We start from the raw sequence: 72089 nt of genomic DNA, 5'->3' as shown, positions 1-72089 counted from the left end.
AGAAGTAGCAGGAAGAATTTCTGGCGCCGTTGCCGGGGAGGTTCTACGTCAAACCTACCAAGTACCTATCATAAGCTCTCATCTCTTGCATTATATTATTCGCCATTTGCCTCTCGTATTCCTCTCCCCCACTTCTAAAACTTTTCCAGAAAAACACAAAAATATTTTCCTTTTTATTTGCCCTTTTTGTTTGCCTCTATGTCTTACTTGGGTTGTTTGCTTGTTCGCTTGGTATAATTGCATATTCATACCAAATCAGAAAGCAAAAAATTTATGGATCCTCATCCACTTGCTAATCTTTTTAAAAGGTCCAACTATGATGAACCAATTGCTAGTAAGTTGTGTGCACTAGATTATCTGTATGAAGTTTTGCTTGAAATTCGTGAATGTGGAAATTGTGATGAAGTGCTAAAAGAAGAAATTTATGAAGTGATTCACGATAGCTCCTTGAATGAAAAGCATGATTGCAATGGTGTTACTATAAATTCTATCAATGTTAGTTGTGCTAGTAATATGAAAAACCCTAAGATTGGGGATGCTAATTTTGCTATGTTCACTACTTATTGCAATGATCATGATTGGGGTGATTCCTCTTATGATCTTGAAAATTTATTTAAGCCTCGTGATGAAAATGTTTGCAATAATATTGAAAGTGGGTTCGGAAGAGCATCAACTTTAGGTAATCCCACATATTTGGATAGTGTTCAATCTCGTGAATTTTTTTATGGAAGTTGGCTTGGAGAGGTCATGACTTTATTTGATGATAATCCCACTATTTTGGATGAGTGTCAACTTTGCATGCATGTGGATCATGTAGAGAATATTATATGTGCTAGTTATATTGTTGAATTTGATTATGATCCTACATGTAATTATTATGAGAGAGGACAATATGGTGGTAGAAATTTTCATGTTACTAAATTACCTCTTGTCATGTTGAGATTGCCAATGTTCTATTCTTCTCCCTTGCATATGATAGTTTTTGCTTGCCTTGATAATTTGTTTGCTTAGAAAATCCCTACGCATACACTACTACAGGATGCTGCTAAGAGACACTATGATCAGAGACCCTTCGACGAAACTATGTGCGATGCAATAATCGCAAACGGTGGTGTAAAAAACCGTCACAAAAGGTGAAAAACATTTGCGATGGCAGAGCCATCAAACACGGTTCAGATTTTAGTTGCGTGCGATGCAGGTCATACGGTTGATCCAGACGAACTGTTTGCGATTAGACAAAACAACAGAAACAGGCAGCCATATCAATGTGTGTGCGATATACGGCATACAGTTTGCTCTGATGAACTGTTTGCTATTAGGGAAAGAAACAGAAACGGTCAGCTAGATCAAGGTGTGTGTGATATACGACATACGGTTCAGTTGAACTATTTTCGATTAGGGAAGAGAACATAAATGGTTCAACTTAACAAGATGTGTGTGATACGCGACAAAAAGGCCCGGAGGTTAATTCGAGAACAAGTACACATAGGTTAATTTGACATACATGACTTCTAAGTTTCACAGAAATCATATCACCTTTTTGGAAAACATTTAATTGCGTTGAATGTATATAGTGCTCCGTCCTATTAGGTGAATTAACCTCGAGGTCCATGTTTTGGAAACATATCGTAAAGTAACGGGATAGACCTTCATTCAAGCCAATCAACATGTGTTCAAAAAACAAAAAATATCAAAAAGTAACGAGATAGACCTTCTTCAAGCCAATCAACATGTGTACAAAAAACAAAAAAATGTCAAAAATTGCAAAACAAGGACCTCGATGTTAATTCAACTAATATGATGGAGCACTATATACATTCAACACAATTAAATGTTACAGCGACACATCACATCAGTTAAGTTAACATCGAGGCCACTGCCCATCCGGTCACCCATCTGATGACTACTCAAGCCTCAGCACAGTTAACTTGGCAGTTCTGTTAGATGAGCTATCGGTAGGGAAACTGGTCCTTGCTACTGTAGGATCCCTCTTTGCATCCTTTATTGGGCACCCGGATGACCGACTATTGCCGCCTAATGGTCAATGCCATGTCCCCCGCATGGCAGTTTTTGTAGCGGGTACTGCATCGTGGCGCCGCGCCCGGTGCAACTGCATGCACACGAACGTGCATGATCGTGCACCGGCCCCAAACACTGGCAGCACAACTTATAAATTGACGGATGGAGTACTAGTTACAGTGATGCATATAATTAAGCAAAGGGATCGCACATGTCTTTATTGACTGGAACGAGAATGCAATAGCACAATAAGAATTAAGGCCACGATGATGCGATCACAGTGGTGGTCACAGGAGGCAAGAAGAAAGATGCATCCATCAATGTACGACCTCCTCCTCCTCAACTCAGTGCGCCGGGCCACCGACCGGCGGCTAAGGAGCAATGGCTTTTGTGGCGAGGTCAAGGTGCTTCTCAGCAACGGCATCTAAGGCCTCTAGCCGGTTGAAGAAGGCCAACGTCGTAGTGTCCTCACTGGCCTTGTAGATACCTATGTACACGAATCGCTCATACACGTGGATGTGTAGGTCAATGAATTCTTGCAGGGTGAGGCGCCTCGCAGCGAGCGCGACCTCCAGGTGGACATTCTTCATGGCGTCGGCGGGCAGTCGCAGGGCCACCAGTGCTTGAAAGAGGTTCCGACAATGGAGGCCGATTAGGGTGGCAGGCAATGAGGAGCCCGGGCGCGCGGGCTGGAGGAGTACGGCGATGTCTTCCGCGAGCTTCTTGACGAAGGTGAACTTGTTGGTGGTGGCAACGATCATCTGGTCGTACTGAGAGTCGTAGTTGGCGTCAACGGTGGCCATCTACCAGCTGGTTGCCAACACCGTCTGGAGACGATCCTCGGTGCCATGCCGCAGGCTGGCGTCGTGGACCATATGGCAGAGCCACTGGCCGCTCGCGAGCATCGCCGCCATGGGTCTGGAGTGAGCACTTTTGCGCTTATTAGTGTAGGTGCTTAGGCAAATGCTTAGGTGCGTACGATGTGGTTGATGCATTGGAATGGAGGGGTGCCTTTATATGAGTGCAAACTGCGTTGCATTCACACAGGGCTGCCTCTTTTCCCGATCCTCATCCCATTACTCCCCTCATGCATTCACACGATGCTAATTGAACGAGGATGCATCATTGGCCGTTCAACATTTCGGGAACCGCTACCCTCTCCCTCGTCTGCGTTAAAGTCGTATCAGGAACTGTGCCACCCGCTGTCAAATCAAATAGTACTGCGCCGCTCGCTGCACGCCCGGCTGAACACGCCTCCTCGCCTCCATCTATGCTTAATTACTGAATTTTAGTTGCAAAAATTAGATACTGCTAGTGATTTTTAGCTTCATATTTTGACAAATTGCAGTGTTACAAGGTTGGCAAATGGCAATGTTACTAGATAAAAAAATGTCAATCTTTCTAGTTTGACAAATGGCAACATACCCAATATGAAATCTTACCAAATTGTTTGTAAGTGGTTCACACGGATCATCCAAAAGAACCGTTTGTGTCGGTGGAAACGACACCTATGGAATCACTGGGATCCCTTCTACGGTTGGGGGCGCGAGGTTGTGCAAAGAGCAGGTCTAGGAGCCAGCACACAGGTCGTTTATCCAGGTTCGGGACGCGGAGATGCGTAAAACCCTAGTCCTGCTTTGGTGTATATTTGAGTGTTCTTGAGCTCTTAAACTAGCTACGGTGCGTGCGTAGTCCAAAAGATCCGAATCCTTCTCCTGGACGCCTCGGGCCTCCTTTTATAGTCAAAAGGGGTTGCCACAGTGGCACACGGGAGGTGGAAAGGTGTACAGTGTACAAGCTTATTGCCTGTCATTACGGGACAAGGCACATTAAATGCCCTTCTTAGGTGTCCTGTTGCTTTATTGGGGATGGAAACGAGGCCCATCCCTTTCGTCGCCGCTTCGTCCTGCTCCGACACGCGTCCAGGCCGACGAGGCATGCAGCGCCACGTAGGCTGGCAGGGTGCTGAGATGGCGTGGTGGTAGGGTCATCACGAAGATCTACATGCCACCACGTAGGTGTTTGCTGAGTTGGCCTGGAAGCCGCACATCGCCACGTAGGTGTTTGCCTAGCTGGTTGGGCTGGCAGCTACATGGGAACGGCGGTGGAGTCTTGGCAGATGCGGGCCTGGCTGCGACCCTGTAGGTGTCTTCGGCAAGGGCCTTGCCGGGGCCCCGGCAAGGGTCTTGCCTTGGCATCGGGGTCGTCCCCGGCAAGGATCTTGCCGGGGGTCTCGCGGATCTCCTCGGCAAGGATCTCGCGGAGGATCGTCGTCTTTTGGTCCTCATTTGATCTTGTGTGTTTATGATCTTGACGAATATCTGCATGCCACCATGGAGGTGCCTCCCGAGCCATGGTTCCAACGTGGTTGTTGGCGTCTGGAACCCTTGGGCTCAAGGGTGGCCCGCTCTGCTGGCGTTGGGCAAGTTGTCCCGGCAAGGCTCTTGCCGGGGCCGCGGAGGCCGCCCCGGCAACAAGGGTCTTGCCGGGGGAGTCCGCGTCGCCCTCTCAGTCTTTGTGTCTCTGGTCTTGGCATTGTTTTGGCCATCTTGTGCTTCTGGCTGGGGCGCTGCTCTGGTGTTCTTGTGCTTCTACTCCCTCCCCTTGCCCTTCTAAGTGTGGCCGCAGGTGCGGCTCTGACTGCCCGTGCACAAGTAGAGGGGTAAAAAGGAGAGCCCCTACTTTTGTACACCAACAGGAGCCCCCGGGCCTGGGTCACACATAAGCGCAATGCGTTGCTGGGCCGGGCCCAGAATGGTGCGCGGGCAGGTGGGGCGGATTTTTACTGCAGTAATTCCTTCGCTCACTGCGCTTCCCCACGACCCACATTGAATGCGCGACGTGGGGGTCGTGCGTGACATGGGGCGCGCACGTGGGGTGGTTGCTGCCCTCACGCGGCACATCACAGTAAATGGTAACGAAGCGGCCCATGCCTTCCCCATAAAAAAGGAAAAACCGCAGGCGCGATGCCCATTTATCCTCTGAGCCTTCCTCAATCTCGGAACCACCGTCCTTCCCTTATTCCTTCTCAAGCTCTTGCTTTTGCTCGCCGCCACCGCCACGCCTTTGCTGCCCCTCATCCTTTGTCTTCCTCAGCCACCATGGCACCCAAAACTGGCAAGGGCAAGGGAGTGACCAAGGACGCCAGGGGAAAGAGGGCGCCGGAGAGCGAGTTGGCAGCGCGGCGGACGTAGCTCGCCTACTTTCCTTCGACGGTAGACGCGATCCACCTCCGGGACTACTTCAAGCCCCTGTGTGGATGCAAGACGAAGGGGCACCCTGCCACGCGCGTCATCCCGCCGGTTTCGCCGAGGCCGTCCCGAATCGGTACCCATTCTTTGTTGATTACTTTTCCTGCGGGCTCTGCCCTCCTTTCTCTGATTTCTTCAACGACATCATGCACACCTACGGCTTCCACATTCTGGATTTCACTCCGAATGCCGTGGCGTGCATGGCCCTTTTCGCCCATCTCTGTGAGGGATTCGCCGGAGTGCATCCTAGCATGACGCTTTTCTACCACTACTTCTATCCTCGTATCCAAAAGGGAGGCGCGATTTTCTATTGTGTCGCCTGGATCCCAAGGAGCCAGCGAAAGGGGACATATCGGAAGGGCGCCCAGAAGGAGAGGTGGGAGGAGTGGCGGGGCCGATGGTGCTGGATTGTGGAGGAGGACCTGCAGGAATTTTGCTGGGTTCGCCAGGCGCCGCCAGTTCGTAGAGATGATTGGAGCGATGTCGACGCCGATGATGAGAAGCTCACGGTCGCCACCACCACGATTCACCACCTCACCATGGTCAGGCTCACCCTTGAGATGATTGGGGAGGATTTCATCCGCCAATGAATCACTCCACTGCATAACAAGGGGAGGCCGGCCTGGCTTTTCAGGAACGCGGCTGACATCATGAGGCTTCGCCCTGGCTTGGACCACAACTTCACGGTGATGAGGCACGCCCACCTTTGCCAGAGGCTTTTGCAGCTCAACGTGTACCACTACAACAGGGCCGAGAGGTCCGGCAAGGCCGTGAAGGCCCGCAAGGTCGTCAAGGGGCCCTTGTTTGGGCTGCCGGCGGGAGTGGTCCCACTAAGCAACAACTCTCGCTGAAACGGCATCATCGCCATGATGCCGGACTTCAACGCGCACGGGCTCGACCCAAACTGGGCCGAGACGGGGGCGGATCAGGTGCAGGAGTTCTTCGACAAGCTGTCGAAGAAGTACGTCCATGCCGAGCCATTGCTCATCCAGGACACCAGCCAAGTGGAGCTGGACTACATCGCCGCCAGGGCGGCGGTGGCGGAGCTCGCCAAGGAGGCTGGCAGCGCCGACCACATGGAGGACAAGGCCGAGGCTGCCGCGGAGGTGAAGGAGCTTGCCGGGTGGTCGGAGTCCGCTGGGGAGGCCAGCAGTACCGACACCGAGGCCCCTCTCATTGAAGACATGGTCGACGAGTCGACCGAGGAGGAGGCCGAGGCTGACGACCCTCCGGCCTTGGGGAGAAGGCCTGTCCTGCGGAGGGCCACCTCTGGCGAGCCGGTCCGGCCCGGCAGGATCGTGCAGCGGCAAGAGATCCAGGGGAGTCCGTGCACCTGACGAGGGCCGCGGCAATGAAGAAGGTGGTGAAGGCCGCGGTGGCGAAGAGGAAAGCAACTGCCTCTTCTTCGTCCAAGAGTCCTTAGACCCCACCCGCTTCCCCTCCCCCAGCGGATGTCGACACAGAGGTCGTCTTCGACCTTGGGTCTCTCAGCCAAAGGAGGAAGAGGAAGGCAACGGAAGAGGAGGCGGAGGATGAGTAAGTATCTTGCCCTTTGTCATCTCTGTCCCCTCAGGCCGTGCCGCTTTTCTTGAGGTGTTTTTATTTTTGCAGGGATGTCGAGACACTGTCCCAAAGGGTGGCGAAGAGGGCCAGGGCCTCGACGGGCGGCCAACCCCCGACGGGTACCTCAGGCACGCCGCTGGTGGTGGAGAGCAACCCGGATAGCAGCCCCCGGCGCAGTCCCCAACGTGTGTTCATCACTCGCTCCCTATCGATGTGCGTAGGGGTATGATCTCTTGGCGCTGACCTTATCGTGGTTGTAGGGGGAGGACGGCAGCAGGAGGAGCCACTGAGGGCCACCCCCAACACGCCGCCCCCATCAACCACACCGCCCCGAGTGGCGTCCCCAGCAAGGGCGCCAAGCACCGAGCCCATGCGCATGGAGGAGGAGGGGGAGGAGAACTCGGGCGCCAACGGCTCCATCTCAGCACCGAATGTTGGTCGGGAGGGGGCCACTTCTTCCCAGCCTGGCGCGGATGAGTTATTTGCCTTCTGTCCTTGCTTCTTCTTCTTCTTTTTGGAATCTTGGTCTTGGCCTCGCCTCACTCCCTTTCTCGGCGTCCAGATCCTTCTCCAGCGGACCCGGAGGACGTTGACACCGTCATCGAGGAGGTCGCCAGGGACGCCGCGGCCGAGGCCAACAAGACCGCCACCGAGGAGGCCGCCAAGGCTGCCGCTGAAAAGGCCGCCAAGTGGTCGGCTGAGGAGACCGGCAAGGCCACTGCCGAGGAGGCCGGCAAGGGGCCTACCGGGGAGGCCGGCAAGGCCGCTGCCGAGGAGGGGGCGGTCGACGACCAACCTTCCTCCTCTGCTGCCTCTGGCTCGGGCACGTACCTAAAGGTGAGCGAGAACCTGTTCGTCCACCTCCCAGGGGCGGCGAGCACCGGGGCAGCCACCGAGGGGAGGTGTTCGATGACGAGGTGCTCGCCACTGCCGGGCTTGAAGTTGTTGACGAAACGAGCGCCGGTGGCGGCGGTTCTCAGGAAGAGCGGCTCCTCCAGGCCATGAGCACAAACTTCCAGAAGCTCCAGGCGCTTCACCGCGCCCGCCAGGACAAGGCTAAGTCCAGGATGGCGGTGGTGGACAAGGCGGAGGCGGACCTCAAGGAGCGCGTCGCCGAGACGCAGGCTTGGTTCCGCGAGGCCCAGAAGGAACTGAAGGCCGCCCAGGATGTGCTGGCCGAGCGCAAGCTGGAGCTTGTCATGAAGCAGGCCAACATCGAGAAGGCCTAGGAGCTGGCGAGGGAGAAGGCCGCCAAGGACGAGGCCGCTCGGCACCAGCACTAGGCCGAGCTAAACTCCCAGGAGGAGGACCTTGCTGCTTGTGAGGAGAAGCTCGCCGCAACACTCCGCGGCAAGGATGAGGAGGTGGAGAAGCTTGTCGTGCAACGGACCCAGGAGCTGGAGCAGAGGTACAAGGAGGTGCTCAATGCCCAAGCTCTGGTCCATGCCGGCAAGTTGAAAGAGCTGGAGGTGGAGCGGGACGGGCTGAAGGATCAAGCCCTAAAGTTGGCCAAGGAGAAGGACACGCTCAACGGTGCTCTGGTGGAGGCACAGGGCGCAGTCCTCGGCAAGGCTGAGCAGCTCTCCAAGGCCTGAAGCTGGAGCTGGAGGGTCTTGAGGAGACGCTTTCGGGGGTGAGGGCCCGGGAGGAGACCCTGACCAAGGATCTGGAGAAGGAGAGGCAGCTGCGGAAGAACGAGGCCGCCAACCACGCGGATTTCGTGAAGGGCGAAAACCTCTGGATCAGCTGCCTCGCCGACGTCGCCGGCAGGATCACCACGAAGCTGGCGGCCATGGGGATGCTTAACGTGAGTACGCCCCGGAGCCCAACGTGAGTCCCAACGCCAAGCTGACCCTATTCTTCGAGGGTGTTCTCGGGACCCTAGAGCAGTTCCGCTCCAACAGGGCGGCCTCTTTGGCCAATGAGGCCCGGAAGCTCTGCCGGGGTGTCATGACCAAGGTCCTTACCAAGGTGGTGTAATGGAACCCCAACCTCGACTTCGACGCCGCGCTGGAGAGCTTGCCGGAGGATGCGGACCTCGTGGCGCTCGAGGAGCGTATCGAGCCCATCATCAGCTGCGTCGACGGAGTTCGGAGGGTAGAGGGCCAGCGTCGGGATTAGGCACCCTGTTTCTCATTGCCGTTGCAGTCAATTTTTATCTTTAGTTAGAACCGCAACAACAATTGATGTAATATAACTCTGCAGTACTTTAATAGCATGCATGCTATCTTCCCGTTAGATCTTTCTTCATATGTTCATACCCTACGCTTGTTGAGATAAGGCTGCCGGTGCGTAAACCCATGCCATGGTGCATTAAGGACAGATCCTTAGCAACCTGCTGGAAGGGCGCTTGCTGCCGGGCCAGCCACCTTGCCACCGCCAGCGCGGTCGCTTGAACTGTCGAGCGGACTCGAGGCAGGACAAGAGCACAACTGGGAACGGGTAAGCCACCATGCCGCCGCCAGCGCGGCCGCATGAACTGTCGAGAGGGCTCGAGACAGAAACAAAGCCGTTGCCAACTGCGGAAGGGTCCCATTGCGTGCAGATTTCCCGTACAAAGAACGAGATCTCTCGGGGAGAACAACCTTATATAAGTGAAAATAACCAAGATTTCGCGTGACTTAGCTTTTCTGTCGTTGCGCGGGCGTTCACTGCATCCGCAGACGACGCCGCCCGTTTGGTCGTCTTCTTCCTTGGAGTGACGACCACGATGAAGCCGCTGCTCCAACCAGACCAGAATTCCACAACTGCGCCCCCTACCTGGCGCGCCAAAGATGTTGGTGGAAACGACACCTATGGAATCACTGGGATCCCTTCTACGGTTGGTGGGCACGGTGTTGTGCAAAGAGCAGGTCTAGGAGCCAGCACACAGGTCGTTTGTCTAGGTTCGGGCCGCGGAGATGCGTAAAACCCTAGTCCTGCTTTATTGTATATTTGAGTGTTCTTGATCTCTTGAATTAGCTACGGTGCATGCGTAGTCCAAAAGATCCGAATCCTTCTCCTTGACGCCTCGCGCCTCCTTTTATAGTCAAAAGGGGTTGCCACAGTGGCACACAGGAGGTGGAAAGGTGTACAGTGTACAAGCTTATTGCCTGTCATTACTGGACATGGCGCATTAAATGTGCTTCTTAGGTGTCCCGTTGCTTTATTGGGGATGGCAACGAGGCCCATCCCGTTCGTCGCCGCTCCGTCCTGGTCCGACACGCGTCCAGGCCGACGAGTCATGCAGCGCCACGTAGGCTGGCAGGGTGCTGAGATGGCGTGGTGGTATGGTCTTCACGAAGATCTGCATGCCACCACGTAGGTGTTTGCTGAGTTGGCCTGGAAGCCCCATGTCGCCACGCAGGTGTTTGCCCAGCTGGTTGGGCTGGCAGTTGCATGGGAACGGCGGTGGAGTCTTGGCAGATGTGGGCCTAGCTGCGGCCCTATAGGTGTCTTCGGCAAGGGCCTTGTTGGGGCCCCGGCAAGGGTCTTTCCATGGCATCGCGGTCGTCCCCGGCAAGGATCTTGCCGGGGGTCTCGTGGATTTCCAGCTTGGGAGCCTCCTAACTACTCCTGGTCGTCGGCGGCCTCCATGTAGTAGTAGGCACCCTCGGGGTAGTAGTAGTCGTCGATGGTGTCGTCTGGCTCCTGGGATCCATCATCTGGTTGCACCAGCCAAGAAGAATGGAAAGAGGTGGAAAAGGGGAGCAAAGCAACCGTGAGTACTCATCCAAAGTACTCGCAAGCAAGGATCTACACTACATATGCATCGGTATCAATGAAATGGATGTATCCATGGACTGAACTGCAGAATGCCAGAAGAGAAGGGGGAAAGCCTAGCCTATCGAAGACTAGCATCTTCAAGTGTCTGGCAGCATCAGAAGAGATAAGAGTGGCATATTACAATATTGGTAAGTATGTTGTACCTCGCCCAGAGATCACTTCCTCGACTCCCTGCGAGAAAACAATCCCAGAGCCATACTATCCAGTTATCACCTCAAGTATCCAGTTCTAGTTGTATCGATCGGGATACAACTCCGAGTGTCCGTTACGTAGGACATGTTATCGATAGATGTTTTCTTCCCTGCAGGGGTGCACCAACTTACCCACCACGCTCGATTAATTTCGGCCGGACACACTTTCCTGGGTCATGCCCGGCCTCGGCCAAACAATACGCTGCAACCCGACCTAGGCTTAATAGAGAGGTCAGCACGCCGGACTAAACTTATGCCCCCATGGGTCTAGGTCCATCGCCCCGGGAACTCCTGCACATTACGTGGGCGGCCGGTGAGCAGACCTAGCTACCTCCTTAAAAAGGCAGGTGCTTACCAGTCCAACCCGGCGCGCGCCGCTCAGTTGCATGACATCTATTAAGCTTCTGCTGATGCATACGACGCAAAACGCCCATACTATGCCCACGTTATGGTTAGTGCTATCAGGCCAGAGGCCTTCTCGGATCAAATATCCGAACCATTAGTGTGTTGGTAGTGCGGTCACGAGCAGAGACTCACAAAAGATGTGACCCCGTCGCCCCGTCTCGAGGACTTGCGGCAAGGGCTAAGAATGCCCGGCCACGCCTCGTATTCAGCTCTCGGGTACCCTCCAGGTCAACCCGTCTCCACATCACTCGCGGGTACCCCTCAGGGTCGACCCACCTTTCCAAGTAGTAGTTGTAAAGTCCAAGTATCTGTGTGTCCAAACACTAGGGGGAAACCCCGAGGAACCACCCTCGGTGGATTCCACTCGATGTAATCATCAAGGTGAACCTAGGAGGAACTACCCTCGAGGTTCACACTTGAGGGGTTGCACAACACAGCCGTATCGGAAGTGGTTAAGGAGGAACCACCCTTGATGACCACGACCAAATAGGTACACTACAGGATTAACATTAGAAGTGTTGATGAGGTGTCACCCTCAGCACTCGATAGTAACTCTACAGAGTCGTACAACTACGGGGTGATGTGCGGTGTCGGGGCCTGGACGTCGATCGCGTTGATCGAATCATCGAACATAAAGCGAGGCAACTTGGACAAGGTGGGGGTCACGGATGGATCACTAACCAACCTATACTAAGCAGTTTAGGATAAGCAGGTAAGGTACAATGAGCAGGTTATGCATCAAAATAGGAGCAAACAATAACAGTAGCAAAATCTAATGCAAGCATAAGAGAATAGAATGGGAGATATCGGAATGATCAAAGGGGGGCTTGCCTGGAAGCTCTGCTGTAAAGGAAGAAGGGTCGTCGGAGATGTAGTCGATCACAGGGGCAACATCGGTCTCGGGGTCTACTGGAGAGAAGAGGGGGAAGAAACAATAAATATACAGCAAACAAAGCATCATAAAGCATAACATGGTAATAGGTGGTGTTAGAGATGAACTAACGCAGTGCTAGACGTTATAGGTGAAGGGGGGATTCAACCGGGAAGGTATTCCCGGTTCCGGACCTGTATTAGACAGATGGCTGGAGGAGGAATGTTCCATGTTCGGATAGTTAGAGGCATGTGGCAGGTAAATGGACCGCGTATTCGGATTCGTCTCGTCGTTCCGAGAAACTTTCATGTAGTAAACATTTTCATACGAGATACGCTTTAATTTCTATGACTTTCTGAAATTTAAATGATTTTTCGGATTGTTTCTAAATCAAATAAAAATAGTGAAAACCTTTTGTTCACAACAACACCTAGCCAATGTGTATGACCAGTGGGGCCAGGGGCTGGGTTGACTCAGTCAACAATTGACTGGTCAACCGATGAACAGTACAAGTGGGGCCTACTTGTCAATGAAAAAGACTTTTAATTAGCCTTTTTCATAAGATAAGCCCACATGACATAGACTGGATCTAGACCAAAAAAGTCAAATTAGTTAATTTAGAGGGATTAGCACTAATGGGGATTAGCTCCTAATCTCAACAGGGGGCCGGCGCAGGTCGTAGTGGCCTAGGCGGCCACACACACGAACACACACAACACGCACCTACAGCAAAGGCGAGCGTGAGACAGCATCGGCGAGCACTGGCGTGCACCGGCGGCAATGGGCGCTAGTTGGCAGCGGCAGCAGCAGGTAGGGACAGCAACATCATAGCAGCGACGGCGCAAGCAGCATGGCAGTAGCAGAAAAGGGCAGCAGGGCGAGCAGCAAGGACGAAACAGCAGCAAAGCATCAGTAGCAGCCGAGCAAGCGTGAGCGCATCACGGCGCCAACATGGCCGAGCTCGGGAACAGCCGCGCCAGGCAGCAGCGGGCGCAGATGGCGTCAGGCGCACCAGGGCACCCGCGCGATGGGGACGGCTCCCGCCACCGGCGGGCGACGGCCGGCGAGCGTGCGGCGTAGGCGGGGCCGGCGAGCAGGGGGCCAACACGGGGCGCGGCGATGGCTGCCACGGCGATAGCAGAAGGTAGTAACGAGTGGGGGCGTGGCGTCTTGCGGTGAAATACGGCCTAAATCGGAGGAAGAATCATTCGGTGGTCGAAGGGAATCGGATGAGGTGGCCTCACCAGGCCCTGTAGTTGTGCAAAGGCGAGCTCGGGGAGGTGTTTGGGGGGGGGGGGCGCCGGAGCTGCGGGGGTGACGGATGCGGTCGGTGTCGGGGAAGAAGAGGATGGGTCGGGCGCCGCGGGGATCTCCAGCTCGAACGGCTACTCCAAGACGATGTAGCGGAGCTCGACGCAGCTCCTAAGCACGACGACGGAGCATGAGGAGGTCGGTGGCCGCGGTGGCGCGCAGCGGCCGCGCTCAGGGAGGCGGATCTGGAGGAGGAAGGGAGGCCGAGAGGGCGAGTGGGGAAGTGGAGGAAAGCGAGGGGGAGCCCGAGGCGTCGCGGGGTGGGGCGTGGTCTTATCCCCTCCGACGGGGGTGACGAGGCGGTCATGCGGCGACGAGCTGGAGCCCCATCCCCCGGTCGGTCGAACAGGGGAGGAGGGAGACGACCCGTGGAGGGATTGGGGTCGGTCGGTCCAGTTGGGCTAACTTGGCCCTTTGAGGCAGGTAGCCCAGGGGCAAGGGGCCTTTTCTCGTTCTTGTAATTTAAGCTTTTGTTTTTCTTTTAAAAACTTTTCTGTTTCTAATTCTCTTAAAACAAAATAGCTTTATAAACAAAACTTGATCCTAAATTATTATTATAATTTAGGCTACTGCCACAACTAGTTTAGCAATTAAATGATTTAGTTTAGCATTTTTATAAATTAAAAAGGGATAAAATATTTGCTTTAACCGCTTATTTAATTAGCTTAGGGCATTAAACACTTTACAGAAATGTTGGTTCACGACCATAATTTGTTATGGATTATTTGCCACAAGATGAACAATTTAGATTTCATATGTGACAAATATGAATTTTTGACTTTAGATTGGATTTGAATTTGAATTGTGATTTGGATCAAGTGAAGATTAGCAACAGTAACATGATGACATGGCACCATTAACAGGGGATTACGGTAGCATGACACTGGGGGTGTTACAAATCTCCTCCACTACAAGAAATCTCGTCCCGAGATTTAAGTGGGGAAGTAAAGAGTAACTTCGGGAGAACTGACCCTTATAGGGTTAATTATCTGGTGAACAATTCAGGGAATAAGGCAGAAGTATCTCTCGAGTTGAAATTCAAGAAACTCATCGAGAGCAAGGCTAGAAGGTGCAATAAGAAGCTTCAAGCGGATGGACAATCGTCCGATGTCTGAAACAGAGTGTGAAAGGGGTACAGAGTGTGAAAGGGGTTCAGAGCATTGAGAATAAGTATTGCATCTGGTAGCAGAACAAATCGCAAGAAGGTGGCTCATGAATTACATACAAAGCCAAGCGTGAGGAACAATTTGGAAGACAAGGATGTACAGGATAGTTAGGTTTCGATCCTGTGGAAGTGTGGGTTATGGGCCCACCAGGTGAGTTAAAAGTAGAAAGGCACTAACATTGTGCACGGCCATGATGGCAGGGCAGGTCAAAGGATAGCCTGTCAATTATGTTAGCAACAACTTTGGTACCACGGGGGAGGGATGAAGAGAACCATTTTCCTGCTCGTTAAGACGAAGCGGACCAATAGGCTAAGTTCTCGTCCATCGGTGGCTACCTGAATGTCATCAACAATAGTAACAAGGTATTACTGACAGAGTTTGTACACTGAGGTGTTTACATAAGCAGGGAATTATCACCGCTCAGGTATGTTAGTTTACAAGAAAGTTTAAGCAATACAATGGAAAGGAAAGTGTGTTGAAACACAAGTATTAGGAGTATATCCTTCACAAGAACAATCAGAGCAGGATAATCATGACAGGACTGCAAGTAGATAACTACTTCAGTAAAAGGGGTGAGGAAATTCATGATGTTACCCATACAACTGGGTTTGGATAATCAATCAAGAAACATTTAGCATTGCGCTTCCAATGTTCTTGTAGACGATCGGAGTACCACAGACATGCTTCGGGATAGCATTGACATGGTCATCAGGTAAATGTCACACTTTTGGATTCACAATGGATCCCGCGGGAACTGCTAGAATAATTAATACAATTTCATCATGAAAGGATGAGGATGTGGCCGATGGGTTCAACAGCAATCCATCGACATGCCAAAGGGATGTAATGCCAAAATTATATGAACAAGTTTGTGTTGGGGGGAAGGCAAGAATGTTGTCGATGATAACCCAAATCATCAAGGGGCAAGGATGGTATTTCTCATCATGAATTCGATTGATATCCTGGAAGAGCATCAGAATGTTGATGATGATCATGACACATTTGTCGAGAGATTTCATGAAGATGTAATCGATTGGCGATGGGATCAAGTCAAAGGAATGATGAAGCGAAAGGTTATTGGCACCACGGGTATGATACAAACTTGAAATCAAGCTTGTTGTTCAGGGCGAAATGATATGCCGAGGCAGATCGACGTAAGCTTAGCTCATCGTCAAAAATTGTGCTCTGGGAAGAAGAACCAAGTAGCACAGTTAAAATTTGACACGATAATAATATAGCCGATCAGGCTAGGAATTACTTGAAGAATTATTAAACTCGTAAGAAACGAAAATTACTTAGAGTTCTTGAATCGGAGTGCGGAATTGATTCACTTATCGGTGTTCTCGGTAGACAAACAACCCAGAACCCATGAAGAGACCAAGACAGGGTAAGGTAGTACTCCATCAAAAGTTCATTAGATGTAGTGCAGTGGCATGATATCCTCGAGATACCAGGAGTAATACTTGAAGTTAGATCATGTCGGATGTGGGGTTCCGGCAAACCCTTAAGGTTCAAACTCTGGGGTGCGCGCGAAGTCTTTCCCTCCTACCGATCCACGCCCTAGCTGACTAAGATCTCGTAGACGAACTCGACGAACTAGCAAAACAGAAAGACACGATATTTATAGTGGTTCGGGCCACCGTTGTGGTGTAATACCATACTCCAGTGTGGTGGTGGTGGATTGCCTCTTGGGCTGATGATGAACAGTACAAGGGGAAGAACAACCTCCTGAGGTTGAGGTGTTCTTGTGGCTAGGGTAGGCTCTCGATCAGATCAGATCAAGCTGAGCTGCCCCTACTGTGGTGGCTAGTTCTACTTATATAGGCCCTGGTCCTCTCCCCAAATATTGAGCGGGAAGGGAACCAACAACGGCGGGCAAATTTGAAGGGGGACAACTAGTACAAGCTATCCTGACAAAAGTGGTCTTCGCCTGCGAAAGGCTCTGGTGGTGACGCCGTCTTGGGCTCCACGATGACCTCCGTCCTACCGTCCTTCTGGTCTTGGTCTCGTTGCACCGATATGGTAACCTTTGCCTGATGCCTCGGTACTCCTCGCCTACGCTTGCCTCCTTAGCACCAAAGAGGAAACGAGGACGCTGCGCGCGCTGGCGCCCGCCTGGCGCCGATCGTCATAGCTCACGTCACGAGAGCCTCATGAGGTTTGCTCCGCCTTGATATCTCCGCCCCTCGTGAGCCTACTTGGCTAGGCCACTCCTGCGGAGGTCTTGCGTCGTCCGGCTCGCGAGGCCTGACCCCTCGCGAGGGTCTTGGATGCCTTGTTGATGAAGATGGGCCGTACGGCCGCTGACTTAGCCACGCCGGGGGTCGCAGGCAGGCAAGTCTGGGGGCCCCCGTTTCCAGAGCGCCGACAGTAGCCCCCGGGCCCAAGGTGTTCTCGGGCTTGGCTTTGCGGCGAAGCCAAGGGTCAAGTACGGAGCGCCGCAGGCCCCGAAAGCCTGCGGCCTCGGCTGACGCGTGGCAGTTGATTGGACGTGGGCGTCTCCGCTTCCCCACGATGCCTTTGAATCCACCTGGCTATGCGCCCCCCGCAGCCTACACAGTTACTCCTCCGCCGCCTGTGCCCTGCTTCCCCAATCTCCCTGCTTCCTCAAGACTCTGCTTCTCCTCTCCAATTTGACCTGCCCTCTGCCCCCTTCGTCGCCATGGCGCCGAAACATGTAGATAAGGGAAAGAAGCCCTTGTCTCCGCCAAGCGCTCCTCCGTCCGTCGAGCCGACGCTAGGTCGATCCCGAGTGCTCAATGACGAGGCCATGGACAAGGTGCGTCCGATGCTTACTTCTAGCTTCAACGAGTGGGGAGAGACGGTGGCTTGGCCTGCGTCTCGCACTCGCATGACTCGGGCAGCCACTGAAGTCCCAATCTTCATAGATGCCCTCTGGGCCGGTATGATTCCTCCCTTCTCCGCCTTCTTCAACGTGGTGCTCGAGCATTATCAGATCCACATGCTGCACCTTGACCCTCAATCTGTGACCCTTCTTGCTGTCTTCGCCTTCTTGTGCGAAGCCATGGTGGGCATTGCTCCCTCGGTGGCCCTTCTCTGCGATTTCTTCTCGTTGCATCTAGCTGATCCTCGTCGGAGCTCGGGGTGCGCGAGCTTCCAGGCCGTGGCCGCGACGGCGGGCGCGTGGATTGACTTTGAGCTTCCCCCATCCACGAGCGAGTTCCGTACATGATGGGTGTTTGTTGACGCCGGCGTGCTCAGCCCTCTGCTCCAAGTTCCAGCGGGGCCTGCTATTCCAAACTCCGTCTGGGGCCATCAGAAGCTCACTTGCCCCCGCCTCGCTCCCGTCTGGGCTAGGCTGAGGAGGTTGAAGGACCGCGGTGTGACTGCGCCTATGGTGGTGAAGGAGTTCGTCAACCGCCGAGTCGCACCGCTTCAGCGCCATTCCCGCCCAATGTGGGAGTTGCTCAGCAGTCAGGACCATATGAGGTTTCAGGAGAAGGGGCTTCCTCTTACGACGCGACAAACGGTGCTCATAGTCCTATCAGGTGTCCCTCTGCCGGACGACATGCCCAGGAATAGCTGCCTGCTGTACCGCTGCGAGAACAAGGCCGCATTTGCCGCGAGCATGCCTTCCTTTGATGAGTGGGGGATGTGCCCAATCGGCCTGGTGGGGTCCCGCGAGAACACCGTCGACGTGGTTCAATTCCTCGCCGCAGGTGCCGAGCTCGGCCCGGGTGAGGGTGCAGGAGGGCGAGCTCCGACGGGGGCCGGCGGCTCGAGTGCTGAGGAGCACATGCTGAGTGGTGATCCTAGAGCGTCGTCCTCGGGAGCTTGCGACCCCTCTCCGGAGGCGTCGGTCAATGAGGAGACGCGGCATGTGGCTCCCGAGGCCAAGGCTCCAGGAGCCTCGGGAGGTTGTGGTGAGGCGGTGCCCGACTGTTCGCCGCAGCCGGGCACCCCTGAAGTAGGCCCTTCGAGCTCCTCCTCGGCCTCGCCATGCGCAGGCCGCCACGTCCAGCACTTCGGTCGGCTCTGTGTGGACTTCGAGGAGCTCCACAAGAGGAAAGGATCCCCGAGTGGCAACAACATCTTTGGGCCGCTGAAGCGTAGGAAGTACATCGCCATCGACGTGTGAGTACCGTACTGTTTGGCTTCTTGCGCGCTGTTTTTCTTCTCCCGAAGTCAGTTCTTCAGGGCTCCTTCCGTCGAGGCGGCTGAGCCTTCTGAGAAATGGCCTCCTCCTTCCTCGACTCCCCCCTCGGCCTTGAGTGCTTTGAGTCCGCCTGCTGCCCCTGGAGCAGGGTTGGTTAAAGGAGCACTCTTGCCCTCATGGCGTGGTGAACTCGCGGCTTCGTCGCCCCTCCCCCACGGTCTGGCGTGGAGCTTGACGGGCGTGCCCAAGACCCCTCCTTTGGTCATGGACAGTAGCCGGTTGGCTTCGATCTTCGGTTCCTCTTCAAGTAGATGCCCCGATTGGCTTGGGCTCCTCGCGAGGGCTGGTTGACGTCAGGCGCAGCGCCAGCCCCCAGACCCCTGCCGAGAGGTGGTGCGCCGCCTGATACCCCGCCCGCAGCCCCCGAGGCGATGGACAAGGCGGGCCGTGCGTTCGAGCACGGGCGGAGCGTCGTTCGTCACAAGCTTTTCCAGGAGGCGATGGGTGCGATGAGCCGGCTTGGTGAAGAGATCGCAAGTGTCGACTCGCGCCTTGAGGCTGAAGGTCTCTGGTTGGTGGAGGAATGGCGCAAGCTGAGGGTGGCTATCAATCTCGACCGCTACCAGCGTGATCTTCACAATGCGAAGGCTGAGGCGTCCCTCAAGGTTTCTCACGAGGCTTGCTCCCGAGCCTTGGAGGAGGCTCATGAGGTCGACGGCCGTCGCGAGGCCGCAGAGAAGCTCGCGTGGGAGCTCCACGCCTGGAGCGCGTCCCTAGAGCAGCAGGTGGAGGCGCGCAGAGCCGCCCTTGCATCGCTGAGGGGGACGCCCGCCGAGGAGGAAGAGGTCCGGAAGCACGAGGAGGCATTGGCGCTGGAGGCCATGGAACGCAGCCTTGAGCTTGAGCAATTGGAGACAAGGGAGCGTCAAGTTACCCAAGCAGAAGATGCCGTCGGGGTTCGTGAGGCCAAGGTCCAGGAGGAGGTGGATCGCCAGGTGGCCGAGGTTCGCGCAGACCTGGAGGGAAGGTATGACTTGAAGTGAAGCTCGCCGGTACGGAGGGTGCTGGCAGGGCTGCTGCCCTCAGGCCCATGTTGGAGGAGGCTGAAAGGCGTGTGGAGGCCACGGCTGCCGCCCTGGTCGCGGCGCAGGTGGACTTGGCCTCCGCCCGCGCCGAGCTGCTTTCCCTTCGGGAGCGGGTCGATGACGCCGAGGTCGTCGCACGGCAAAACAGGGAGGAAGTGCTCCAACGTCGGACGCTGGAGCGCGAGCATGCTCCTATGCTTCAGGATCTCCGGAACAGGGCCAATACCGCCCTGGGCTACATCTGCGACGAGAATGCTCCTGCCCCCCACTCGAATGACTATGCCAGCCACCTGACCTTCTTCACCGACGTGGTGACGCGCCTGGAAACCCGGTCTGACAGGGCTCGCCGGCTCGTGGAGGAGGGAAGTCGGGGCCTGCTTGGGCGCGTGTTCTCCCATGCCTTCAGCCACCTCAGGAACACCTTCCCCGACTTCGACTTCGACGCCGCCATTGCCCCCATACCGCAGGCCGTCCGGGGCCATTTGGCGCGGTGGGTGGAGGACAACGTGGACGCGCTGGTCAGAGCCTTTGCCTCTGACGACGACGCGGTGGTGGTTGCCGCAGACGAAGGTGACGTGGTTGACGACGGCGACGGAGGCTTCGCCAAAGGTGGCGACGGTGCCGGCGAAGACGACGACGACGCGAGTGATGCGTCCGATGGCGATGTAGCGAGTGATATCTGGTCGATCCCATGTTCCCCTGTCGTTTTACCCTGTACGCAAAAACTCGGGCATGGCCCTTGGAAAACTTGTAAGAGCATATTGAGAGGGGGAGCCCCTCATGTAAGCAGGTTGCAGCCTTTACTTTCCTATGCGGTATTGAATCTGTGCCCTTGTGGACTCATGTGTCCAGGGGCGAGTTCCCCATCGTGGTTTACCTTAGTCAGCGCCAGCCTCGAGCTGGGTCACGAGGCTACAAGTTTCTGAGAATCCTGCGGAGCTTGTCGACCCGTCACAAGGGGCCCCGCAAGAGGCGAGCGCCAGTTGCAGCGTTAGCGCGCACTCAGCGTGCGTGTGCTTCGCGCAGTCCCGCTCACAAGGGGCTAGCGAGGGGAAGGCGGCGGACATGAGTCCCAGGCAAAACGAAATCCAGAAAGCAAGAAACTGCTCGATCGAGAAGAGGCACCCCCCGCGCGCATCGACAAAAACTCGGCTTCAACTTAAATCCAGATCCAGAAAGCAAAGCTACAGAAAGCAAATGGCCGCGTCCGGCACCTAGTCTAGTCTTCTGGTCTTCAAGTCTTCTCACCAGCGCGAAGCTAAGTGCTGCCACTAGGCGTGGGAGGGAGCCCCAGGGCCTGAGGCCGGCACCCCTGAGACTCCGGGGCGTGTACAGCCCCAACTCATTATTACGTGAGAGTGTCACGAGCAGCGAGCTTCACAGGCACTGGGCCTTCTTCACAAGTACCGGCCTTGCTTCATATCGCCAGACGAGGGCCACGCCTTGCGCCACCCTCGACCACCTTCGAACCGAGCGGCTACCAGGACGACACAAAGGGGGAAAAGGGGACGCCAGCAATGCCCTCGGAGACCACGGGTCCTCTGCCGGGGGAAGGCTCGCTGGCACCTCCCCGGCAGAGGGCCTACCTCTGGGTGTCCCCTGGCTTCGCGCGCCGTGGGGAGGGGCCTGGCTCCCGACCCCTCTCCTGCAGCCCCCAACGCGATCCCCCTGCTGGCAGGGAGGCTGCCGAGCCGGGGCCGCCAGCCGTTGTGGTGATCTGTTCCTCCTGCGACTCATGGCTAGCATAAGCTTGCTCTTGAGGGATTAGGGGTACCCTGTAGTTGTCGTTGCACACATGGTCGTGGTGGTTCCCCGGCGGCTCCTGGAAGGCCTCAACTCCCAGCGCCTCTTCTTCCCAACCTTCTCTGATGAATGAGCCAGGATCGTCCTCCCGTGCGTAATCCTGGTCCATCATGCGGGGCACGTAGGCTTACGGGGCTGCACCCCGAACACGTCGCCGTAGTGCCCCACACTCCATGTTGTCCGGCCCAGCGTGGCGTCCTGAGGATGATAGCGCGTCATCCCACTTGGGCCATGAGAGGCGGCGCTTGTGCTCATGCTTGCCGCGGGCGGCATGGGGGCGGCAGAGCCCCCAGCGCCGCCGGCCGTGCTAGTGTTGACGAAGCCCCCTCGCACACCTGACGGCGCGTGGTTCCGGCGGGGCCCGCCGTGAGACCCTGTAGTGGCCTGAGGAGGAAGCTGATGACAGAAGGGCGGTGCTCCCGACGCCGCTGCATCCAGCAGCTCGCCAACGCGTTCCAGCACTGCATCCCGGCCGCTCTCCATCAGCCATCACCGCAACAGCTCTTGTGCCACCGTGAGTGCTGCTCGCATGTTTTCCTGCTCCCGCCGTGAATGCGGCGCCGTCACTGCAGCGTGGCTTGTTGCCTTGCAGCGGCTCGCACTTGCCGCGGAGGGATGGTGGACAACGCTTGGCCGCGCCGCCCGCGCCCCGCAGCGTTGGACGGCGCTCGCGCCGCCTGGAGCGCGGGGTCGAGGGCTTCGTGGGCAGGTGGCACCGCCCGGGCCGGCCAGGCTGCCCAGCGGTCGGAGTCAGCCCTTGGGTCGTCGGACATCGTGGCCACGGAGTGTCAGCAAGTCGATTGGTGGAGAAGAAGCTCCGGCACACCCCTACCCGGCGCGCCAAATGTCGGATGTGGGGTTCCGGCAAACCCTTAAGGTTTGAATTCTGGGGTGCGCGCGAAGTCTTTCCCTCCTACGGATCCACGCCCTAACTCACTAAGATCTCGCGGACGAACTCGACGAACTCGCAACATAGAAAGACATGAGATTTATACTGGTTCGGGCCAACGTTGTGGTGTAATACCCTACTCCAGTGTGGTGGTGGTGGATTGCCTCTTGGGCTGATGATGAACAGTACAAGGGGAAGAACAGCCTCCTGAGGTTGAGGTGTTCTTGTGGCTAGGGTAGGCTCTCGATCAGATCAGATCAAGCTGAGCTGCCCCTACTGTGGTGGCTAGTTCTACTTATATAGGCCCTGGTCCTCTCCCCAAATATTGAGCGGGAAGGGAGCCAACAACGGCGGAAAATTTGAAGGGGGACAACTAGTACAAGCTATCCTGACAAAACTGGTCTTCGCATGCGAAAGGCTCTGGTGGTGACGCCGTCTTGGGCTCCACGATGACCTCCGTCCTGCCGTCCTTCTGGTCTTGGTCTCGTTGCACCGATATGGTAACCTTTGCCTGATGCCTCGGTACTCCTCGCCTGCGCTTGCCTCCTTAGCACCAAAGAGGAAACAAGGACGTTGCGCGCTGGCACCCGCCTCTGGCCGATCGTCATGGCTCACGTCACGAGAGCCTCGTGAGGTTTGCCCCGCCTTGATATCTCCGCCCCTCGTGAGCCTGCTTGGCTAGGACACTCCTAAGGAGGTCTTGCGTCGTCCGCCTCGCGAGGCCTGACCCCTCGCGAGGGTCTTGGATGCCTTGTTGATGAAGATGGGCCGTACGGCCCGCTGACTTAGCCACGTAGGGGGCCGCAGGCAGGCAAGTCTGGGGACCCCCATTCCCAGAACACCGACAAATCATAATAGAGGTTGGGCAGGCGTATTGACCTGCAAAAGACAAGTGATTTAACCTGTCCCAGAAATGGGATCAGAGAAGAACATATGGTCAGAACCGCGATTGCAAAGGACCAATTCACCGATACCAAAAGATATTATATCAAGGAAATAGTTATTATTACAAGAAGCTTCCATGATTGGATCTACATCGTGTCCATGGGCATGCACACAAAGGTTCAAGGTCGACTCCCACTTCTTCAATGCATAACCTTCCATTCACCTCTCGTATTTCGACATTGACATTAGTTGTTGAAATTTTTACCTGGTGCAATACCACATAAGTATGACCCATGAAATCTTTCGGGTTCACACAGATTAGGGAAGGCGTTGGTTCAACCCATCGGGGCATCTTAGGAACATATACCACAAACTTCGGAGTAAATAATACAAGCTCGAAAGTAGAGCATGGTTAATAAAGCAGAGGATACCATTTACCAAAGGCATTATATACCCATGGAAAGGCTCACAAGGTTTCACGCCCAATATGCGACCCTATCCGAGAAGAACTCGAAGGTCCCACCAAGGATAGACCCGCATATTGAAACGCTTTTGCAAGGTGGATATCATTACATCGTACCATTACATAATAGTTGGGATACATACATAAGGCACAAATGCCCCAAGAATACATCAACATCATACATGAGAACAACATCCGACTACGGATGAAACACAAACAGAAACTCAAACGACATCCACCCTGCTAGCCCAGGCTGCCGACCCGGAACCTAACCCAAGAACGACGAAGAAGAAGAAGAACTCCAACACAAATAAACATCGCTCTCGCGTCATGATCATCGCATAACCTGTACCTGCAACTGTTGTTGTAGTAATCTGTGAGTCACGAGGACTCAGCAATCCCATTACCATGGGTATCAAGACTAGCAAAGCTTAAAGGGTATGGAAGGGGTAAACTGGTGAGGTTGCAGCAGCGACTAAGCATGTATGGTGGCTAACTTACGAATACAAGAGTAAGATGAGAATCTACGCATACGGTCGCCAACTAGTCGTGATCAAGAAGTGATCCTGAACTACTTCCACTCAAACATAACCCAACCGTGTTCTCCTCTCGAACTTCCCCGAAAAGAGACCATCACGGTTACGCAACGCGGTTGATGCATTTTAGTTACGTCAAGTGTCAAGTTCTCTACAACTGGATATTATCAAATTCACATCTGCCACATAACCGCGGGCACGGCTCTCAAAAGTTTGTACCCTGCAGGGGTGTCCCAACTTAGCCCATCACAAGCTCTCACGGTCAACAAAGGATATTCCTTCTCCCGGGAAGACCCGATCAGTCTCGGAATCCCGGTTACAAGACATTTCGACAATGGTAAAACAAGACCAGCAAAGCCGCCCGATGTGTCGACAATCCCGATAGGAGTCGCACGTATCTCGTTCTCAGGACACACCGGACTGGTCAAGCTACGAGTAAAACCAGCCCTCAAGTTGCCCCGAGGTGGCCCCGCAGGGTGCCCAGTTCAGACCAACACTTAGAGAAGCACTGGCCCGGGGGGGGGGGGTTAAAATAAAGATGACCCTCGGGTTGGCCGACCCAAGGGAAGGGTAATAGGTTGTTAGGCAAATGTAAAACCAAGGTTGGGTCTTGCTGGAGGAGTTTTATTCAAAGCGAACTGTCAAGGGGTTCCCATAACACCCAACCGCGTAAGGAACGCAAAATCAAGGAACATAACACCGCTATGACGGAAACTAGGGCAGCAAGAGTGGAACAAAACACCAGGCATAAGGCCAAGCCTTCCACCCTTTACCAAGTATATAGATGCATTAATTGAATATAAAAGATATTGTGATATCCCAACAAAGTTCATGGTATCCATGTTCCAACATGGAAACCTGCAACTGCACCTGCAACTAGCAACGCTATAAGAGGGGCTGAGCAAAGCGGTAACATAGCCAACCAACGGTTTGCTAGGAAGGGTGAAAAGGTTAGAGGTTTTCATGGCAATTTGGGAGGCTTGACAACAAGTGGTAGGTAGCGCGACATAGCGATAGCATCGAGATAACTAGCATAGCAATGATAGTAGTGAGATCCAAGGTGACAGTCATCTTGCCTGAAATCCCGCTAGGAAGAAGAACGATTCCATGAAGAAGATGAAACCACGTAGACGAACCAAGCGAGTCGAACGAATCCTCACGATCGCAACAAAACAGGAACTATCGAGAAGAAGCACAACCGGAAAGAAGCAAACACACGGTGAACACTCAACACGGGAACAAGGCATGATGCTCAACCAAGTATGATGCATGACAAAGCTATATGATGCTACTCATGGCAAGAGATGATGCATACAAGAGCAACACATCAAAGCAAGTTTAAATGAGGCCGGCAACAACATATAACAATTCCGGAAAGACCCCATATGCAAATTTCGAAATTGGTCCATATTTGATTAGAACACAATGTTGAAGTTGTTAAACATCAATTTAAAAAGCATCAAGACAATCTACATAAATTTCTAGTCAAGTTACATATAAGGTTCATTTTAATTCGGAGCTACGGCCTAGAAGATATGACCATCGCAAGATAAGCATGGCATTGATGCAAAATGCATTCTAACATCAAGCAAACACACTCAAAACATCGATGCAACAAGGTATTATGAAACTACATGCAGAACTAAGCAAATTTCATATAGAGCACACTCAAAACGGAGCAACGGTTCAACACATACACATGAAACAAGTTTAAAGGACAAGCTGTCCAAAACAGCAACTAGGCAACTAGAAAGCATCAAAACACTATGCTACAACACCTCAACATGAAAACAAAAGGCATGGTCATGATGTACAGGTAAAGCATGACAAAACATGAAAATTGAGCTATCTCCAAAAATCAATAGAACATGCTCAAAAGGACATGGCAAGATTGCAAATAATAACAGTTTCACAGACTTAGCAGAAATCACTGGACATGGCAAAAATAACATCAGGTTGCAATGTTTAGAGCTATCAAACAACATGATACAGGAACTTATCATGGAAAAAAGGCATGGCATGCTGGTACTAAACAAACTTAACAAAACTCCCTTACTGAACTTATTCCAAAGATCAACAGAAAAGATGGTAGCATCCATGCAAACATGGCAAAAGATATGACAGATTCAGACTTAGTGAAAATAACAGTACATGGCAGGAACAACGAATAACTGAAAGACACCTGGCGCATCGGATTCGGGGCGTTACAACTCTCCTCCACTAACAAGAGATCTCGTCCCGAGATCTTAGGACCGAGACGGAAGGGAAAAAGGGATGAGGTGAAACGAGAGCTGAAGAGAGAAAAGAACAAGGTTGAGAGCACTGGGTAGAAAAGAGGAACGACGAGTATGACGAGAATCAAAGCTCCGCGGAACAAAATGAATTCGAAAACACTCCGGTTAGAACAAGATAGAAAAGGATTACGAACGAAAGAATTCAGGCAGTACTCCGGCTAAACATTGAAAGATTAGAACATGAACTTGAGAAGATGGAATGATACTTGACGAGAGGGACAACACAACACCTCCGGAAGACTTGAAAGAGTTGAATGAAATGAACGAATAAGAAAATGACATCTTGTACCACAATTTGGTTTGAAAGCATCTGCAAGGAAGAATAAGCTTCTTGTGGACTTACTGAAACCATCTCAAAATTATGAGGTGATAACCGGCCACAAACGGAAATGATTGAATAGTTGAGGAGAACGAAGAAATGCAAAACTCCACTTCAAAAGAATACGGAGAATTAATTGCACTTCGAGACGCAAGAAGAAAAGATACTTGCGCTCCTCCAACAAAATCTTGATGAACCCTTGAAGAATGAATTAAATCCTTGCGAACCACCGTGAAGAACTCCGGTAAAAAATGGATGATGAGAATATGATTGAAGGATGAAAAGATAAGGTTAAGCCTTGCGATGATTTAGATGGAGCTTCACGACGAGACAAGCGAGAAGACTTGGAACTCCGGAAAAGAAAATATGAACAACTTAAAACCGAGATATTACTCATCATGAACAATCTCCGAAGGGAGGAATTGATCCACTTGATGAAAGAAGAATAAGAATTATGTTATGCTTATCCTTCATCACTTACATTGATGAGAAGCAATGGATTGCATACAACTTATTCATGATGAAAACGATTAAGGGGAGATATAGCGCAAAACTTGCAAAAAGTCTTCATGAACCACCAGTAGGATTCGGAAGAACGAATGAATATATGTGATAAGAACGAAAAGGAGTCTTGAACGAACCACCGTAAGAATTTGAAAATGAATAAGAAAGAGAACGAATCACCGGGAGGATTGAAAGAACAAATATACTTTAGGGGAACAAGATGCAAGAGAACGAAGAGATCGCGAATTGATTAAAGAATGCTTGAACAAAGCACCAGTACAAATATGTGAACGAACGGAGCTGAAAACTTGGAACGAAGAAATATTATGAAATGATGGCTTCCGAATGATCGAAATGGAAGACAACTCCTGAGATACTCCGGATGGGTAAGAAAAGAATTTCTGACAAACGAGATAATTTGAGAGGATAACAAGACGTAGAACCACGAATCTTCGAGAGAACAGGCAAGATTTAGAGGAAAAACTCTTCTTCGGTCTTCAAATGTTGAGAATGACGACGGGGAACACCACCAAAATTCTTGAGAAACTCCGGGAGAATGAAAAGAGGAAAGATTGACCCGAACATGAGAGAATTTGAAAGCGATCTTGGAGAAGACATTTGACTGATGAAATTCATACTTACGTCAAACTTCAAAAAGAATTTGAGAATAACTCCGGAAAATTAGAAGAGTCAGGTAAGATCCTGGGAAAAGACCTGTGGGTTAGGGCCCACTAAAAAGAAACACCGTTGGCAAGGATTGTTGAATGAGAAATGATGCACCGGAACAACTGAAAGACTTGAATGAGGTGACATCCTCGAATTTAATTGAAGGCAACACGAATCTTCTGAGATGTTTTCATCACTCCGGAATGATTAAATGGCGACAGGGGAATGAGCAAAGGAAGCACTTGAGTTGATGAAAAGAATATGACCAACAACGAAAACTTGAATTGGATCCACCGGAATGAAAACAAGACGAACAATGATTAGCTCCACGAGAATTCACCGGTTGAGACAATCGACGAAAGATTGAAGAGGCTCCGCATGAATGAAATTGATGCTCGAATAGAGGCTCAGACTTCGAGAATATAAGGGGTGGGAGGGCGGGAAGACAAGGCAACTACAACGGGGAATCGACGAACAAGAGAAAACACTAGTTGAAATATTTGAGGAAAGAATGCAAAGGCTTCGCACGAGTAGGATGGATACTCGATTTCGGACTCCGCCTCCGAGAAGAAAAAGGGGTGGGCAGGTGGGAAAAGAAAGACAACTTCACACGGGGAACAATTTCGTTGAGAAAGAACTGAGGGCTGGTCTTGCAGAAGATGAAGGGGATCGCATCAACTTGATGAGAAAAGCACCGTATGAAAAGAGGTGGCATCGCAACGAACGAGAACTAACTTTGAGATCCTAAAAAAAATTTGAAGGGGAAGAGGAGTATATCAAAACACCTACGTCAAGATTTCTCACCAGACTGATGAAGGGGCTGAGGAGTAAAAAGAAGTCCTACTCTCTAATATAACTAGACTCCAAAAAAGTTTTTTTCTAGACTCAACAACGGCCAAACTATACGATCAATCAAGGGGGCTCCTATGGTCGATCGAGGCTCTGATACCAACTTGTCACGCCCAATATGAGACCCTATCCGAGAGGAACTCAAAGGTCCCACCAAGGATAGACCCGCATATTGAAACACTTTTGCAAGGTGGATATCATTACATTGTACCATTACATAATAGTTGGGGATACATACATAAGGCACAAACGCCCCAAGAATACATCAACATCATACATGAGAACAACATCCGACTACGGATGAAACACAAACAGAAACTCAAACGACATCCACCCTGCTAGCCCAGGCTGCCGACATGGAACCTAACCCAAGATCGACGAAGAAGAAGAAGAACTCCAACACAAATAAACATCACTCTCGCGTCATGATCATCGCATAACCTGTACCTCCAACTGTTGTTGTAGTAATCTGTGAGTCGCGAGGACTCAGCAATCCCATTACCATGGGTATCAAGACTAGCAAAGTTTAAACGGTATGGAAGGGGTAAAGTGGTGAGGTGGCAGCAGCGACTAAGCATGTATGGTGGCTAACATACGAATACGAGAGTAAGATGAGAATCTACGCAAAGGGTCGCCAACTAGTGGTGATCAAGAAGTGATCCTGAACTACTTACGCTCAAACATAACCCAACCGTGTTCTCCTCTCGAACTTCCCCGAAAAGAGACCATCACGGTTACGCAATGCAGTTGATGCATTTTAATTACGTCAAGTGTCAAGTTCTCTACAACCGGATATTAACAAATTCCCATCTGCCACATAACCGCCGACACGGCTCTCGAAAGTTTATACCCTTGTAACGCCCCGGATCCGATGCGCCAGGTGTCTTCCGTTTATTCATCGTCTTTGCCATGTCATTTGCTTGCATGTTGCATTTTGCCATGTCATCATATGCATTGCATCATCATGTTTTTCAAAACTTGCATCCGTCCCGGTCTTCCCGCTCCTTCTGTTGTCCATTCTGAGCCCTTTCTCACTCTCACACGCGCCCGTTGCCCCTCTCAGACCTCGTTTTGTGAGTGGCATTTAAATGTTCTCGGAATGGGATGAAACTTGGCGTGCGGTGTTTTTATAGAGTAGGTAGACCGCCTGTCAATTTTCGTTCCATTTGGAGTTCGTTTGAGGCCCTAACTGTTAACCGCGTAGCCCAAAACCCCTCTCTCTTTGCAGCGCAGCCCCTCTTCACCACAGCCCATGAGCCCACCCAAATCCCCTCCATGCTCTCGGTCGTTGGATCGTGATTGTGTGGGCGAAAACCGCACCTCATTTGGACTCTCCTAACTCCCTCTACCTATAAATTAGACCCTCCCCCGATATTTCGGGAAAACCCTAGATCAAACCTCCCTCTCGCCCGCCGGACATGTCCGCCCGCCGCCGACTTATCCACCGCCGCCAGCCACGTCGCCCCGGCCAATCGTGGAGCGCCACATCGCCTCCGCCGCCTCCCTCCTCCACTCCGCGAGCGCCACGTCCCCGACCCCGCCGTCGGTCAACGCCCACCACCGCGCGGGCCCGCTGGGCCCAGGTGCGGCCCTCCCGGCCCGGTCGCCGCGCCTCCGTGCCCGATCCCGCGCGCGAGCCTGAGCGCCGGCGCCGCGCCTCCCGCCGGCGTGCCTCGCCGCCGCCCAGCCCTGATCTGTGCCGCCCCGCCTCGTCCCTCGCCGCCGCACGTCGCAGCTCCGGCCACCGGAGCCTCGCCGGAGGCCGACCCCGCCGCCTCCGCCCTCCGGCGACCTCGCCGCGAGCTCCGCCCCGCCCCGCCGGTAGTCCCTGGCCGGCGGCGCTCAACTCTAGTCGCTGCCCGGCGCGCCACGTCGCCGCGTCCCCGCCGTTCTCCGGCCGCCGTCGCCTCAGATCCGGCGAGATCCGTCGCCGCATCAATTTCCATGCAAACCCTAGGTTGACTTCGTTTTCTCACCAAGTCCCTAGATCTGCAACATTTTCATGCCCTGTTCATCATGCCATAACTCCATGTGTTCTGCTCCGTTTCATGCATATAATATTTCGAAATGTTCATCATGAGATGCTCTTGAATTTGTTCCATTGTGCCATGTTTGTTTAAGTCCATGTTGATGCCCTAATCATCATTGCAAAAGTGCTATATGATGTTAACAGCTGAAACTTGTTAAAATTTGGTGATTTGTCTTTTTCTTTGCTTTTTGTGTGTGCATCTTTTAAGAATGATGTCTACATGTTTTAGGAGAATATTGATGCCATCTTTACAGTGGTGCAATCCGTTTATTTTTGTGTGTCTTGTGGTGAGTGCAGCAAGCTCGTGAAGTGAACTACTTGCTGTTGATGTTCTGTCAATTCTGAAATTGTTATATCATGTTGCTATCTTTACTTGATGCTACCAATTACTTTGTGCATATTCTGGAGATGTTCTCTAAGGATGTTTTCTTATATATGTGATGCTCTATCAGTCCATGCCTTTGGTTGCATTTATAGACTGTTGTAGCGTGTTTTAATCTTGCTCTCAAGTTGCTAAATAATGTTGCTGTCAGCCTGTTAACATTAAGTTCAGTTTTGCCATGTGTTTTGCTAGTGATCCATGCACCCTATGATTATGATATTGCCATGCTTAGCTTCATGAACATGTCTTCTTACTGCGAGTTACCTTCACATGCCATGAAATGCTTTGTGATTAGTTATTTGAGCTTGCAAATATGCCGTCATAACTCTGTTTATGCCATGCTCAGTTTTTCTGCAGTCTAAATCTGTTTATGAAACTTGCTATGTTACATGGGTGCCATGATATCTTCTGTACCTTTTTGGCTCGTGATTAGTAAGGGACTTTTGTTCTATGCAATTAGTAGATTTATGCCATGCCTTTCTTTGCTACGATCTGTTAATGTAGCATATTGTTTGATAGCTCTATACTTTGCAACCTGATATTATTTCTCCCATGTCGAGTGATTTCCGCAGTGTCTGTGAATGTTATTATTGGCAATTTTGCCATGTCCTTTTGGGCATGTTCTAGTGATTTCTGGAGATAGCTCAATGTTCATGTTTTGTAATGCTTTACCTGCACATCACGTCCATATCATTTGTTTTCATGTTGAGGTGCTGTAGCATGTTGTTTTGATACTTGCAAGTTGCCTAGTTGCTGTTTTGGACAGCTGTCCCTTAAACTTGTATAGAGTGTATGTGTTGAACCGTTGCTCCGTTTTGAGTGTGCCCTATATGAAACTTGCTTAGTTTTGCATATAGTTTCATGTTAACTTGTTGCATCCCTGTTTTGAGTGTGTTTGCTTGATGTTTGAATGCATTTTGCATCAATGCCATGTTTAACTTGTTTTGCTCATAGCTTCTAGGCCGTAGCTCCAAATTAAATGAACTTTATATGAAACTTGACTAGAATTTCGTGTAGATCATTTTGGTGCATCTTAACTTGTTGTTTAACAACTTGAACATAAAACTTATTCAGATCTGGACCAATTTTGAAATTTGCATATGGGGACTTACCAGGATTGTTATATGTTGTTTCTGGCCTCATTTAAACTGGCTTTGATGTGTTGTTCTTGTATGCATCATCTCGTGCCATGCGTAGCCTCATGTAGCCTTGTCATGCATCATACTTGGTTGATCATCATGCCTTGTTCATGTGTGGTGTGTTTACCATGTTGTGTGCTTCTTCTCGATAGTTCCCGTTTCGTTGCGATCGTGAGGGTTCGTTCGTCTACGCTTGGTTCGTCTTCGTGGCTTCATCTTCTTCATGGACTCGTTCTTCTTCCTAGGGAGATTTCAGGCAAGATGGCCGTCACCTTGGATCTCATTACTATCATTGCTATGCTAGTTGCCTCGATTTTATCGCTATGACGCGTTACCTACCACTTGCTTTTCAAGCCTCCCAAATTGCCATGAACCTCTAAACTTTGTGACCATTCCTAGCAAACCGTTGTTTGGCTATGTTACCGCTTTTGCTCAGCCCCTCTTATAGCATTGCTAGTTGCAGGTGAAGATAAAGATTGCTCCATGTTGGGATATCACAATATCTCTTATATTATTAATGCATCTATATACTTGGTATAGGGTGAAAGGCTCGGCCTTATGCCTGGTGTGTTGTTTCACTCTTGCCGCCCTAGCTTCTGTCATATCGGTATTATGTTCCCGGATTTTGCGTCCCTAATGCGGTTGGGTGTTATGGGAACCCCTTGACTGTCCGCCTTGAATAAAACTCCTCCAGCAAGGCCCAACATTGGTTTTACCATTTGCCTAACAACCTATTAACTTTCCCTTGGGAGTAATTAACCCGAGTGTCATCTTTATTTAGCCCCCCCGGGCCAGTGCTTCTCTAAGTGTTGGTCCGAACCGAGCCGCCTGCGGGGCCACCTTGTGGAAACTCGAAGTATGGTTTTACTCGTAGCCTATCTCATCCGCTGTTGCCCTGAGAACAAGATATGTGCAGCTCCTATTGGGATTGTCAGCACATCGGGCGGTCTTGCTGGTCTTGTTTTACCATTGTCGAAATGTCTTGTAATCGGGATTCCGAGACTGATCGGGTCTTCCCGGGAGAAGGAATATCCTTCGTTGATCATGAGAGCTTATCATGGGCTAAGTTGGGACACCACTGCAGGGTTTGAACTTCCGAAAGCCGTGCCCGCGGTTATGTGGCAGATGGGAATTTGTTAATATCCGGTTGTAGTAAACTTGAAGTGAACTCTTCTAAAATACACCAATCGCGTGCGTAACCGTGATTGTCTCTTTTCGGGGTTGTTCGAGAGGAGAACACGGTTTTTGGGTTATGTTTGACGTAAGTAGGAGTTAAGGATCACTTCTTGATCATTACTAGTTGGCGACCGTTTGCTTAGCTCCTCTTCTCGCTCTTGTTTTGTAAGTTAGCCACCATACTGTGCTTAGTCGCTGCTGCAACCTCACCACTTTACCCCTTCCTTACCCATTAAGCTTTGCTAGTCTTGATACCCATGGTAATGGGATTGCTGAGTCCTCGTGGCTCACAGATTACTACAACCACAGTTGCAGGTACAGGTTCTTCGATGATCATGATGCGAGAGCGATGTTTACTCGTGTTGGAGTTCTTCTTCTTCTCCGTCGATCTTGGATTAGGTTCCGGGTCGGCAGCCTGGGCTAGCAGGGTGGATGTCGTTTGAGCTTCTATTTGTGTTTCATCCGTAGTCGGATGTTGATCTTATGTATGATGTTAATGTATTCTTGGGGCGTTTGTGCCTTATGTATGTATCCCCAACTATTATGTAATGGTTTGATGTAATGATATCCACCTTGCAAAGGCGTCTTCAAGATGCGCTTCTATCCTTGGTGGGACCTTCGGCTTCCTTTAGGATAGGGTCGCATCTTGGGCGTGACAAGTTGGTATCAGAGCCTCGACCGACCATAGGAGCCCCCTTGATTGATCGTATAGTTTGGCCGATGTCAAGTCTAGAAGAAATTTTTTTCGGAGTCTAGTTATATCAGAGAGTAGGAATTCTTTTACTCCTCAGCCCCTTCGCCGCTCTGGTAAGGAATCTTGACGTAGGTGTTGTGAACTACTCCTCTTCCCCTTCAAATTTTTTTCTTTAGGATCACACGGTTAGTTTTCGTGCGTTGTCCATCCTCTTTTCAATCCGGCGCATTTCTCTTCGAGTGGTTTCGATCCTCGTCATCTTTTGCAAGATCAATCCTCAGTTCTTTTCAATCGACGTTGTTTCCCTGTCCGAAGTTGTCCTTGTTTAATTCCCACCCGCCCACGCTTCTTCTTCTCGGAACCGGAGTCCGAAATCGAGTATCCATCCTACTCGTGCGAAGCCTTTGCATTCTCTCCTCAATCATTTCAACCGGCGTTTCTCTATTCAATTATTCATCGTTCCAGTTGCCTGTGTTTTTCCCGCCCTCCCACCCCTTTTCTTCCCGGAGTCTGAGCCTCTATTCGAGAAGCTATTTCAGTCGTGCGGAGCCTCTTCAGTTTTTCCTCAATTGTCTCAACCGGTGAATTCTCATCAAGTTAATCGTTGTTCGTCCCATTTTCTTTTCCGGTGGTTTCAATTCAAGCATTTTCGATGGTGCTCTTGTTCTTTTCCTCGACTCAAGTGCTTTCTTTGCTCGTTCGCCACTCGCCAATTTATCCTTCCAGAGTGCCCAAAACATCTCAGAAGATTCGTGTTTGCCTTCAAAATTATTTCGAGGTTGTCACCGCATTCAAATCTTTCAATCGTTCCGGTGCATCATGTCTCATTCAAACAATCCTTCCAACGGTGTTTCTCTTTAGTGGGCCCTAACCCACAGTTCTTTTCCCAGGATCTTAGCTGACTCTTCTAAATATTCTGGAGTTACTCTCGAATTCTTTTCAAAGTATGACGTAAGCATGAAATCCATTAGTCATATGCCTAAATTCTTTCAGTCTTATTCCATTCTTTTCTTGTTCCTTGAGCTTTTGATTCTCGTCATAGTCGTCGTTCCTCTCTTCTTGTCGAGTGCTCTCGACTTTGTTCGTCAACTCTCTTCATTCATGTTTCACCTGGCTCTTTTTTCCCTTCCGTCTCGGTCCTAAGATCTCGGGACGAGATCTCTTGTTAGTGGAGGAGAGTTGTAACGCCCCCGATCCGATGCGCCAGGTGTCTTCCGTTTATTCGTCGTCTTTGCCATGTCATTTGCTTGCGTCTTGCATTTTGCCATGTCATCATATGCATTACATCATCATGTTTTTCAAAACTTGCATCCGTCCCGGTCTTCCCGCTCCTTCTGTTGTCCGTTCCGAGCCCTTTCTCACTCTCACACGCGCCCGTTGCCCCTCACAGACCTCGTTTCGTGAGTGGCATTTAAATATTCTCAGAATGGGATGAAACTTGGCGTGCAGTGTTGTTATAGAGTAGGTAGACCGCCTGTCAATTTTCGTTCCATTTGGAGTTCGTTTGACGCCCTAACGGTTAACCGCGTAGCCCAAAACCCCTCTCTCTTTGCAGCCTAGCCCCTCTTCACCACAGCCCATGAGCCCACCCAAACCCCCTCCATGCTCTCGGTCGTTGGATCGTGATCGTGTGGGCAAAAACCGCACCTCATTTGGACTCTCCTAACTCCCTCTACCTATAAATTAGCCCCTTCCTCTTAATTTCGGGCAAACCCTAGATCGAACCTCCCTCTCGCCCCCCGGACATCTCCTCCCGCCGCCGACTTGTCCACCGCCGCCAGCCACGTCGCCCCGGCCAATCGTGGAGCGCCACGTCGCCTCCGCCGCCTCCCTCCTCCACTCCGCGGGCGCCACGTCCCCGTCCCCGCCGCCGGTCAACGCCCACCACCGCGCGGGCCCGCCGGGCCCAGCCGCGGCCCTCCCGGCCCGGTCGCCGCGCCTCCGTGCCCGATGCCGCGCGTGAGCCCGAGCGCCGCCGCCGCGCCTCCTGCCGGCGTGTCTCGCCGCCGCCCAGCACCGATCTGTGCCGCCCCCCTCGTCCCTCGCCGCCGCACGTCGCAACTCCAGCCCCAGAGCCTCGCCGGAGCCCGACCCTGCCGCGTCCGCCCTCCGGCGACCTCGCCGCGAGCTCCGCCCTGCCCCGCCGGAAGTCCCTGGCCGGCGGCGCCCCGCTCCAGTCGCTGCACGACGCGCCTCGCTGCTGCGTCCCCGCCGTTCTCCGGCCGCCGTCGCCTCAGATCCGGCGAGATCCGTTGCCGCATTAATTTCCGTGGCATGCTTCTTTGAGTTCATCTTGATGCCCTAATCATCGTTGCAAGAGTGCTATATGATGTTAACAGCTGAAACTTGTTAAAACTTGGTGATTTGTCTTTTTCGTTGCTTTTTGTGTGTGCCTCCTTTAAGCATGATGTCTACATGTTTTAGGAGAATATTCATGCCATCTTTACAGTGGTGCAATCCATTTATTTTTGTCTGTCTTGTGGTGAGTGCAGCAAGCTCGTGAAGTGGACTACTTGCTGTTGATGTTCTGTCAATGCTGAAACTGTTATATCATGTTGCTATGTTTGCTTGATGCTACCAATTAATCCGTGCATATTCTGGAGATTTTCTCTAAGGATGTTTTCGTATATATGTGATGCTCTATCAGTCCATGCCTTTGGTTGCATTTAGAGCCTGCTGTAACTTGTTGTAATCTTGCTCTCAACTTCCTAAACAATGTTGCTGTCAGCCTAACATTAAGTTCAGTTTTGCCATCTGTTTTGCTAGTGATCCATGCACCCTATGATTATGTTATTGCCATTCTTAGCTTCATGAACATGTCTTCTTACTGCAAGTTACCTTCACATGCCATGAAATGCTTTGTGATGAGTGATTTGAGCTCGCAAAGGTGCCGTCATAATTTGTGCCTTTTTGGGTGCAATCATATGTTTACATGGGTGCCATCATATCTTCTGTGCCTTTTTGGCTCGTGATCAGTAAGGGACTTTTGTTCTATTCAATTAGTAGATTCATGCCATGCCTTTGTTTGCTATGATCTGTTACTGTAGCATGTTGTGATAGATCTAAACTTTGCAACCTGATGTTATTTCTGCCATGTCCAGTGATTTCTGCAGAGTCTGTGAAACTGTTATTATTTGCAATCTTGCCATGTCCTTTTGAGCATGTTCTATTGATTTCTGGAGATATCTCATTGTTTATGTTTTGTAATACTTTACCTGCACATCACATCCATGTCATTTTTTTCCATGTTGAGGTGTTGTAGCATGTTGGTTTGATAATTGCAAGTTGCCTAGTTGCTGTTTTGGACAGCTGTCCCTTAAACTTGTATAGAGTGTATGTGTTGAACCGTTGCTCCGTTTTGAGTGTGCTCTATATGAAACTTGCTTAGTTTTGCATGTAGTTTCATGTTACCTTGTTGCATCCATGTTTTGAGTGTGTTTGCTTGATGTTTGAATGCATTTTGCATCAATGCCATGTTTAACTTGTTTTGCTCATAGCTTCTAGGCCGTAGATCCAAATTAAATGAACTTTATATGAAACTTGAATAGAATTTCGTGTAGATCATTTTGGTGCATCTTACCTTGCTTTTTAACAACTTAAACATAAGATTTATTCAGATCTGGACCAATTTCGAAATTTGCATATGGGGACTTACCGGGATTGTTATATGTTGTTTCCGGCCTCATTTAAACTTGCTTTGATGTGTTGTTCTTGTATGCATCATCTCTCGCCATGCGTAGCCTCATGTAGCCTTGTCATGCATCATACTTGGTTGAGCATCATGCCTTGTTCATGTGTGGTGTGTTTACCATTTTGTGTGCTTCTTCTCGATAGTTCCCGTTTTGTTGCGATCGTGAGGATTCGTTCGTCTACGCTTGGTTCGTCTTCGTGGCTTCATCTTCTTCATGGAATCGTTCTTCTTCCTAGCGGGATTCCAGGGAAGATGACCGTCACCTTGGATCTCATTACTATCATTGCTATGCTAGTTGCCTCAATGCTATCGCTATGCCGCGTTACCTACCACCTGCTTTTCAAGCCTCCCAAATTGCCATGAACCTTTAACCTTTGTCACCATTCCTAGCAAACCGTTGTTTGGCTATGTTACCGCTTTTGCTCAGCCCCTCTTATAGCGTTGCTAGTTGCAGGTGAAGATGAAGATTGCTCCATGTTGGGATACCACAATATCTCTTATATTATTAATGCATCTATATACTTGGTAAAGGGTGGAAGGCTCGGCCTTATGCCTGGTGTTTTGTTCCACTCTTGCCGCCCTAGTTTCCTTCATATCGGTATTATGTTCCCGGATTTTGCGTCCCTGACGCGGTTGGGTGTTATGGGAACCCCTTGATAGTTTGCCTTGAATAAAACTCCTCTAGCAAGGCCCAACATTGGTTTTACCATTTTCCTAACAACCTATTACCTTTCCCTTGGGAGTAATTAACCCGAGGGTCATCTTTATTTAGGCCCCCCCGGGGGGCCAGTGCTTCTCTAAGTGTTGGTCCGAACCAAGCTGCCTGCGGGGCCACCTTGGGGAAACTCGAAGTCTGGTTTTACTCGTAGCCTGTCTCATCCGGTGTTGCCCTGAGAACGAGATATGTGCAGCTCCTATCGGGATTGTCGGCACATCGGGCGGTCTTGCTGGTCTTGTTTTACCATTGTCGAAATGTCTTGTAACCGGGATTCCGAGACTGATCGGGTCTTCCCGGGAGAAGGAATATCCTTCGTTGATCGTGAGAGCTTATCATGGGCTAAGTTGGGACACCCCTGAAGGGTTTGAACTTTTGAAAGCCGTGCCCGCGGTTATGTGGCAGATGGGAATTTGTTAATATCCGATTGTAGTAAACTTGAAGTAAACTCTTCTAAAATACACCAATCGCGTGCATAACCGTGATTGTCTCTTTTCGGGGTTGTTCGAGAGTAGAACACGGTTTTTGGGTTATGTTTGATGTAAGTAGGAGTTCAGGATCACTTCTCGATCATTACTAGTTGGTGACCGTTTGCTTAGCTCCTCTTCTCGCTCTTGTTTCATAAGTTAGCCACCATACTGTGCTTAGTCGCTGCTGCAACCTCACCATTTTACCCCTTCCTTACCCATTAAGCTTTGCTAGTCTTGATACCCATGGTAATGGGATTGCTGAGTCCTCGTGGCTCACAGATTACTACAACCACAATTGCAGGTACAGGTTATCCGATGATCATGACGCGAGAGCGATGTTTACTCGTGTTGGAGTTCTTCTTCTTCTCCGTCGATCTTGGGTTAGGTTCCGGTTCGGCAGCCTGGGCTAGCAGGGTGGATGTCGTTTGAGGTTCTGTTTGTGTTTCATCCATAGTCGGATGTTGATCTTATGTATGATGTTGATGTATTCTTGGGGCGTTTGTGCCTTATGTATGTATCCCCAACTATTACGTAATGGTTTGATGTAATGATATCCACCTTGCAAAAGCGTCTTCAAGATGCGCTTCTATCCTTGGTGTGACCTTCGAGTTCCTTTAGGATAGGGACGCATCTTGGGCGTGACAAGTTGGTATCAGAGCCTCGACCGACCATAGGAGCCCCCTTGATTGATCGTACAGTTTGTCTGATGTTGAGTCTAGAAGAAAACTTTTTCGGAGTCTAGTTATATCGGAGAGTAGGAATTCTTTTACTCCTCAGCCCCTTCGTCGCTCTGGTAAGGAATCTTGACGTAGGTGTTGTGAACTACTCCTCTTCCCCTTCAAATTTTTTTCTTTAGGATCACGCGGTTAGTTTTCATGCGTTGTCCATCCTCTTTTCAATCCGGCGCACTTCTCTTCGAGTGGTTTCGATCCTCGTCATCTTTTGGAAGATCAATCCTCAGTTCTTTTCAATCGACGTTGTTTCCCTATCCGAAGTTGTCCTTGTTTTTTTTCCCACCCGCCCACCCTTCTTCTTCTCGAAACCGGAGTCCGAAATCGAGTATCCATTATACTCGTGCGAAGCCTTTGCATTCTCTCCTCAATCATTTCAACCGGCGTTTCTCTATTCAATTATTCGTCGTTCCAGTTGCCTGGCTATTTCCTTCCCTCCCACCCCTTTTCTTCTCGGAGTCTGAGCCTCTATTCGAGAAGCTATTTCAGTCGTGCGGAGCCTCTTTAGTTTTTCCTCAATTGTCTCAACTGGTGAATTCTCATCAAGTTAATCGTTGTTCGTCCCATTTTCTTTTCCGGTGGTTTCAATTCAAGCTTTTTCGATGGTGCTCTTGTTCTTTTCCTCGACTCAAGTGCTTTCTTTGCTCGTTCGCCGCTCGCCAATTTATCCTTCCAGAGTGCCCAAAACATCTCAGAAGATTCGTGTTTGCCTTCAAAATTATTTCGAAGGTGTCACCTCATTCAAATCTTTTAATCGTTCTGGTGCATCATGTCTTATTCAAACAATCCTTCCAACGGTGTTTCTCTTTAGTGGGCCCTAACCCACAGGTCTTTTCCCAGGATCTTACCTGACTCTTCTAATTATTCCGGAGTTACTCTCGAATTCTTTTCAAAGTATGACGTAAGTATGAAATCCATCAATCATATGCCTAAATTCTTTCAGTCTTATTCCATTCTTTGCTTGTTCCTTGAGCTTTTGATTCTCGTCATAGTCGTCGTTCCTCTCTTCTTCTCGAGTGCTCTCGACTTTGTTCGTCAACTCTCTTCGTTCATGTTTCACCTGGCTCTTTTTTCCCTTCTGTCTCGGTCTTAAGATCTCGGGACGAGATCTCTTGTTAGTGGAGGAGAGTTGTAACGCCCCGGATCCGATGCGCCAGGTGTCTTCCGTTTGTTCGTCGTGTTTGCCATGTCATTTGTTGCGTGTTGTATTTTGCCATGTCATCATATGCATTGCATCGTCATGTTTTTCAAAACATGCATCCGTCCCGGTCTTCCCGCTCATTTTCTTGTCCGTTCCGAGCCCTTTCTCACTCTCACACGCGCCCGTTGCCCCTCTCAGACCTCGTTTCGTGAGTGGCACTTAAATGTTCTCGGAATGGGATGAAACTTGGCGTGCGGTGTTTTTATAGAGTAGGTAGACCGCCTGTCAATTTTCGTTCCATTTGTAGTTCGTTTGACGCCCTAACGGTTAACCGTGTAGCCCGAAACCCCTCTCTCTTAGCAGCCCAGCCCCTCTTCACCACAGCCCATGAGCCCACCCAAACCCCCTCCATGCACTCAGTCGTTGGATCGTGATCGTGTGGGCGAAAACCGCACCTCATTTGGACTCTCCTAACTCCTTCTACCTATAAGTTAGCCCCTCTCCCGAAATTTCGGGCAAACCCTAGATGAAACCTCCCTCTCGCCCGCCGGACATGTCCTTCCGCCGCCGACTTGTCCACCGCCGCCCGCCACGTTGCCCCGGCCAATCGTGGAGCGCCACGTCGCCTCCGCCGCCTCCCTCCTCCACTCCGTGGGCGCCACGTCCCCGACCCCGCCGCCGGTCAACGCCCACCACCGCGCGGGGCCGCTGGGCCCAGCCGCGGCCCTCCCGGCCAAGTCGCCGCGCCTCCGTGCCCGATCCCGCGCGCGAGCTCGAGCGCCGCCTGCGTGCCTCGCCGCCGCCCAGCCCCGATCTGCGCCGCCCCGCCTCGTCCCTCGCCGCCGCACGTCGCAGCTTCGGACACCGAAGCCTCGCCGGAGCCCGAGCCAGCCGCCTCCGCCCTCCGGCGACCTCGCCGCGAGCTCCGCCCCGCCCCGCCGGAAGTCCCTGGCCGGCGGCGCCCCGCTCCAGTTGCTGCACGGCGCGCCTGGCTGCCGCGTCCCCGCCATTCTCCGGCCGCCGTCGCCTCAGACCTAGCGAGATCCGTCGCCGCACCAATTTCCATGCAAACCCTAGGTTGACTTCGTTTTCTCACTAAGTCCCCGGATCTGCAACATTTTCATGCCCTGTTCATCATGCCATAACTCCATGTGCGCTGCTCCGTTTCATGCATATAATATGTCAGAATGTTCATCATGAGATGATCTTCATTGTGTTCCATTGTGCCATGCTTGTTTGAGTTCATCTCGAAGCCCTAATCATCGTTGCAAGAGTGCTATATGACGTTAACAGCTGAAACTTGGTGATTTGTCTTTTTCGTTGCTTTTTGTGTGCGCATCCTTTAAGCATGATGTCTACATGTTTTAGGAGAATATTCATGCCATATTTACAGTGGTGCAATCCATGTATTTTTGTGTGTCTTGTGGTGAGTGCAGTAAGCTCGTGAAGTGGACTACTTGCTGTTGATGTTCTGTCAATGCTGAGACTGTTATATCATGTTGCTATCTTTGCTTGATCCTACCAATTAATCCATGCATATTCTAGAGATATTCTCTAAGGATGTTTTCTTATACATGTGATTCTCTATCAATAAATGCCTTTGGTTGCATTTATAGCCTGCTGTAGCTTGTTGTAATCTTGCTCTCAAGTTGCTAAATAATGTTGCTGTCAGCCTGTTAACATTAAGATCAGTTTTGCCATGTGTTTTGCTAGTGATCCATGCACCCTATGATTATGCTATTGCCATTCTTAGCTTCTTGCACATGTCTTCTTACTTTGATTTACCTTCACATGCCATGAAATGCTTTGTGATGAGTGATTTGAGCTTGCAAAGTCCGAATCTGTTTGTGAAACTCGCTATGTTTACATGGGTGCCATCATATCTTCTGTACCTTTTTGGCTCGTGATCAGTAAGGGACGTTTGTTCTATGCAATTAGTAGATTCATTCCATGCCTTTGTTTGCTATGATATGTTACTGTAGCATGTTGTTTGATAGCTCTAAACTTTGTAACCTGATGTTATTTCTGCCATGTCGAGTGATTTGTGCAGTCCGTGAAACTATTATTATTTGCAATCTTGGCATGTCCTTTTGAGCATGTTCTAGTGATTTCTGGAGATAGCTCATTGTTCATGTTTTGTAATGATTTACCTGCACATCACGTCCATGTCATTTGTTTTCATGTTGAGTGCTGTAGCATGTTGTTTTGATACTTGCAAGTTGCCTATTTGCTGTTTTGGACATCTGTCCCTTAAACTTGTATAGAGTGTATGTGTTGAACCGTTGCTCCGTTTTGAGTGTGCTCTATATGAAACTTGCTTAGTTTTGCATGTAGTTTCATGTTACCTTGTTGCATCCATGTTTTGAGTGTGTTTGCTTGATGTTTGAATGCATTTTGCATCAATGCCATGTTTAACTTGTTTTGCTCATAGCTTCTAGGCCGTAGCTCCAAATTAAATGAACTTTATATGAAACTTGAATATAATTTCGTGTAGATCATTTTGGTGCATCTTAACTTGCTGTTTAATAAATTGAACATAAGGTTTATTCAGATCTGGACCAATTTTGAAATTTGCATATGGGGACTTACCGGGATTGTTATATGTTGTTTCTGGCCTCATTTAAACTTGCTTTGATGTGTTGTTCTTGGATGCATCATCTTTTGCCATGTGTAGCCTTATGTAGCCTTGTCATGCATCATAATTGGTTGAGCATCATGCCTTGTTCATGTGTGGTGTGTTTACCATGTTGTGTGCTTCTTTTCGATAGTTCCCGTTTCGTTGCGATCGTGAGGATTCGTTCGTCTACGCTTGGTTCGTCTTCGTGGTTTCATCTTCTTCATAGACTCGTTCTTCTTCCTAGCGTGATTTCAGGCAAGATGACCGTCACCTTGGATCTCATTAATATCATTGCTATGCTAGTTGCCTCGATGATATCGCTATGCCGCATTACCTACCACTTGCTTTTCAAGCCTCCCAAATTTCCATGAACCTCTAACCTTTGTCACCATTCCTAGCAAATCGTTGTGTGGCTATGTTACTGCTTTTGCTCAGCCCCTCTTATAGCGTTGCTAGTTGCAGGTGAAGATGAAGATTGCTCTATGTTGGGATATCAGAATATCTCTTATATTATATAATGCATCTATATACTTAGTAAAGGGTGGAAGGCTCGGCCTTATGCCTGGTGTTTTGTTCCACTCTTGCCGCCCTAATTTCCGTCATATCAGTATAATGTTCCCGGATTTTGCGTCCCTAACGGGGTTGGGTGTTATGGGAACCCCTTGGCAGTTTGCCTTGAATAAAACTCCTCCAGCAAGGCCCAACATTGGTTTTACCATTTGCCTAACAACCTATTACCTTTCCCTTGGGAGTAATTAACCCTAGGGTCATCTTTATTTAGCCCCCCCCCGGGCCAGTGCTTCTCTAAGTGTTGGTCCGAACCAAGCCGCCTGCGGGGCCACCTTGGGGAAACTCGAAGCCTGGTTTTACTCGTAGCCGGTCTCATCCGGTGTTGCCCTGAGAACGAGATATGTGCAGCTCTTATCAGGATTGTCGGCACATCGGGCGGTCTTGCTGGTCTTGCTTTACTATTGTCGAAATGTCTTGTAACCGGGATTCCGAGACTGATCGGGTCTTCCCGGGAGAAGGAATATCCTTCGTTGATCGTGAGCGCTTATCATGGGCTAAGTTGGGACACCCTGCAGGGTTTGAACTTCCGAAAGCCGTGCCCGCGGTTATGTGGCAGATGGAAATTTGTTAATATCCGGTTGTAGTAAACTTGAAGTAAACTCTTCTAAAATACACCAATTGCGTGCGTAAACGTAAACTCTTCTAAAATTTACAAATATGAATTTCGACTTTATTTGCAAAATCTCTCTGGAATTTAGTAAAATGGGCATAACATTTGCATACGAAATCGGATTAAAATGTTTTTATATGAAAAACCATCTACTCGAAAAGTTACATCTGAATTGAATCGGGGGAACTCCGTTCATGATTTTCAAAATCCCCAAAAACCTAACAGAACGAAAGATACGGGGCTTTTAAGATCTGGAGGGGGCAAAATGAAAAAAATTCAAACTTAGTAGTGGCACACCATTTGCTAGGTGCGCCACTAGTTAAAATATGATACGTACAAAAAAGTTGATAGGATTGCCACTAGTTAAAAAATTCAAACTTAACAGAAAAAAATTGGTTTCAAAAATTTTTTTTTGGATTTTTTTTTCAAAATATGATACGTAATATGACCGGGAAGTTTGAAATATTTTTTCAAAATTTCATCACACTCATGAACATGAACAAAGTCCTATACATCAACAAGGTTTAATAGGATTGATTTGATAGATATATCAACAAGTGCTTGTTAAGTGAGCTGGTGCTGGGGTTGGATAGAACAGCGAAGTTAAGCGTGCTCGGGCTGGAGTAGTGTGAGGATGGGTGACCTTCCAGGAAGTTTGGGAGTGCGATTTGACTTGAGATTAAGCATATTGACCCAAGATTAAGCCATAGTGACCTGAGATTAAGAAAAAAACGAAAAAAAATTGAAAAAAAAAATAAAAAAATTGAAAAAAAAAATTCTGGAATTTTTTTTGAAAAAATTGTTAGTAATGGCGCACCACAGCACCAGCTCACTTAACAAGCACTTCTTGATATGGTTGAAATCACTATTATTTACCAGTGCTGAGATTATATCGAAAGATTATCAAGAACTTCCAACAGAGTTAAAGCACTGGCTAGGATACAATTCATTGTATTGTCTTGTGTAGTTCCACTAAAATGTATGATTGGCACAACATGATCCCTGTTTGCACAACTAGGAACAAGGTGAAACCTTCATTAGCTTAGTGAGAAAGGATAGAAAGACATTAGCATATTACTCTAACAGGAGCATCAAATTCATCATGGACAATACGCTGAAGTGGAAGGGCTCCCTGGAGGATCGTCTCACATGTAAGGTAGATGTTGCCAGAGCCCTTGAATGGCCTCGACTGAGGCCTCGGCTTCAGCAATATCACCTTGGCACTGTTTATTCTTTTTCTTCTTCCTCTTCATGCTCTGTTTCTCTTTCTCCTCACCAGTTGGTGAAACCAAGTACATGATTGGCCTTCTATTTCAGAATTGGTTTTGTCAGTGAGGGAGTACAAGTGTACTAGTAAACAATAGCATTATTTTCTCATGGCAGTCGCAAAATAGAGATGAACACATGCATTAAATATCATTGTTACCTAAAGGAAGGTTATGGTGCCAATATGGATGATGAGGATTGGAACACAGATCTCCCTTTGTGCAGTTCCACCGAAATGAACCAACTGTCCATTCTGACATTCCAGTTAAACAGCACAAAAGTCACTTCTTTTAAGAAGTGTTTTGTGCAGTGCACCAAAAGGTCACAATAGCAACCAGGTGAAATGGATATCCCTGTTTGCACAAATAGCTACAGAGGAAACAGTCAGAGTCTCAAACAATTACAGCAAAAACATTTGGCTAAACTTGTCATGGCTTATAACAGTGGCATGGCTTCATTTTAGCAGGGGCATTAGATTAATAACAACTACATATTTGGTATAAGGGCATGGGACAGTGGGTGCACCAGTAGTCCAGTACCATGTACCTAAGCTGGGGCATAAAGTGGTGATTCAGAGTTTGTTGCCCCGAGAAACAAACATCCAAGAAACATATCTGGGTTGGTCCCATTTTGTTCAGTCTATCCACCTACTCCAATGATTTTTTTTGGAAATGGAGGCGTTCCCCCAGCCTCTGCATCATAATGATGCATGCAGCCATCTTATGTGTGGATAGAAAATCTAGTCCTGGTCATACCACTGTGTACAACGTTTCCCCTATATTTCCCTTTTCGACCAAGAGACCGGTTGGATGACCTGTCTTTACTACTTTCACCCCCTATCCTTCCTGTTTGTACCAAGTCCGATGCACATACTAAATTCCCCCACCCCCACTTTATTTCTTGTTTGAACCAAGTACAAGATTCGACTCCATGAACTAGCTTTACCTCTAACAATAGAAGAAAAAATAGGTGATGTTGGACCATCCGATCGAGAGGGGCTGAGAGGCAGAAAATGATGCACATGCAGCGACGTAGCGAGCTGGGGAAGTAGAGCTACGGCGGTTTCGAAGGAAGATATACCTGAAGGTCGTCGAGATGTGGATAGGTGGGCGGCAAGAGGCCGGATCCGCCCACACTAGGGCAACGACGAAGGGATCGGAGGACCTCCCGCGCCGGCGCTTGGCCAGAGATAAAGGTGCGGCCGGCAGTGGGTCTCCTCCCTCGCTGTCGACAACGGCCTAAATGCTGCCCCTCCTCCCCTTCACCGGCGGAGGGGGATACGTCCGGATCTGTAACCAGCGGTGACGATAGAAATACAGTGTTTTTTGAAGGGAGAAAGACAGTGTTACCACCGCTATCTTGTTTAGATCTGGAGAGGATGAGAGTGTGTGAATAGAGCAACCCTAGCAAGGAAGCGCGGAGGCTCCGGCCTATATATACGTAGTGGGGTAGTCTTCCTTTTTCACTCCATCAAAACAATCGTTTAAAATTGTGTACGTGCCAGGTCGCCGTTTTTTAGTTGTTGATTGTTGTTTGAGATAGCTACCCGCTTATTCCAAGTGGTGTTACGGTGTGCCAGGTTGCGCTTTGTATCGTTCAAGTCTGGTACAAGACCCTCCATTAAATGAACAACCATCCCCTCGTAAAAATTGTGAACAAGCCCATGGCTAAAATTATCGGAAATGTGGGCTGCCCCAACATGCATTATTATTTATATTTTCTACTCCCTCCATTCCTAAATATAAGTCTTTTTAGACATTTCAAATGGACTGCAACATACAGATGTATGTAGACATATTTTAAAGTATGGATTCATTCATTTTGCTCCGTATGTAGTCACTTGTTAGAATCTCTAAAAAGACTTATATTTGGGAACGGATGGAGTATGTGGGAGTATCCTCAAAACAAAATGTGAGAGTACAATATTTATAGGGACCCTTTGTAATTGGTGCTAAATTTTGACCAAAGATTTAACTGACAAAATGATAGTGCATGTTAACAAAAATTATATCGTTTGATTCATATTTGTACATAGTTTTCAATGATGTAGGGGTTGTTTGGTTTCCAGACACATATTGACACACTTTGCCACACCTCACCTTAGGCAAATTTGACCAAGTTAGGTGGGTGTTTGGTTCTAGCCACACCAAAGACAAGATTTTTTTTATTAGCAGTGAACCCCACAAGTCATAGACACAAAAAGTGTGGCAAGATTCCCTTAGGCAAGCCAAAGTGGGTCTAACAATTTGAGCAACTCAAGTTAGGAAAGTGTGGCAAATATAATGTGGCAACATAAGACAAACATAGTCACAATCCAAACAGACCCGTAATTTTTTGTGACATGCATGAACATTTGGTTTGTTAAATTTATAGTCAAAATTTGGCAAGGTGCATCAAATCAACACATGCAAGTATCAAAAGAAAAGTCACGGCATGCATGCATGCATTGTACTCCCTCCATTTCCAAATATAAGTCTTTTTAGAGATTGCAACAAGTGACTACATACGAAGCAAAATGAGTGAATCTACACTCTAAAATATGTCTACATACTTCTGAATGTTGTAGTCCATTTGAAATGTCTAAAAAGACTTATTATATTTAGGAACGGAGGGAGTAACTAATGCATCGGTAAACACAAATTATTGAAATATATCGAGTGCAGTGCTTTGATGTGTCGCGTCAACTCGTACAAGACCGAGAAGTTTGATTACTACAACGCCCTCTCGCCTTAACCGCACCTGCCTTTGGCTGCATGACAAGTGGGCCACCGACCTGTTGTGCCCACCTGTCATAGACGCAAAGGCAGGAGCAGTAAGTCAATGAAGTTGTGTCCCTCCCTCGCCCATGAGCGTGGTGGCTGGCAGGACTAGGAGAATCTTTCGTTCGCTACACGCTCTCCCTCCCGCACGCGATGGACATGCAACAGTTCAATCGGTGTCAGATGGCCAGAAGCATACTGTAGTACTCCTCCACTGCAGTAGTACTCCATCATTGTTCGACTTCCCGAAGAGGCGAAGAGCCAAGCGCAGCCCGGACGCTCGTGTGGCAGTTTCATGTGTAGAGTAGTCTAGGGTAGCGTGTACCGTGCCTGTAAGCTTACAATCGTTGGGGTCGGCTCCATGCTTTTTTTATTAAAATAATCTTGTGGCCCTACCTGTCATCCTGGTGATTCTAGTTTGCACGCTCATCTGGTCAAGAAAGGAATATATATTTTAATTTGTGGTGGGGTAAATGTTAGAGGTTGCAGAAAATGGAGTATTGTACACTGTGGGTCTTTCAGCCAAGTTTAGAAGCAACCGTGTGGGGCCAGTGCTATGATGTGTCGCGTCAACTCGTACAACGAGGAGAAGCTTGATTTTACTACTACAAACCTTCTCCCTCGCCCATGCGTGCAGTGGCCATCCCTCCCGCACGCGGTGGATGGACATGCAGCAGTGGATTCGATACTACTGTAGACGTAGTAGTAACATCATTGTTCATCTTCTCGAAGAGGCGAAGAGCCAAGTGCAACCCGAACATGGCAGTTGCAAACGCTCGCGTGGCAGCCTTTGTGTAGGGGTGGGGCGTGGTGCGGAGCCTTGGAGCACGGATATAGCCATGCTCTTGCATGTGACAAAATTGCTATTTGAGCCCACTATTGTAGTACTAGTACTTGCTAGTATAGCCTTGTAAACCGGAAAGAAGTATTTGCCTTTCTAGAGATTTCACCGCGTGTAATACTGGCTGAAATCTCAAATCTCATCAACCAAGGCATTTTGTGATTGGAGGAATGTATCTCGTACTTTACAAAACTACCCTAATTAAACTCATGCATTAATTACATAGTTCTCTCGTTTTCCTCTCCGCCTTGGTCGTGGTTCACAATATTGAGCACTCCTATATGACTAGCCGCTCTATCTACATGCGGGACATCAAAGCATCCGGGCCCGCGTGCCATCCACCAAATCACAGCGAGGTGCTACAGTCGAGACTCACCGGTCATCCCGGTGTGGCCGTCATGACCCGTCATATCACAAAACCCACCTTTACCAGCAGTGGTAAAGTGGCCTCAAAGTTGGACTGGACGAAGCAACCATCATTTCACTGGAACGCTCGTTGAAGCCCATTCTCCCCTTTCTTGAAGAAAACGTCACTCCAGGCTACTCACTTCTGCCATTTTTCTTCTGTACCGACGAAGGAAAGGTGGGTGAATCAGTGATGCTGATTATTTTCATTCCAAGAATCTTCTTTTTGCAAAGCACCGACCTATTCTCACAGCCTATTCTTTTCCTGTTTTCATTGCGATTGTGGTTTCCTTTCGATTGCTTTTTGTTTGTCAGTTCATTGATGGATCCTGGAGCACTAGCCAAAGAGTTGCCGACGGACAACCCACTGGAGACAGCGACCTCTAGGAAGCGAGCACCGACCAACGAGTTGACCATGTTGGCGGGCCAACCCATAGAGACGAAGAACTCCAAGAAACAAGCACTGGCCAAAGAGTTGACAACGTTGGCGGACGAACTCCTCAAAGAAAGTTGGAAGAACAGCAAGGGCCCCACCGTGCCTACACTAGAAACTCTAATGGCCACCTATGCAAGGCTCAAGGCCGAGTTTGAGGAGACAGTCGCCGTTGAGAAGCAGTATTCCCCAAGCAAGGTGATGGCCCCCACCAAGGACGAGGAGATGGCCCCCGGAGGGATAGGATCCCCCGGTGAGCTGCACAAGGTAAAAAATAATGGCTTACCATAGTTGTGGTTTTTGATTATTTGCGATGTGTTTGCTAATATGTTAGGGTTGTGCAGGTGCCGGTGGACGTCCTTGATGATTCTGATGTCGCGGCCCGTCCTGTGGACAACGCCCCGGAGATCGTTTTCGATGTCGCGGTCCGTCCTGTTGACATCGCCCCGGAGATCGATTCCGATGCCGCTGTCCATCCTGTGGACAGCGCCCCAGAGATCGATTCTGATGTCGCGGTCAGTCATGTGGACCTCGCTTTAGAGATCGATTCCCATGCCACTGTTCGTGCTGTGGTCATTGCCCGAGAGATCGATGACAAGAAATAGTTGGTCGTGCTAATCCTTCAGGGTAGTTTTCATTGCCCTGTGTTTAATTACCAGAACGATGCGTGTTATCAAACCCTCTTAGGGCTAGTGCACTGTCTTGTGTGGGCGGTACTTGCTACTTTTATTTGATAGTGAATCATGTGAACCCTCTCCGAGTTATGGAAACAGATGTATCCTCACCAGCTTTTGACGTAATATATCGCATGCTTAGATGTAAGTTCGAACTGTTTATCATATCAGCGGGGCTTGTTTGATGATTCTTGGTGTTAGTAGGCTAGCTACTGTGCCAGCTATAGTACTTGCAAAACACTCACCGAAGAGAAACGTTGGGGCTGATGAGCTCGTGCTACGCTTATACTTATCCGTCGTCGATCGGACAATAGCCCAAGCTCCTAAATTTGTAGGCTTAGCGATCGATCAGACAATAGTCGACACGGATTTATTCAGGCCTCATTTGGTTCATAGGGTAGGAAAATCGTAGAAAAAGTACAGAGACGTACAACACAAAATCATAGCAGTATATAGACGTACTCCCTCCATTCCAAAATAGATGACTCAACTTTTTACTACTAACTTTGAAATGGAGGGAGTACAGATCCTAGGCGGGCTAGTTTGGCCTAGTGGGTTTCAGTGATATGACGTGGTACAGTGCCGTCCAGTCTTCGCGTGTGGTAGCAGTATTGCGGGTACAGTAAGTTTTCTTGAAGAAGCGGAATTCAACGAAGTCATGATGGTTCCTTCGTCCGACCAACTTACAGCGGGAAAGGTTGGGCCTGCGCTACGACCAGGGTGGACCAGGATAATTTTGTGCATGGCAGGTGGACCAGGATGGTCGATGTCCCACATGTCGGCGAATGGAAAGTATTCTTTTCCGATATAGAGGAGGAGCAATGAGTATTCATTGTTTATTTTTGATGAAAGCTATTGTCTCCACTGTTACGACGGAGGACTGCAAAACATGGCAGCCCAATGAACTTGGCATGTGCACCACTCCGCATTGCTTTTGTCAGTGCCTTCTACCTCTATGATGTATTTGCATTTGTACTCTGTATCTTAAGTCAAATAATCGCCATTTGTTCCTATATTTTCACATCTATATTTACTCTTAACAAAATGTAGAATAAATGCAATACTCTTGAAGAAGAGTGTGAGGTAAACTTCTTGAATTGCCCCCCCCATCAATATGGACAAGGCCTTTATAGAGCCTGTCTTCACTACTAATGTAAGTTTGTCCTCCTCGAGCCTTCAAACTTTGTTATTTATACTTGGATAGCTATGAGTGCAAATCCAGTTTATTTTTGTCGTCTACATCAAATTGCTTGTTCAAAGTTTATAAAGTAGAAGTACATAAACATAAGTTTGTCATTCTCAATTTCAGTCTTTAGTTGTACAATCTAGTTCCTTATTCGTACCATGTAAATTAAACTAAACATAGCAAGTTATCTTCTTTAGCATTATGTGTATGCTTGTGTTCTTGATCTGTATTCCAGTGGTGTGGTGAGACTACCAACAACAACACAATGTCATATCCTTGTATGTCTCAACTATGAACAATGCCATATTATATTAATGTTATTTCAATCGTGTCTCTTTATTTACCAATCTGAAATGGTATTAATTGACAGTACACTCACCATTCATGCTTATATGTTGTTTAGAACTACATCTATGCTTGTGTTCTTGATCTGTAATCCAGTGGTCTGGTGAAGTTGGCCGCTCCTGCACAATGCCATTTCCTGCCGTCTTAACTATGAACAATGCCTATTATGTTAATGCTATTTCAAACCGTGTCTCTTTATTTCTGACAAAGAAATCAGATGAATTGACATCGATGATGCTTATACGTGCAAAACATGTTATCTACCTACTTGTTTCTCTTTCAGGGTGACAACCCTGCTGCTAGGAAGAACTGCCACAATGATAGTGAGACGAACCCATTGTTTGTCCCTCTAAAACATATTCCAGAGGAGAAGGCAACACATATTGAGGGTAGGGATACAAGCACGAAGTCACATCTTGATGTAGTGTCAAACTTACTCAGTGACACAAGCTCGATGAAGTCGCCGCCTGAATCTGTTCGACTTCTTCAGTCTGAAATTCAAGCAGGAATACATGCTTCCGCTCAAATACGACTGGGACTCCAATCTCTCTGCAAGATTAACCGTAAGTACATGACGTTTATTGATGCCATGCAGCTTGGTGGATATGAGCGCCAAAGAAGCACAACCTCATCCGGTTACTAAGCTGCTTGCGCTACAGCTGCTGGGCCGGGCTAACCTTTCTTGAACTGTGTTGAAGTGATGTCAGTTCTGTCTATTATTTTGTCCTCCTATTAATTTCCACTGGTGGCGACCTGCCTTGTTTATTTAATCTGCTGTCTGGTTGCCCTTTATTATCACTGGCGGCGAACTTTGATGCCGAGGGGATGTAATATGCTGTAATTTCTTTGTTGTATAGTCTAGGTTTATTCTTGGTCGGTATGCTGTAATTTAGGCTGGAAGGTTTAGTGGATCTCAGTGTTGTCATTCTTCAGGGCCCGTTACTCATATGGGCCAAAACATGGGCCTATAATCATCTTGGGCCATTAGCAGGTCTAAACCTTATGGTTGTTTCCCGCCTTTAACAGGCCGAGTAAAGTTCTGGCCAGCTAGGCCAGAGAATACAATGGGCTTTTAACAGGCTACTAAAACCTAGATCGGGCTAGCGTTGAGCCTAAAAATTCACGGGCCAATACAGGCCGAAACTGCCTAAGGCCCATTTTGGCCCAAATAGGACGAGTAGTTAACAGGCCAAAATATATCTCGGGCCCGTTTGGCCCAATAAAATTATGGGCTTTAAGCAGGCCGGTATCCACGCAGGCCATAGGCCTAAAAGTGTCACGGGCCATTATCAGATGGGCTGTAAGGAGGCCGGATTCAACGCGGGCTGTAATGAGGCCCAACTGTTACACGGGCCATTAACAGGCCGATAGGCCAGTTGGGCTGAAATTTATCCACAAAGAGTACGGGCCATTAAGAGGCCTAAAGTTACTTCGGACAATAAATAGCCCAGTTTCTGCGTGGGCCATTAAATGGCCTAAAGTTAAACCGGGCCAACAACGTCCCAGATACTCCACGGGCCGCTAATAGGCCGAAACTATTATCGGGCCGAACTAGTAAACGGGCATTTAACAGGCTGAAATACAAACCTGTCTTAGAATGGGCCCAAAGGTACAGTGGCCTGTTAATGGGCCTGATCTGATATGGGCCGTAATTTGGCCCAAAACTCGGCAGGCTGTGAACGGGCCTGATATGATATGGGCCTCAATTTGACCCAAAACATGGCAGGCTGTTAATGGGCTAGCCCACTAGTGTCTGAAAAAACATGGTGGGCCTTTAGCTGGGCCGGCCTTTTCACCGGAATGGGCCTCTATTGGTCGAGCCACGTGTCGACATATCATAGGCGCCTCCTGTCCAATGAGTGGATGACATATGTCCCAACGAGGAGCTGACACGTGGTTCCGTTAGCCAAGAGAATTTTACATGTGGAAAATCCCCATTGGTCCGGGCTGTTAACGGGTTACCAGATCCAAAACCGGACCCGATAGCTTAACGGCGAGCCGTTACGGTCGATGCCATGTGTCAGTCACCCTTGACGAAAGCACTTCTATGACGCGCGATTTATCGTCATGGAAGTGGACACTTCCGTGATGATAATTTTGGTAATGTCATGGAACACTTCTACGACAGCACAGTTATGACTATCTTGATTCTGTCATAAATTTGTCATGGATGTACATGCATGACAAAAAACGTGACCTACTGTGACAAACACGTATCATCACGGAAGTGTATTTTTTTGTAGTGTATCCAGCTATCACCTCAAGTGTCCAGTTCTATTTGTATCGATCGGGATACAACTCCGTGTGTCCGTTACCATAGGACAAGCTATCGATAGATGTTTTCTTCCCTGCGGGGGTGCACCCACCTACCCACCACACTCGATTAACTCCGGCCGGACACACTTTCCTGGGTCATGCCCGGCCTCGGCCAAACAATACACCGCAACCCGACCTAGGCTTAATAGAGAGGTCAGCACGCTGGACTAAACCTATGCCCCCGGGGGTCTTGGGCCATCGCCCCGGGAACTCTTGCACGTTGCGTGGGCGGCTGGTGAGCAGACCTAGCTACCTCCTTAAAAAGGCAGGTGCTTACTAGTCCAACCCGGCGCTCGCCACTCAGTCGCATGATGTCTATTAAGGTATGGCTGATGCATACGACGCAGAACGCCCATACTATGCCCACGTGATGGTTAGTGCTATCAGGCCAGAGGCCTTCTCGGATCAAATATCCAAATGGTTAGTGTGTTGGTACTGCGGTCACGAGCAGAGACTCACGAAAGATGTGACCCCGTCGCCCCGTCTCCAGGACTAGTGGCAAGGGCTAAGAATGCCCGGCCATGCCTCGTATTCAACTCTCGGGTACCCTCCAGGTCAACCCGTCTCCACATCAATCGCGGGTACTCCTCAGGGTCGACCCGCCTTTCCATGTAACACTTGTAAAGTCCAAGTATCTATGTGTCCAAACACCAGGGGGAAACCCCGAGGAACCACCCTCGGTGGATTCCACTCGATGTAATCATCAAGGTGAACGTAGGAGGAACCACCCTCGAGGTTCACACTTGAGGGGTTGGACGACAGAGCCGTATCAGAAGTGGTTAAGGAGGAACCACCCTTGATGACCACGACCAAATAGCTACACTACAGGATTAACATCAGAAGTGCTGATGAGGTGTCACCCTCGGCACTCGATAGTAACTCTGCAGAGTCGTACAACTAGGGGGGGTGATGCGCTGTGTCCGGTCCTGGACGTCGATCACGTTGATCGAGTCATCGAACATAAAGCGGGGCAACTAGGACAAGGTGGGGGTCACTGATGGATCACTAACCAACCTATACTAAGCAGTTTAGGATAAGCAGGTAAGGTACAATGTGCAGGTTACAAAAGCAGGCTATGCATCAGAATAGGAGCAAACAATAACAGTAGCAAAATCTAATGCAAGCATTAGAGAATAGAATGGGCAATATTGGAATGATCAAATGGGGGGCTTGCCTGGAAGCTTTGCTGTAAAGGAAGAAGGGTTGTCAGAGACGTAGTCGATCACAGGGGCAACATCGGTCTCGGGGTCTACCGGAGAGAAGAGGGGGAAGAAACAATAAATATACATCAAACAAAGCATCATAAAGCATAACATCGTAATAGGCGGTGTTAGAGATGAACTAACGCAGTGCTAGACATTATAGGTGAAGGGGGAATTCAACCGGGAAGGTATTCCCGGTTCTGGACCTGTGTCAGACAAATGGCCGGAGGGGGATGTTCCATGTTTAGATAGTTAGAGGCATCTGGCAGGTAAACGGACCGCGTATTCGGATTCGTCTCATCGTTCTAAGAAACTTTCATGTAGAAAACATTTTCATCCGAGATACGCTTTAATTTCTATGACTTTCTAAAATTTAAATGATTTTCCGGATTCTTTCTAAATCGAATAAAATAGTGAAAACCTTTTGTTCACAAAAAAACCTAGCCAATGTGTATGACCGGTGGGGCCAGGGGATGGGTTGACTCAGTCAACAATTGACTGGTCAACCGATGAACAGTACAAGTGGGGCCTACTTGTCATTGAAACAGGCTTTTAATTAGCCTTTTTAATAAGATAAGCCCACATGACATAGACTGGATCTAGACCAAAAACTCAAATTAGTTAATTTACAGGGATTAGCACTAATGGGGATTAGCTCCTAATCTCAACAGGGGGCCGGCCCAGGTCATAGTTTCCTAGGCGGCCACACACACGAACACACACAACACGCACCTACAGCACAGGCACTCGACCATGGCCACGGCCACAGCCGAGACGAGCGCGGGACAGCATCGGCGAGCGCTGGCATGCACCGGCGGCAGTGGGCGCTAGTAGGCAGCGGCAACAGCAGGTAGCGATAGCAACAGCATAGCAGCGACAGCGCAAGAAGCATGGCAGTAGCAGAAAAGTGCAGCAGGCGCGAGCAGTGAGGACGCAATAGTAGCAAAGCATCAGCAGCAGCCGAGCAAGTGCGAGCGCATCACGGCGCCAACATGGTCGAGCTCGGGGACAGCTGCGCCAGGCGGCAACGGGCGCGGACGACATCAGGCACAGCAGGGGCGCACGCGTGGATGGGGATGGCTCCGGCCAGGGCGGGCGACGGCCGGCGAGCGGGCGGCGTAGGCGTGGCCTGTGAGCAGGGGGCCGACACGATGCGCGACGATGGCTGCCACGGCAACAGCAGAAGGTAGCAATGAGTGGGGGCGCGGCGTCTAACGGTGAAATACGGCCTAAATCAGATGACGAATCAAAGGGGGGTCAAAGGGAATCGGACGGGGTGGCCTCACCGGGCCCTGTAGTTATGCAAAGGCGAGCTCAGGGAGGTGTCGGGGGCGCCGTAGCTGCGGGGGCGACGGATGCGGTCTGTGTCGGGGAAGAAGAGTGTCGTGGAATTGTCACGGCAGATGTCCTAGGGTGAGGACTTAGTCATGAGGCCAGCGCATCTATGTAGTAGCTTGAGAGGGGTTGAGCGGAATCGAGAGACGCAGCACAAGACGAGGATTTAGACAGCTTCGGGCCCCGAGAAACATCATCCGGTAATAACCCTACATGCTGTTTGAGGCTAGATCTCATTACGCTCATGAGGGAGTCGCCGTAAACCGGCTCTCCTCTAATTGTGTCTAGCCGATTATTGATTGTTGCCTGTCTTTCTTTTGTGGAGCCCTGCCCCTCCTTATATATGTTGAAGGGGCGGGTTACATGTGGAGTCCTATTAGGATTAGGACTAGTCTATCTCTAATACAAACCGAATACAAGTCCAGGTCTTAACTCCTTGTAAGACAAATATTCCTCACGCCTTTCCTTGTAAACCGGCCCACCATAGTATGAATCGGCCTTCATGAACCGCCCGTTGGGCCACCGGGTCTTGCCGCTCCTCTGACCCGCCTACCGGATTACCAATGAACCGTAAACCGCTAGGTCCAACGGGTCGCCAGTGAATCGTTAAGTCTCAGCCGGGTCTGAACTAAACCGCCAAGTCCGGCCGGGTTATACCTCCGGCCGGTTTACATCGCGGGGTATATCCCCGACATTAGCCCCCAGTTTAATTTGGATTTATCCATGTTAAATTGATCCTGCAAGACAAACACAAGAACAAATTTTACAGATTATGCTCCGGGTTAAGAATTCTTGTAAACCGGCATCTGATCATCCTGAAGTCCTTGTCATTTCCTCCTTTTAGAAAATCCGGGTCAACAAGCCAGCTTCATACTCAATTTGCTAACATTGGTTTCTCACAGAGAAATATTGTGAAGAATAATCCACTTGAGTCGGCTTCCAAAGCGCCGGTTTAAGAAATATGGGTCTTGAAATACTCATCTAATATTCAGCCGGTTTGAAGATGTAAAACTTGCCGGTTTAATATTACCAAAATTACCGGTTTGTAAATATGGATGGCACCGAGTCATAATTGTTACTGACGCCGGGTCATAATTGTTGCAGACACCGGGTCAATCTGGTTTGCTCAGAACTGAGAATTTGAAGATTTTTCTCCCTTATATCCATATTACCTGTAGCCCCCAAGTCTTCAGCAGAACAAAGTGATGGCTTAAGACTTGTTTCCATATAATTACTGCCACTTTGAAGAAATCCATGTTGTTCATGTCAGCCACAATTAAAAACCGAATACTCCATATATGTAGCCCCCAAGTGCCGGGTCATTATGCAATAATGAGCAGGGACTTTATAAATATGATCATGTAGATTTGAACAATAACGTGTAGCCTCCAAGGGCCGGCTCAGTAAGATAATATTGAGCTAGTACTTTATATATACTTCTTTGAAAAGAACATCATATAATGTAACCCCCACCATGGGGCTTGAACCAACGTCCACAAGGTTAAGAGCTTTGTGCTTTACCAACTGAGCAATGGACCTTTCAATATAATGGCTTTAGGACTTGTGTACCTTGAATTGTTGACAGGAGCAATTGGTAGCCCCCAAGGGCCGGCTCATTATAATGTGATGAGTTGGGTTTTCAATAAGGCAAATAAAAAATGACTTTGCATTAGCCCCCAAGTGTCATGGTGCATGCTTGCAGCGACATGAGACTTGGATGTAATCTCAATTTGAATAATGTAGCCCCCAAGTGCCGGGTCGTAAGCCTGCAGCGACTCGGGACTATTCCTTCCATTGTAGAATAAATCATATCCTTTGATAAAATAATAGCCATTGCGCTAAAGCGACTTTGAAAACCTCAATAATATCGGTTATTAATAACCATAATAAAATCCAGCCATGTTGGCTATTCAAGATAATATAATCCGGTATGAAAACCTTATCCATTCAATGTCATAATGAAAATTCAGCCAAGTTTGGCTATTTGAATAATATAACCCAATGATTTATAAGCGCATGATTCCAATGGCGCAATCCAAATATATACTGGCGACTTATAGTCCAGAGCCAGGCCGGTTTAATAAACACCGGATAATTTATCATCATACTGGCGACATATAATCGAAAGCCAAGCCGGTTAATAAACGCCGGTGATTTATAATCATGCTTTATTCAACCTGTTTCTGCATACAACAAGTTTAAAGTGTCCTGGCGGTTTATCGCCGGACGGGTCATAATGCCCAACATATAACCCGGGTTTATAACCAAGGCTGCACTTAAGAATAATCAAATATGAAATATATCATACCTGTGACATTGAATCACATCGTTGGTTTACCAACTTTTTGTAGTAAGGGTGATAACCCCAATCTTGAGTACTGATAACTCCTTCCATATTGTGCCGGTTTATGATAAAACCGTGCTGGGTTGTGATAAACACCGGATTAACCATATATAATACTGTCGACTTGTAGTCAAAACCAGCCCGGGTTGATAATCTCCGGATTATGACTGATCATATACTGACAACTTGTAGTTGAAAGTCAAGCCGGGTTAATGAACACCAGTTTAAAAACATCACAAATCTTCTCAAAAGAAAGAGAAACTTAGCAAAAGGCAAATAAAACCGTTGTAGTCAAGGCTTTTCACGGGCTGCCAGGCCCCAAATTTGATCAAGAGGTGTTGCTATGGTTCGGGTTCGACCAAGCCCCCAAGTGATGCTATGGCATTACGCCGATCAAGAGGTGTTGCTATGGTTCGGGTTCGACCAAGCCCCAAGTTGCTGTGGCATTACACCGATCAAGAGGCGTAGCTATGGTTCGGGTTCGACCAAGCTCCCAAGTGATGCTATGGCATTACGCCGATCAAGAGACGTAGCTATGGTTCGGATACGACCAAGCTCCCAAGTGATGCTGTGGCATTACACCGATCAAGAGGCGTAGCTATGGTTCGGATACGACCAAGCCCCCAAGTGATGCTGTGGCATTACGCCGATCAAGAGGTGTAGCTATGGTTCGGATACGACCAAGCCCCCAAGTGATCAATAATATGATAAGCCAATAAGGCATGACACCCATGTTTGAACCGCGCATCATGGCAGGAGGTCCTCTTTGGCACCCTTTAACTTTTTGCAAGAGATAAATCCTTCTTGAACCGGGATTGTGAACCGGATATTGAGAGCTTCAAAGCTTTGTGGGAGACATCTTTCCCTTGAACCGGATTTTAAACCGGAATCTTTATTTTCAGTCAGAAATTTTCTAATGGCCTTTAAACTCGAACTTGCGAGAAGTTAATTTCTTTTTGAACCGGACATTTTCAAACCGGATTTGAGAGCTTCAGAGCTTTGTGGGAGAACAGATTTCCCTTGAACCGGATTGTAAACCGGATATTTGAGAGCTTCAGAGCTTTGTGGGAGAACAGATTTCCCTTGAACCGGATTGTAAACCGGATATTTGAGAGCTTCAGTGAGACTGACTTCCCTTGAGCCGGATTTTAAACCGGGATCCTTTCTGATGACCCAGAACTTCTTCATTGAGCCGGGATTTTGTAACTATCATATACTTTCTAAGCCGGAAATTTTTTGACGGCCTTTAAATTTTCATCAATTTAACAGTAGCCACCGGGACCGGGTTATCTGTCTCCCCATCATCCTGGGGTTCTTTAAATTTGCTGAAACTGGCAAGATTTGCTGAATCATGTCATTGTAGCCCCCGAGTCTCAAAGGTGACTCGAGGAGTTGTTGAGATTCTCCATATTTTGACCGTGATATAAACCGGCATAACTTGTATATCATTGGTGTTGATAGCACGATGTGAATCCATAGAAGGTTGAGGTGACTGTGACAGGTTGTAAATGATCCCGTATGATCCGTGTCAGCAACTCGGCCAATGGTTCCTTCCAACTGGTGATTCGAAGTTAACCAAACTATAGTGGCGGCGACTTGTGCGCCTGCCCATTGAACCACCTAGTGCAGACGGCGGTTGATAGTATATGATAATTTGCCTCCATTTTGTTGAAAGAAAACCGGGCTACCCAAGCTGTGACTTGCTCATACTCAATAAACAGCTCATGCAGATAGGTGCGGCCCAGTGTGTTGATGTAGACCAGGCCACGAGAGACGGGCGACAAAGACGACCACGGCTTCAGAGGCGGCACAGACACATGAGTCGGCCGCGATGTAAACCAGCGCGGACGGGCAAGTCAATCGTGAACGCGGTAAACCATACGGGCGAGTCAGCCACGTCGTGTTGATATAAATTGTGCCGAAGAAGCGGCAAGATGCACATATGTAGGTCTTGGACCAGATGATAGCGCATCATAGTAGCACGAGCCATATATCCATGATCCTTATTATTGCAGTGAATAATTGTCCTGCATACAATATTGCATACCAAGGCAAAGATAAACTGCTCTTTGACAAAAATAATATGTGCCAATAAAATATATTTTAGATGGATATCACCTGATGTGCCAGGCGGGAAATAATCCGCCATGAAATTGATGATCACTAGGTGAAGTTGAAATCGCTCACGGGCGGGTCGGCTGTGGCAGACGGCCACGACGTTGTAAACCGGCGCGGTCGCGAGAGACGGCTGTGGCAGACGGCCACGGCGTTGTAAACCGGCGCGGTCGCGAGAGACGGCTGTGGTGTTGTAAGACGGCGTGGTCGGGCGAGTCAACCACGTCGTTTTGATGTAGTGAACAATTGTCCTGTATCACAAAACATCACAGGCTAGAGTAATTGTTTTTTGACAAAAGGAATATGTGCCAAATTTATATTTAAAAGGATATCACCTGATTCGCTCGGACAACAAGTGAACCAGCGTGGATGGGAGAGTCGGCCACGGGGTCGGACGGGTAAATCGCCCATAGTGTTGTAAAACGTAGCGGACGCGCGAGTTGTCTTCCACGTTGTAAGCTGGCGCGGACACGTGAACCGGCCACGAGAGCGGACGGGCGAGTTAATGTAGACCGGATCCACAGAGGCGGCGGCTTTGTGCACGTCCATTGAACAGCAATCAAACGCGATCCCGGCAAGTCGATGTAAACCGGGCCGCAAGGACGGTGATTTGTGCGCGTCCATTCAACGGGTAATATGTCACGGACTATCGCCGGGCGGAACATTATCAGCCCGTGCTTCATACCCGTGGTATAAACCACATTTGTACTGAATGATTGTCCTGTATATAAAAATACACAGATCAAAGTAATTTTTCTTTGACAAAAAATAATACGTGCTAATAAAATAGACTTTAGATGGATAGCACCTGGTAATTTTGTCGGATGAGCGCAGACGCTGATAACAAAAAGATTGATGAAATACCACTCTGCAAATGTCAGTAATTGTAGAACTGTACCAGGTCTCCACATTGGGTAATAGTCCACCAATATTTAATCAAACCAGCCTTGACGTGATTGATCTAGTAATACTTTGCTTTTTGATTTGACTGACTTTGACTGCCATTGATCTGCTGCAATTTTAATAGTAGTACTTACCCACATGGACTCCTGCCCAGGGCCGGAGATCAATCATGATGGCAGTGTGCAGGGCACCGGCAACAGCAGCCAGGTAATAGACCGATTTAAATCCTAGTAACAGAGGATGGAAACGACACGGCGGGTCTCAGTTGCGCCCACTCAGCGCATGGCGGCGGCGGCTGAAACAAAATTACAGGGCGACCACGGCGACTTAGCACGGTCATAGAAAAAATCCGACTTTGTGTGATCCAATCCCTCTCCGGGTCGTGGTGACATCCGCGGTAGTAGCGGAGTCTTCGACGCGATGACGGCTCGAAAGTTGCTCCGAGGTGCGCCCTACGGCCACAATAGCAGAGGCAACAGGCGCTCAAAGCGAGAGCGTGGGTCTCAACGGCGGTTTAGGTCGGAGGTGGCGCGACAACGGCTCGGACGCGGCCAAGGATGAACGAGTCCGAAGTGACGGCGGTCGGGACGGTTTGTAGTCCTGGTCGGAGTGCGTACGGCTGGGCGAATCCGAGGTGAAGTGCGTACGGCCGGACGAATCTTATCCGTTTACGGTCGTGGCCTCTGGCCCCCTCGCTTCTTTTTTTTTGTTTTAGCTTGATCTTTGTGAGCAGACCGAACATGGCTTTGGCAATTGAGGAATAGTGAATCACAGCCTAGTCCTTCACGTGAGATGAACTGTTAGGCCATAATTGGCCTGGAAACTTGTGCCTTTCTCGATTGGCCTCTCCTTGTAGCAAACGGATATATAAAAAGTGCAAGTTGACTTTGCACGACTCGGTATTTATGCCAGGGAGCAGTACGCTCATATTTTTTTTGTTGGTCTCGGCGATTTGATCCTTGCGCTGATCAATCTTGGATAGGTCCTCGACTTGCAGCAGCGGCGGCGCATCCGACGCAACCCTAATTTTCCTTAAACTTCCAAACCATGAATCTGGACCGATGAACTCGAAACTGATGCAGATCTTTTTCAACCGGCTCTTCTTCATCTGGAAATTATGAACTTCTCAATCCCTGTAAGAGATCCCTTCAAGAACTCAACACCACCGTGCGCAAGCCCCATGATGGGTCGGGCACCGCGGGGATCTCCAGCTCGAATGGCTCCTCCAAGACGACGTAGCGGAGCTCGGCGCAGCTCCTAGGCATGACGACGGAGCACGGGGCGGTCGGTGGCCGCGGTGGCGCGCGGCGGACGCGCTCGGGGAGGGGGATCTGGAGGAGGAAGGGAGGCCGAGGGGGCGAGTGGGGAAGTGGAGGGAAGCAAGGGGGAGCCCGAGGTGTCGCGGGATGGGGCGTGGTCTTATCCCCTCCGACAGGGGTGACGAGGCGGTCAGGCAGCGACGAGCTGGAGCCCCATCCCCCGGGTGGTCGAATAGGGGAGGAGGGAGACGACCCGAGGAGGGATTGGGGTCGGTCGGTCGAGTTGGGCTACCTTGGCCCTTCGAGCCAGGTAGCCCGGGGGCGAGGGGCCTTTTCTCGTTCTTGTAATTTTAGCTTTTGGTTTTCTTTTAAAAACTTTTCTATTTCTAATTCTCTTAAAACAAAATAGCTTTATAAACAAAAATTGAACCTAAGTTATTATTATAATTTAGGCTACTGCCACAACTAGTTTAGCAATTAAATGATTTATTTTAGAATTTTATAAATTAAAAAGGCATTAAAATATTTGCTTTAACCGCTTATTTAATTAGCTTAGGGCATTAAACACTTTACAAAAATGTTGGTTCACCACCATAATTTGTTATGGATTATTTGCCACAAGATGAACAATTTAGATTTCATGTCTGACAAATATGAATTTTTGACTTTAGATTGGATTTGAATTTGAACTGTGATTTGGATGAAGTGAAGATTAGCAACAGTAACATGTGACATGGCACCATTAGTAGGGGATTATAGTAGCATGACACTACGGGTGTTACATAATGCAAATCACAACTTTAAGTACTGTTGGAAACCCATTCATATTTTATTATTGCATTATACCTACTGTATTCTAACTTCACCATGGCTTATACCTCCCGATACAATCCATAGATTCATCAAAACAAGCAAACATCTTAACAAAAATAGAACAATCTGTAGTAATCTGAACATTACCATACTTCTGTAATTCCAAAAAAAATCTGAAAAGTTAGGACAAAATAAAAAAATTTTATGGCGGTATTGTGTACAAATTTCAAAAAATTTGCATGTTCCAGTAAAAAAATGTAAATTTACGCACTTAAGCAAAAGCTTTTGTTTTTGCACCGCACATACTAAACAAGCAATTTAAACATCCTAAAGGTAAATCTTGGCACACTATTTTTATAAGACAATGGATTTGTACAAGGGGATAATTATTTTTGTGAGAAACTTCCATGAAAAAAATTACATTGTTTCCATGAGCATGAACACAAGTGTTCAAGGTCGACCCTCACTTCTCCAATGCATAACCTTCCACTCGCTTCTCTTTTTGAAAAAAAGTTTCCATCTATATTTATTGTTTTTAAACTTTAAAAAAGCACACAACAGAATTAAATGACTCTCTAAAACTTTCGGGTTGTCTCCCTGGCAGCGCTTTCTTTAAAGCCATTAAGCTAGGCATAAAGTGCTCAAGTAATTGATCCACCTGGATCCCAAGGTATATCAAAGCCAATTTTAGTTAATAATGATTTGTAATTTAGTAGTGAGCATAACGCAACATATATCATGCAATGGCGAAGTCTAACTCTCTTCATATGCATTGGCATGTCATAAAAGAACAATTCATGCACACATAATAAAGGCTGATACATAGCATAACAGTTTCTTGCAATTTTATCGTGTTGGAAACATAGAGAGGTGGAGATGTAGTTACTCTGTCATAATAATTGCAAGTAGGATAAGCAAGCACATGCATATTATATTCATCAAAATCATCATGTGTAATAGCAAAACGCAACCCATCAATATAATCCTTAATAAAAGCAAACTTCTCTAATATAGTGTAGTTTGTAGTTGGGAGAATGCAAAAAGATAATAGGACTATCATGTGTGGGTGCAATAGTGACAATTTCATTCTTAACATGGGGAACTATATCAAGTTCATCTCCATAAGCATATTTCATATTGGCATCTTGGCCACAAGCATAGAAAGCATCAAGTTTATCAAAAAGGGATATTTCAAATGAACGGATCATAGCAATTATCATAGCATTCATCCTTTGGTGAGCACGAAGGGAAATGAAACAATGTATGGGATAAAGAGTTACTCTCATTAGAAGTTGCGCACGGGTGATCAATTCGCTATTCCTCCTTTTGTCTTCGCTCTCCCCCTCATCTTTTTCATCTAATGAGCTCACAATTTCAACAATTTCTTCTTCCATAGTTTCCTGCCAAATATTAATCTCTTCTTGAAAGCGGAGGAGTCTTCAATATATGGTTTAACATAAGCATTAGAAGCATAATTTTCATATGAATATTTAAGAATGACAGAATTTTTAGAATTTTGTAAAGAGTAATATCATACTTTTCAATCAAATAAACAATTTCATAAGCACCCTTAAAAGCCAAAAAAATCTTCGATTTGTTCAATATCATAGTAAATATAATCACCTTTAGCATAAGAAGATACAATTCCATTATCACTAAACTCACATTGGTAGGGAAGGTGTTTCTTAGGGTCTTCAGAGCAACAAGTAAAATCATATATTTCGCATAAATTCCAGGCATAGCAATGCATAGTATTAATATGATGCTATAAAAGTTTCGCTTTTTGAGAAATCGGTGTCGCACATAATGAGCATCCTCATCAAATGATTTTCCCTCAAATAAGCTAGTTGGGTTTTCAGCACAAGCACGTCGGGATCGAAGATGATCAAGTAGAAAGATTCAGCAATATAATAGATTTTGGGTGGTTCTTCAATCATTGGTTTAGTAGGTACAAGTAAATTTTTGGTATTTTGCGTTTCCTACCCATAATTAAAGATAGACAACAAGAGCACAAAATAAAATCTACTTAGTGATAAAGCAAACAAGCACACACGAGAATATTCAACCCACGCTAATGCTCCCTGGCCACAGCACCAGAAAAAGGTCTTGATAACCCAAAACTATAGGGGATCAATTGTAGCTTTTTCCAGTAAATAAGGGTGTTGAACCCAATGAGGAGCTAAAGGTAGGATATATATTCCCTTTTAGTTCTATCGACCACCGATACAACTCTACGCACACTTAACGTTCGCTTTACCTAGAACAAATATGAAACTATTTTGTAGGTGTGATGCTAGAACTACTTTGCAAGAATAAAACTAGGAATAATTTGCAAGATAATAATAGTTAGTTGTTAGTAGAAATATTTTAATAACACAAGAGAAAGATTTTGCCCATAGGCAATCAATAACTAGACTGGTAATCATTATTGCAATTTTATATGAGGGAGAGGCATGAGCTAACATACTTACCGTACTAGGATCATATGCACTTATGATTGGAACTCTAGCAAGCATCCGCAACTACCAAAGATCATTAAGGTAAAACCCAACCATAGCATTAAGTATCAAATCCTCTTTATCCCATACGCAACAACTCCCTTACTCGGGTATGTGTTTCAGTCACTCACGCCACCCACTATAAGCGAATCATGAACGTATTACAACACCCTACAGCGGGAACCCTCATTCTTGCACGACACTTAGGGCACCATAGGACAACACCAAAATAAAATATACAACTGAAACCAATCACGATCATCAATCATCCCACAGGACAAAGCAGATCTACTCAAACATCATTGGATGGCCATACATCAATGGATAATAATATTTAGCATTAAGCACCATGTTTAAGTAGAGATTACAGCGGGGATAAGAGGAGTTATACCGCTGCATAGAGGGGGACAGAGTTCGTGGTGACGGTGGCGAAGTTGTTGGTGTAGATCACCGTCAGAATGATTGCCCTAACGGTGTTCCGGCGCCACCGGGAGAGGGGGGAGAGAGCCCCTCACTTCTTATTCTTCCTTGTCCTTTGCCCTATATGGGAGTAGAATTCCCCCTCTGCTCCATGGCAGCCATGGTGGCAGAAGTGCGGTGCTACTTCTTGAGCTTCCGTTGGTTTTACCCTTGAAGAGGAAAGGGTGATGCAGCAAAGTAGATATAAGTATTTCCCTCAGTTTGAGAACCAAGGTATCAATCCAGTAGGATATAACGCACAAGTCACCGAATACCAACACAACAATCAAACAACTTGCACCCAACGCGATAAACGGGTTGTCAATCCCTTCACGGTTACTCGCAAAAGTGAGATCTGGTAGAGATAGATGAACGGTAAAGTAAATATTTTTGGTTTATAGAATGGAAAGTAAAAGATTGCAAAAAGAGTAGATCGGAAACTAAAATTGTAGATCGGAAACTTATATGATGGAAAATAGACCCGGGGGCCATAGGTTTCATTAGAGGCTTCTCTCAAGATAGAAATAATACGGTGGGTGAACAAATTACTGCCGAGCAATTGATATAAAAGCGCAAAGTTATGACGATATCTAAGGCAATGATCATGAATATAGGCATCACATCTGTGTCAAGTAGACCTAAACGATTCTGCATCTACTACTATTACTCCACACATCGACCGCTATCCAGCATGCATCTAGAGTATTAAGTTCATTAAGAACTGAGTAATGCATTAAGCAAGATGACAAGATGTAGAGGAATTAAGTCAAGCAATATGATGAAAACCCCATCTTTTTATCCTCGATGGCAACAATACAATACATGCCTTGCTGCCCCTACTGTCACTGGGAAAGGACACCGCAAGATTGAACCCAAAGCTAGGCACTTCTCCCATTGCAAGAAAAACCAATCTAGTTAGCCAAACCAAACCGATAGTTCGAAGAGAATTACAAAGATATCAAATCATGCATAAAAGAATTCAGAGAAGATTCAAATAATATTCATAGATAAGCTAATCATAAATCCACAATTCATCGGATCTCGGCAAACACACCGCGAAAGAGTATTACATCGAATAGATCTCCAAGAACATCGAGGGGAACATGGTATTGAGAATCAAAGAGAGAGAAGAAGCCATCTAGCTACTAGCTATGGACACATAGGTCTGTGGTAAACTACTCACGCTTCATCGGAAGGGCAATAGAGTTGATGTGGAAGCCCCCTGTGATCGAATCTCCCTCCGATAGGGTGCCGAAAAAGGTCCCTAGATGAGTTCTCACGGGTACAGAAGGTTTCGGCGGTGGAAAAGTGTTTACGTGGATGCCTCTGTTGGTTTGGGGATATATGAGAATATATAGGCGAAAGAATTTGGTCAGGATGTGCAAGAGGGGCCCACAAGGGTGGGGGTGCCCCCTACCCCCTTGGGTGCACCCTCCGTCCTTGTGGCCGCCTCGTGGCTCCTCCGACTTCATCTCGAAGTTCCTGGTTGTCTTCTGGTCCAAGAAAAATCATCGCGAAGGTTTTATTCCGTTTGCACTGCGTTTGTTATTCCTTTTCTGCAAAACTCAAAAACAGGGGAAAACAGGAACTGGCACTAGGCTCTAGGTTAATAGGTTAGTCCAAAAAATAATATAAAATAGAATATTAATGCATATAAAACATCCAAAACAGATAATATAATAGCATGGAACAATAAAAAATTATAGATATGTTGGAGACGTATCAAGCATCCCCAATCTTAATTCATGCTCGTCCTCGAGTAGGTAAATGATTAAAACATAATTTTTTATGTGGAATGCTACCTAACATATTTATCCATGTAATTTCTGTATTGTGGCATGAATGTTCAGATCCAAAAGATTCAAAACAAAGGTTTAATGTTGACATGAAAACAATAATACTTCAAGCGTACTAACAAAGCAATTATGTATTCTCAAAATAACATGGCCAAAGAAAGCTTGTCCCTACAAAATCATATAGTTTGGCTATGCTATATCTTCATCACACAAAATATTCAAATCATGCACAACCCCGAAGACAAGCCAAGCAATTTTTTCATACTTTTTATGTTCTCAAACTTTTTGAACTTTCACGCAATACATGAGCGTGAGCCATGGACATAGCACTATATGTTGAATAGAAGGTGGGTGTGGAGAATACAAAAAGAAGGAGATAGTCTCACATCAACTAGGCATATCAACGGGCTATGGAGATGCCCATCAATAGATATCAATGTGAGTGAGTAGGGATTGCCATGCAACGGATGCACTAGAACTATAAGTTTATGAAAGCTCAACAAGAAACTCAGTGGGTGTGCATCCAACTCGCTTGCTCACGAAGACCTAGGGCAATTTGAGGAAGCCCATCATTGGAATATACAAGCCAATTTCTATAATGAAAAATTCCCACTAGTATATGAAAGTGTCAACATAGGAGACTCTCTATCATGAAGATCATGGCGCTACTTTGAAGCACAAGTGTGGTAAAAGGATAGTAACTTTGCCCCTTCTCTCTTTTCTCTCATTTTTGTTATTTTCCCTTCTCTCATTTTTTGGCCTCTTTTTTTCGTCCGGAGTCTCATCCCGACTTGTTGGGGAATCATAGTCTCCATCATCCTTTCCTCACATGGGACAATGCTCTAATAATGAAGATCATCACACTTTTATTTACTTACAACTCAAGAGTTACAACTCGATACTTAGAACAAAATATGACTCTATGTGAATGCCTCCGGCGGTGTACCGGGATTTGCAATGAATCAAGAGTGACCTGTATGAAAGAATTATGAACGGTGGCTTTGCCACAAATATGATGTCAACTACGTGATCATTCAAAGCAATATGACAATGATGGAATGTGTCGTAATAAACGGAACGGTGGAATGTTACATGGCAATATATCTCGGAATGGCTATGGAAATGCCATAATAGCTAGGTATGGTGGCTGTTTTGAGCAAGGTATATGGTGGGTTTACGGTACCAGCGAAAGTTGCACGACACTAGAGAGGCTAGCAATGGTGGAAGGGTGAGAGTGCGTACAATCCATGGACTCAACATTGGTCATAAACAACTCACAAACTTATTGAAAAAATCTATTAGTTATCGAAACGAATTACTACGCGCATGCTCCAAGGGGGATAGATAGGTAGGAAAACACCATCGCTCGTCCCCGAGTGCCACTCATAAGGAAGACAATCAATAAATAAATCATGCTCCGACTTCATCACATAACGGTTCACAATATGTGCATGCTATGTGTCGGCGTTCTGGTAAGGGGGGTCCCCAGACATTCCTGCCTGCGGCCCGCGGTGTGGCTGTGCTAGCGGGCTTGTACGGCTCATCTTCACCAACAAGACATTCCAGACCCTCGCGAGGGGCCAAGCCTTGCGAGGCGGACGACACAAGACCTCCTCAGGAGCGGCCTCACCAGGTTGCCTCGCGAGGAGCGGAGTGATCAAGGTAGGGCAAACCTCGCGAGGTTTGCATGACATGAGCCATGACAATCAAGATCAGGCGGGCGCCAGCGCGCGCAGCGTCCTTGTTTCCTCTTTGGTGCTAAAGGGGGCAAGCAAAGGCGCAGAGTACCGAGGCATCAAGCAAAGGTTTCCATATCGGTGCAACGAGACCAAGACCAGTAGGACGGCAAGACGGAGGTCACCATGGAGCCCAAGGCGGCGTCACCACCAGAGCCTTTTGCACGCGAAGACCGCTTTTGTCAGGATAAGCTGTACTAGCTGTCCCCTTTCAAATTGGCAGTTGTTGGCTCCCTTCCCGCTCAATATTTGGGAAGAGAACCAGGGCCTATATAAGTAGAACTAGCCACCAGAGTAGGGGGATCGATTCCATCTTCCATCCTCTCACCCACAAGCACACCAAGCACAAGAACACCTCAACCTCAGGAGGCTGTTCTTCCCCTTGTACTGTTCATCATCAGCCCAAGAGGCAATCCACCACCACCACACTGGAGGTATTACACCACAACGGTGGCCTGAACCAGTATAAATCTTGTGTCCCTTGTGT

The sequence above is a fragment of the Aegilops tauschii genome, chromosome 6, assembly GCF_002575655.3.
Source record: "Aegilops tauschii subsp. strangulata cultivar AL8/78 chromosome 6, Aet v6.0, whole genome shotgun sequence".
NCBI classification, from domain to species: Eukaryota; Viridiplantae; Streptophyta; class Magnoliopsida; order Poales; family Poaceae; genus Aegilops; species Aegilops tauschii.
The sequence above is the reverse complement of the archived record's forward strand: the minus strand, read 5'-3'. Positions refer to the sequence as shown.